The following is a 57500-nucleotide window of genomic DNA, read 5'->3' as shown; positions in this document are numbered from 1 at the left end:
GTCTACACCCAAATGCACAGCTGTGCCAATATTCAGTGTAATTGTACTCTTGCTTGTGTGATATTGCTTAATGATAACACGTTTTTATTGTCCTTGTTCAAAAAAATAGAATTAATAGAAAGAAATGTTTAGGTTTAAGTGCCATTTTATAACAATAAATGTGCACATTTATTTAATCATTTATTTCTAATCTAGATCTAAAAATGCCAGTTGTAAAAGTATCAGAAGGATCTCATCTGTAGATCAACATAGTGAAAAACAAATTGCTGTAAATACAGCAATCCAGAACATAAATAAATAAATAAATAAATAAATAAATAAATAAAATACTGCCTAGGGACATTACTGAGTAGAATTAATGGTTAATAAAAAGCACATATTAATGTAATGTCGTGTAAACATATATATATATATATATAGAGAGAGAGAGAGAGAGAGATAAAGTTATAGGTAAATAAAAGGGATAAATGTATCAATTTAAAATTTATATTTGGAATTTATATATTTCTAAAACTGCTTTGAGACAATGTCCACTGTTAAAAGTGCTATTGACTTAAGTTGAAAGTAAATGGAGGTAAAATGATAATCCGGCTTAATACACCAAACCTGCAGATTTACAGAAAATTCAAACAAAGCCGTTTCATTTAACATATGCCTTAATTCACTAACAGGAAATATCTGTGAATAAATTTAACACAAGTCAAACAGAAGAATAGAATATTGTTGAGGGAGAAGCTGAGCTTTCAATAGACCTGATCACCACACAGCCTTAAACCCACCTCATTTATGAAACTAATTCTTTTTAGTAAAATGCCAACCATGAATAACTATAAAGTCACTCTGACAGCTTTCTTATTTGCTTAGTCACCTAAAAATCTGCAGCTTCCACACTGCAACCCTCACAACTGTGAAAAACCCTCACACACAGATAAAAAAAATCACAATCAGACAGATCTCACTGCAGCAGGAACAGCAAATAATTCACATGAAAACGCAAACGTTTTACTGCGTTAAACTCACTATCCACACACACACACACACACACACACACACACACACGTAGTCCCTCTTACTCTTGAAGCCTTTTGGAGAAGGAAAGGGAGAGGAAATGGTGGCTGCATCAACCACCCCCCACCCACCCACCCCCTGCTCCTCCCCTCCCCGTTTCGACCTGAGTAACAGATTGCACATGCTGACATCAGCAAGTCGAGGAACAACACACACACGCTATTATTACTGTTTAGAAAACATACAAACTGTGAGAGTGTGATGGAGATTACTCCACTATACTCCACAATACTAACACCCCCCCCCCCTCCGCCCCCGCCCCTCACAAAACAGGGCGTGGATTGCACCTGGTGTGTAGTAAAGGAGCCACTGACCAATCAGCGTCCGGATTTTATGAACACCGTAATGGCTGCTCTGATTCATGTGTAGGTGACCTGAGCACTTTCCTACCCTAATCACAGTGAGGACGCACTGGGGCTTTGTGATTTCGGTGGAACGGGGAATAAAAGGATATGGCCACTCGGTGATCTTTTTGGCGTATTTTCTCACAAAGTTGTCCTCGCTGAAGATGAACAGGGAGCGGTTGACTGTCAAGCAGTTCTGTCGCACCGGGATGGGGTTGTACAGGGCCATGGTGCGCGCGCGCTGGGCCATCGACTGCTTGTACACGCGCTGCGCTCCCGGTGGGCCGCCCTGCCTGCTGGCCCCGCGCGCCGCGCCGCCCTGCCCGTGCGCATGCGCCACTGCACTGCCACCTCCACCTCCACCGTACCGGGCCGGCGCCTCGTCTGTGAACCGCGCCATTCTGCACGCGCCGAACGCCAGTCTTCACGAAGCGGGAGGGATGAAGGGGGTGAAGGTTCCGCGCGACGACCACACCACATTACATCCCACACATCACATACCGGAGGCGCGCGGAGATTTACGCGGTGTTTATCTCAGTTGTAAGAAAAATGAAAGGAGAAATGAAAAGGGAGACAAGCGCTGAGGTTTGATTAGCAAAAGTCACAAAAAAAGAAAAGAAACAAAAACGGGTCGTTCAGTCTCCTTGCTCGCTTCAGTTCAGAATCGGCTGTTCTTCCTCACCTCACTTCTACATTCAACATCACCTCCCGTCATCGGCTCCAATTTTACCTCCGATAAAGCTTCATCTTTTCTGTGGCTCCATCTTAATGAGTTTGTAGGGGGAAAAAATGCCTGTCCCTCCGTTAGACAGCTCGGACACGGACACGGTCTCTTCTTCACCGCTCGCGCTGTAAAGGCCATAAACGTTTCAGATCATCCTGAAAATATGACCATATGAATCGATACAAAAACAGTTCGGGTCTTTAACGTTTTTTCCAACTCGGCATTTTGATCAAATCTCGTGCGCCCCGTTCACTTCTTCTTATCAAGGGAAAAAGGGGAGAAATCGGTGTATTTATTTATTTATTTCGAAACATCCGCAATATTCGGTACAGTGTAGTGATGCTCATTCTGCCTCCCGACGCCTCGCGCTCTCTTCACCCGCACACATTACCGGCAGCAGTCCTCCCGGCCTTATAAATACAGATGTGACGGTGAATTGTTCATTTCTTTGCAATCACAGCTTGTCGAAAAGAACAGAAAAGAAAACGGATCCCGATAATCGATCGTTTGCTCGGTTTCTTCACAGATGAGGTGTCATCCTTCAGGCGCACTCCGGTGTTCGAGCGTTATAAAATCCCATCAAGAGAAACGGAAGAAGCGTCAGTGGTAGAAAGACGACGGCGACGGTTCCGGCCGCCCATTCCGGCCGCGCTCCGGTTGTCGGCGCAGTGAGCCGCACGCGAGGACATGCACATGATTCTCCCGCCTCCGCCGTGCGTCCTTCGGCTGGTCTCGGCTCGGCTGTCCTCCTCGAGCGACCAGTGACTTCTCTTTTCCTCTTGGTCCTCTCCGGTAGCGAGAGGGGGAGGGGGTGACCGTGAAGGAGGAAGGGTGGGGGCGCTCTCGTTCGCTTTCTATGGAGAAAAAAAAACCCGGAGTGAGCACGGGCCCGGTACACCGGTGAATCGGCTCCGACGCGTAGCGCTATAACGAGGAGGTGATAAATTCAGCGGCGCGCGTGCATCTGACCAAATCTCCGTGTATCTACTGCAGTACGTGACGCACGCGACCCCGCACCCCTCTGCGCCCCTGCATAGTGCTTATCCGCCTTCTAGCACGCGGACACCCGGTAGAGCGCGTGCACTCAGTCCCTGCAGCCAATCTCATGTTCTCGTCTCATGTTCCTTCAGTGAGAAAAAGATGGAGAGTCACACTGACCCGAGAACCGGAAACGTGTGTGTATTTTTCCACTCCGGTATCAGGCCAAGAATTATAAAAGAGACGTTTGTTTCTTTATGGCGAAGTAAAGAGCGATATCCTGATCACAGCACACACTTCAGAATTAGTGCACAGAGATTTCACAGTGAACAACACCACGTTTTCCTTCACTTCCTCCTTCAAGTCCTCCTTCACTTTCTCCTTCAACTCCTCCTTCATGACCCTGCGTAATTCCACTCTTAAAGAGCTGGGGACTGAAAATGTGCTTAATTTACTGACTAATAACTGTGTAAAACCGAGTTTTGTCTGTGGCTGTCCGTGGTGCTGAAACACTTCAAAATCATTACTGCATTTAACATTAATCTACTCCAAACACAGCTGTGGGAAGGGTCACGCACACAGAGGTCACACACACACACACACATACACACACACACACCCCTACAGTGAGGTCAGGCACACAGAGGTCACACACACACAGTTGGGTCACTCACACAGAGCTCACACAGAAATCTGAGATTGTATGATCACATATGAAGATGAAGACTTCAAGCCCACTGATCTGATCTGAGGTTCAGTAATGTCACACAGTCAGAGTTTAGCAGGTGAACACTCCAGGATACCAGATAATCTCCATCACACACACACACACATGCACACACACCCCAGAGCATCATTAAAGCAGTCACACTAGTCTAACAGCAGCACACAGCGGGTGAGTGAGGGAGAGAGAGACAGACAGAAGATACCTGTTCCTGTGGGAGGCCACTTAGTTTGAAACAGTGAAAGCCTTGAACATACACACTTTCTCAACATTCATTCATGTATACTGAATACGAATACATTATCCTGAATGAACTGATAATAGACTCTAAATAAATAAAATAAAATAACAATTATAGACTGGAGCAGGACTTACTGTATCCCACAGAAAGCAAACAAAAAAAATCAAAAACATAAAAAAAAACCTGTATACACTAATATATATATACATATATATATATATATATATGTATATATATATATGTGTGTGTGTGTGTGTGTGTGTGTGTGTGTGTATTTGCAATGGGGGTTGAATAATTTTTATTGCAACTGTATATATGCCAAAAGTATCCCTAACCCTAACCCCGTTATCCCTAAAAGTAACCCTAATACCTGACCATCACACCCATATGAAACAGACAGAGGTTCAGAAAAATATCACGGCCAAGCATAAATACACAGCAAAACTTGAGAGAACCATCCAGAACACACAATGCCTTACTGAAAAATCACAAAAATGTCAACATAACTGAAAATATCAGTCAATCCCCTTAACACCTCCCCCTTCCTTTTTACCAGTATGAAGAAGGCATTTGTTAAATTTATCTGGAATAAGAGACACTTCTGTATCACTTATGTATCTCTCATACAAATGAAGTGGGCTGCAATTTCCTAACCTTTTTTGGTATTTTAAGGCATCCCAACTGAGATCAGCATGTTTTTGGTTTGCTGACCCATCGCATATTCCATGGGTTCAGATTGAAAGAAAAGGCACAGGAGGTTTGAGTCTTGACACATACTGACATATTCTGATTCTTTAAAAAGACTCAAACAGAATACATCTAACCCGTTTGCTAGAACTACCATTTTAGTATGGCATGAGTCACAGGCTGAATTTGGCTCGACACCTGTATTATCTCAGTTCTCTCCTATTTGGGGTAATGCATTATTTATTCCAGGCAAATCACTCAGGATTTAAGCTGTGGATGCTAAAAAGCTTACAGAAGATAGCAAACCTTTATGCATAGAACACACGGATGTCTTTTGAAACCTTAATGGAAAGATATAAAATTCCCCAGACTCACGTATTTAAAGTATCCAGAATTTTATATGATCTAAGAATCATTCGTATCAGTGTCCTTACTTAAGCAGTACAGAAGAAATGGCAGTAAAAAATCCTGCTACTAATTGCAAAATTTCTATGCTGTATAGCAAATTTGTCAGCACATTCAAAGATTCAACAAATCATAAAAGATTGGCTTGGACTGATGATCTTCAGATCGATACTGAATGAATGAATTGAGAAAATGAATGTATTCAAGCATGAACATTATCGATCAATACCCTCTTTTAATTGATCCAGTACAATTGGACAATTATACAACACCAGAAAAGTGTAATAAATTTAATCCAAATATCCTAGTGGAAAATGTACAACCCATAAAGGAACATTATTTAATTGTATTTGGCAATATTGTATTTGGCACCTACAGTTCTTTTGGGAAAAAAAAAATTGTTGGTATAATATCTAAAATTATTGGTAAAGAAATCCCTGTCTGCCCCAATATTTGTATCCTTGGTATTCTTCCGCTTGCCTTATCTTTGAAAATACATGAACAAAAGTTCATAAATTTGTTTCTATTACACATAACACACCATACATTGAAAAAGTATTCGTGGTCCATCTTTATCACTCAGGATAAAAGAATCGTCTTCTTGTTTAGCAATGGAGAGACTCACCTATTCATTCAAATAAAAAAGCACATATTCTACAGGATCTGGGATTCCTTCCTTCACAGACTCTAGAGTAAAACTAATGAGTTTGATTATGCACATTTTTTTCCTTTTTTATTTTTTAATGCATAGATTAGGACAGTTGAGTATGCATGAACGCGGGAATTGTATATATTATTATTTATTGTAATACTCATTTTCATTTTCATTAACGCTACCTTTTGTGCATATGTGTGTAAGTGTTCTTATATGGCTCTCAGGATTTGGGGGGCTGTTCAGTTTTCTTTTTTGGTTCATTTTCTTTACATTTAAATTTTGCATTGCATAAGTCATTTGTTTTGGAAAATAATTAAGAAAGGTGCACATACATAACTGAAAATAGCTGTCAGGAATTTCCCCCTCGCACCAAGCACTGTGTGCAGAAGCGTTCAGCATGCAAAGCAGCCCACATCACTGAGGCACACACTTCTGTGTTGTCAAGTTTTGTTTATGTTGCCACGTGTTTTGGTTTATGTCCTGTCTCTACCCATGTCCTGTCATTGGTTGTCTCCCTCATGTGTCCTTATTGCTCACACCTGTTTCCGCTTTCCATATGATTAGTTTGTATATTTAAACCCTTGTGTTTCTATATCTGGGTGAATTATTGTCCAGTGTTTTGCCGCCTGACTTTACCGAGCATTTTGTATGGTGTTATATGCAGTGGCGGAGCTAGAGGGGTGTAAAATTTTATTCACTACTTGCAGTTGCTGATGCTGATTGACACATCATTTCACCTCTTGTCAAAAGAAGAGTTTGGATTTTTTTTTACCTTCGTCAGCGCGTGCAGTTTTCAAATCAAGGACAAGCCGAGGACATGAGAATATAGCTGCAGGATATCGTAGAATAAGAAAACATCATATTTTAAGTAAGTTTTTAAGGTATAGCATTAGGTTTGTTTGCTGAATAACATTCATGAGACGCTGTGTGAGTTAATAAGGCTCTAGTAGTCTACCTTTAATGTTAGGATGGCACATATAAATGAGGTGATACAAGCGTGGCTCCGTTTACTTCCTTTTATTCAACAACATCCAACAGCTTTTAACAACGTCTATGCTCCCACAGCTTCATCTCTGTGTCTCCGCCGATTCATCACCGCACTGTCCCTATTAGCTACGCATATCCCTAACAGTATATACGGTACTCACTGTATTACCAAATGTAACCATACATGTACCTATGCTACCATTACACTAGCAGTTCATCAGATGAGAGATCAATTTGCAATTTAGCATAACAATCCTTACGCTTACATCTGTGTTATTAATACACACATATACCAATCAGTGTGTAAGTTACAGTATGCAGATGTTGAGTTAATGTGGGGAAGTATGCTACAGCTGTCAGTGTTCAGAGAGTTAACATTTAGCAGTTTGATTAGCTAGCTCAGTTACTTCAGTTCAGAGGAGGGCTAGCAATGATCAAACTGCTAACTTAGACTAGTAGGTGATTTTAATGTACAGTTATGAAAATGAGGATTTGTAATGAAGATAAAAATGTTGGCAATTGAATGATTAGATGTAACTATAGACTGTCAAATTTTTGCACAGGATCAGTTAAACATGAGAAGAAAGGGAGAGATATCAGAGTTCTTTTTAAAGAAGCACAAACAGGCAGATCAGGTGCAAACAGCCCTGTCTACTTGATGCCTGCTATATCTAATTGCAGTGTGTTCTGGTTTTTTTTTTGTTTGTGTAAATGTGAGGGGGGTTTTTTTTGTAAATAAACTCAGCAGTTCGTGTAACAGACACATACTACTGTATCTTGTCTCCTTGTGTTTAAGTTTTATTTTCTGAAAATATTTTGGATGTTCAACACTTACAGACACAAACAGGGTGACCCAATTCTTTCCACTATGTGAAGGTGGGATCACTATGCCAGAAAGGCTATTTTCCCTAGTGAACTTTTATATTACAGTCCCCTCCGAAATGATTTTTGAACGATATTGGAACGACAAGGCCAATTCATTTGTTTCTGCTATAAACTGAAGACATTGGGGTTTGAGATCAAAGATGAATATGAGAGTTTAGAATTTATTTATATGTAGATGTGTTAAACGACATACAACATAGCACATTTTGTATCAGACCACCCAATTTGTAGGTGAACATAAATACTGGAACACATGACTAGCAGGTGTTTCTTGTAACCCAGGTGTGACCTGTTAGATTCACTGTTTAAACAGTAAATAGCTCTAAATGTCTACTCTTGGTTTTAGCATTCAAGTTCACCTGTGAAGACTGCATTTGTTGTTAAAAAGGATAAACAAACATGAAGATCAGAGAGCTGTCTATTGGAGAAAAGCAATCCATTTTGAAGCTGAGAAAACAGGGGAAAATCAATCAGAGGGCACAGCCAATACAACTACTTGGAATGTCGTGAAAAGAAAGAAACCACTGGTCTACTGAGCAACAGACACTGAATGGGTCAGCCAAGAAAAACAACAACAGCTTATGACAGAAACATTGTAAACGCTGTGAAGAAAAACATGAAAACAAATACTCAGTGACATCACCAACAACCTCCACAGGGCAGGGGTGAAGGTATCACAATCCACCATTCAAAGCCAGACTGGAATTCACAAAGAAATATAGAGATGAGCCTCAAAAGTTCTGGAACCAAGATTAACCTCTACCAAAGTGATGGAAAGGCCAAAGTGTGGAAAAAGAAAGGATCTGCTCATGATCCAAAACATACAAGCTCATTTGTGAAACATGGTGGAGGTAGTGTCTTGGCTTGGACTTGCATGGCTGCTTCTGGAACAGACTCAATAATCTTTATTGATGATGGAACTCATGACGGTAGCAGCAGAATGAATTCAGAAGTTTACAGGAACATTTTTTCTGCCAATTTACAGAGAAATGCATCCAAATTAATCATAAGGAACTTCATCATGCAGTAAGACAATGATCCAAAAGACACTGCCAACTCAACAAAGGTGTTTATAAGGGGTAAAAGTGGAAGGTTTTAGACTGGCCAAGTCAATCACCAGACCTTAACCTAACTGAGCAGCATTTCACCTCATTTTGTCTGCCAATTTACAGAGAAATGCATCCAAATTAATCATGAAGAATTTAACAGGAATAGGAACAGAGTCCTATTGCACCGAACTCGCATATATCATCTAACAGCATCACTGTAACAACATCTAAAAGAAAACCAGTAACGTTATGGGTCATAAATGCACTGTTATTATAGATGAGTGGTCTGATGGATTAGTAATGATTGATTGACTGATTCAGTAAGGATTTGTTAGACTGATTCAAACCGGTAACTCCTAAGGTTCCTGAGCATTTTAGCTCGGTTTGTTTAGAGAATGTAATCATTAGCCCGTGAATTGGATGACACTGATTGCGCTGTGTTTTGACCTGCATCCTGCAAGGACAACATTTTCTTTCCAATACCATCTTTTCCCGATACACAGTATTTTAATCACACGACACTCAATTTACTGTAAAATCACAACTCAGGTTTTGCCATGGATTCAGTAGTGATGCAGGAAACACTGGTGAAAACACATATATTCCCTTAAAATAAAGAATTTATGACCCATAATGTTGCTTGTTTTCTTTTAGATGTTGTTACAATGATGCTGTTAGATGGTTAGAACCACTCTACTGTCGTCATTCCTCCTGATCAACCATGTTAGACAGCCTTCATAATATTCGAGTTTGGTGCAATATGATTCTGTTCCTGTCCTGATTGTAAAACAAAAGGTGATTGGTTGGATCGAGAATGTGCTACGATTGTTCAGTACAATGTGGCGGTTATCCGATTGGCTTGAGTAGACGGTGGGCAGAGTCCAACTATTTGTAGATTTGTGTGCACTCGACACTAGAAATGTTTCAAAACTCACAAATTCGTGCAGCAAAATCCACAAACACACAGGACGCGATCCACAAGTCTCATTTTATTTATTTGTCAATTTAATTTATTTTTGTGAAACTACTAACATATATTTGTGTAACTCATTCAGTTGAATGTGAATTTGTTTAATTTTTGTAAATCTCACTACATTTATTTTTGGATTGTAATCTATCTATTTGGAAATATTGTGTGTGTGTGTGTGTGTGTGTGTGTGTGTGTGTGTGTGTGTGTGTGTGTGTGTGCATCATGAAGCAGCAGGAAAATACATTGTTATAGATAAATTTTATATTAAATAGCAATGTAACGTGAAGTTATTTGTATGACATATTTTTAAACATATATATATATAAAATATATGTAAGTTTTTGAACAGCAGTGATTATGTTTAAAAATGTTTGGAAAAACTAATTTGGGTGTAGTACACAACACAGATATAATTTCCCACTTGCAGTTATGTGATCTTATGTTCATGGCTGTATTAGGGCTGTATGTAGTCTGAAACAGTCATCCATCTTGGGATAAATATGGACCAAATCAGACGCATTAAACAAAGCCAAATTTTCAACGACTATTTTTGGGCTGAATAAAGGCCATGACGCACCGACCAGATTTAGCCCAAAAAAACAACGTCCATGGATGTCTGGTGCTTGGTAGGTCAGTGAGCTAGCATGAGGATGTTATAGACTACAAAGATTACAAAGCACTTCTGTAAGTCACTTTGAATAAGGGGGTAAATGTAGGCTACTGTATCATTAGTGCGGGACTAATATATGTGTGTGCGTGTGTGTGCGTGTGTGTGTTTGATGAGTGTACAGTCGTGTGAGTAGTGGAGAAAGACAGGCAGATTTCAGGTGAAGGGAGTCCTCTGGTGGACAGGAGACACATTGCAGTGATTTTTATTTATTTATTTATTTATAAAATCTAAAAATAAATTGAAAGCAGTGACTGTTGATTCTACGGCAGTGTTTCACCAGCTTCTTATTAAATGTGTCAAAAAAATTAAACAGAACAAACAAAAACACAATGGTAAACACTATTTATTTAAAGCTGTAGAAGTGAGAATGACATCAACAAAGAATTCAACCTACCTAGCAAGAAAGACAAGTTAGGGTGATAATTAAATGCTGAAAAAATAACTTGAGCACTAAACATAAACGCAATGTGGCTCAGCAAGTCAGAGTTTCTGTGTCAGAGGCTGGATATTGTGGGTTAAAATCCCAAAACAAAATTAGTGTGGAAGATTCTAGACGGACTGAGAGTTCAGGAACCGAAAAGCCTGAAGGAGCCTGAAGGAGATTTAAACAATTTCTCCTTTTTTAAAATACATTGTACGGACAGCAGGTGGCGCTAAAACACAGGGCTGCTGGATTACTTCTTCTTCCGTTATTGCTGCTCGTTTGGAGCACGTGACTAAACACCGCCCTAGTGGAATGTTGTGGAATTGCATTAAACTAACCCTCTCCAATGAACTACAAAATGATTGAATTACTGTTGACGTCTTCGTGGCGATTTCCTCAGAACCAAATGGTTTAGAAACAAGCTGAACAAATTAAAATTTTTACCAAGATTCAGTCTCGCCCCTTAAGACTCATGTCTCAGCTTCGTGTTTTATCTTTCTGTATCTTTTCTTTCAACAGAATAAACCTAAGTGTCCACACCATGAATTTTAATCCTGTATTATATGATCTATGCCACAAATCGTACGATTATTACTGTATGTATGATTCCTAACATGTACAAGGAAAACAACTGCTTCTAGACTCGAGAGAAAATAAATAAATAACATGAAACTACAATTCCCACAATTCTTAGGCATTTCAAAATGGCGCCGACCAGGTCGCATGTAACGTCCGAGCAGAAGCGCTGGAAATAATCGAATTGAATTCACTTTTGTCGCTTTTTTAAATCGGGATTAAAGAATGATGAGGGTTGTGATGAGAGTTCTGAGTGAGTTGTGTGTAAAAACACACAGAGTGAGCTATAAATGTGTGTGTTTGAGTTCACCTTCCCGCCGCCAGAGTCGTAGTGAAGGAGGATTCAGTGAAGTAGGGATTGAGGATGGGTTGACTGGAGAACATGTGGATGGAGAACACAGCTGGATGTGCGGTTCTTCTGCAGCAGTTCTATCAGCAGTACGCGGTAATGTTCAGGTTCTACAGAACTTCATCAGTGAAGACGAGGAAGTGGCTTTTCTTAAAGAACTCGACCCAGGACTCAAGAGAAAAAGATATGAATTTGATCACTGGGATGATGTACGCAATCACCTTCATTATTACCTCCTTATTGTTTTGGGTGTCCACTGGAGCCTGGTTTAGATTTCTCGAAATCAGTGACAATCAGAATGTTTTCACATGGAAACAGCAAAAATCTATAGAAACCTAACAGTAGCCACATCATCCTGGCAGATTAAAGTCACAGTCAGCTGGATTTGGTCCTAGAACACAGCTTCCCAAACCTGCTCAAGGAGAACCAGAGAACCCTGTCCTGCTCTAACACCTGTGTCTCTCTCTCTCTGTCTCTGTCTGTCTCTCTCTGTCTGTCTGTCTGTGTGTGTGTGTGTGTGCAGGACAGGGGGTTTTCCAGGACCAGGGTTGAGAACCTGTGATGTAATGAAGATCAGTTGAGTCTGAGCTTGCTACAGAGCTACAGCATGACCTCTTCAATAAAATCTGTCTGGCAGTGTTTTATTTTTCTGGGTGATACTGTGAAAACATCTGTGACTTTTTAACAGGAACATGTTCTACAAATGTTCCACATGATGGAATTTGATTAACAGTTCCGGTTAAATCTGTCATGTTTCTGTTTTCTGTTTCAGTCAAATCCACATCGTATATTGATTATAAATCCTTCACTGGATCGGTCTAGGCATTTAGCTAATCTCTGGAGTCTAAAGCTTGACTTATTATATCATTTATATTATTATGTTTTAGATTTATGAGCTTTTCTGCTTTAATTGCTGCTGCAGGCGATTCACGGGTTCAGAGAGACGGAGCGGCTGCAGTGGGGTGGAGTCTGTGCCGGTGTGCTGGAGCGGCTCCGAGCAGCAGCGTTTCCTGAAGGAAGTCCGTTACTGGGTCCGGTTCACGTTCTGGATCTGGATAAGTCCGGGTTCATCAAACCTCATGTAGATAGTGTGAAGGTCCGCTGTTCCGCTCAGTCTGCATTCGGCTCTTCTGCTGCTGTGGCACATTAAAGTGTGATCACTGTGTGTTTGTGTTTCTCATCAGTTTTGTGGAAGCACGATCTCCGGTCTGAGTCTTTTGTCTGACAGCGTCATGCGTCTGGTCCGTGAAGACAATTCAGCAGACTGGGTGGATCTGCTCTTAACCCGTCGTTCTCTCTATATATTGAGGTATGAAGCGATTTAATCATTTCTCCTCTTTTCACTTTCTTTTTCCTCTTCGTTATCTAAAAATACAGGAAACTAAATTCAATACAACACAAACACAGTGAGATTTCCTAGGGCAGACTTCTGGAGAACACTGGGACAGACTTCATGATCCCTCATGTTGGAGATGGAAGTCAGTTTGGTAAAATGGAAGCTGTAAATCTGTGCTGTGGTTCAGGTCATGAATGCAGAAATCACTCCAGTAACAAAATGACAGATTGATTTAAATGCCATCAGGAACAAGTGTCATCATTAGCAATACTGCTATAGCTGTTCCACTCATACCTGCACACACACACACACACTCCATGTCTGTGTTATAAACTCCACTCAAATCACATTTCCTCACTGCTGATCCTTTTCCACTGATGGACAAGGTAAAGAGTGCAGATATTTCTACAGTTACTTCCTTATAGGAGAGTTTGATACACTGCCTAGTGCGTGAATATTAAAGTGATTAAAGTTCTGCTTTGAGTGAAGAAATAATTATCTGATTTCTGAAAATTACTTCATTTAAGAACAAAATTACTAATGCAGAATTCCTGAAGGTGTTGGATTTTTACTTCAAACTATCATTTATTTATATTTGCATTTTTTTCTCCTGCAGAGATGAAGTCCGGTTTAAATTTACTCATGAAATCCTGAAGGATAAGGATTCCTTCTTCTTGGGACAGAGAATTCCTCGACATCGACGCATCGCAGTTATCTGCCGGAATCTTCCACTTTAGACTTTCACCATGTTGTAGTGAAGTCTGTGTTTAATAACAGACTGTAAAACATCATGATTGTCTGACCTTTGTAAATTCTAATGAACAAATTCATCGTGAACATCATTTTAGATTAAATTTGTGTCATTATAAGCGATTTCTATTATTTTGGTCTTATATGGGTTATTTTAATTGATGTAAATTTGTCAGGTTGTGGCACAAAAACAGCTAAATGTATTTAGAAGAAGCCTTTATTCATCAGATACCTTACTGTACAGTAAAATTCTTTTATTCATACAGTATAGCCCAGATTGTTAGGAAGTTTGGGTCAGGGGTCAGAGTCAGCCATAACAGTGCCCCTGGAGTAGAGGGGGTTAAGAGCCGTGTGTAAAGGTTCAACAGGGGCAGGTTGGCAGTGCTGGGGCTTGAACTCTCAACCTTCTGATCAGTAACCCAGAGCCTTAACCACGAGTCACCACAGACATCAAGCCACTAAATAAATCAAATTTTCAAAAAATAGTTTTTTACCGTGTCTCAACCAGAAAGTGAAAAGCAGACTTTCATTATGTGTGTTTGATTTTAAAGATACAGCAGATCATTCAGTGTCAGAATCGACCAATCAGAATGAATGCATGTACTAATATAAAACTATAAAGTTCTTGATTAAAGCTAAAACAGCAGGAGACGAGTCTGAGTGTCACTGAAGAGCGGAAAATAAACACAACAGTAAACTTTTCTGAGTCTGTGTTGGATTATTAACGCTTTTCACAAACTCACATCACACTTTACTGGAAAAACACAAACTTTTATTAAATATTTTCAGTTCTTTACTCCAAACCGCATCCTTTCTGTTAGAATTATTACACTATTTTATTAAGCAGTGTATCTGTGGAAACTTAAAAAAAAAAAGTGTAAAAAGTCTCATGCATGTTTCACAATTCCATCATGTTGCCCCGCCCACCCACTCACCTACCCAATCACACCACTAGTGGTTGTGATGAGCCTGTGCTTGGCCCCACCTCCTGCAGCAGCTTTTATCACCCCCCCCCCCCCCCCCCCCAAAACACTGTGTGTTTACTCAGTGAGGTAGAAGTGCATCTTGTCGTTGATGTTTTTCCTCTCTGGGTTGAGCTTCTTGAGGATCTGTGCGAGGACATTGACTGTCTGCTCGCTGCTCAGTCCGGTGCGTTTGGTCTGGAATTTCTTCAGCAGGTCTTTAGTGGTCATGGGCTTCCTGATCAGATACCGGCGCACGGCGTCCTCAGTCAGCTGCACATCACTGAGAGCGAGACAGGAAGAGCAATGAGAGAGGAAGTCTCAATCATTATTCTAATCACTATTAACAGAAATGACTGATTTTATCATTCTGAACCTAAGCAGCACTGTCCGTGTGGCACGAACAGCAATGTGAGCCGATACCTGGAGCTGGAGCTTGGTGTGGATTTCCCGGATACTGGTTGTGGAGTGCTCTTCCCCGACGGGCTTTGAGAAGTCGGCTCCATCTTCAGCCGCTTGGCAGCAGGAGTGTCTGAGCTGGACGTTGCCGCCTGACGCTTACCTGAGAATAAATACAATAAAAGACTCTCATACCTGACATCAGCATTCCCAATCAGGGTGTGTGTGTCAACTTCCCAAAATAGTAGTTACTATAATAATAACGGACAAAAAAACCTAGCACATATTTACACGGATTTCACAATTAAGGATCAAAACAAAGCAGACTGCAAACTGCTCTGTGAAAATATCAAGAGGAGAAACTACAGTGACCTGATAAAAACATCTTAATCATGAAACTCATCGCTAAACCAACATAAACAGAGCTTAATAAGATGTCCTGTGACGTCTTTGACTGAATAAATACTCGCACTCAGTAGGTGACTCATTTCAGTGTCAGTATCAACGAGCACCAAAAACACTGTACTATTACTCAGTCTGAAAAATTAAATGGTATTGCTGTATCCCTAATATTGATATAAAATACAAAGAAGTCACCCGGAATCATGGGAAATTAAAGGCACATTCTGTTCTAATTAGTGTGAAAAGAAATTTAAAACATTTACTGAAATCGCACATAGAATGTCTATAAACACGCCCCAAAATTCAGTTATATTATCTACCAGGTTAAATGCTGTAAATGCACATGGCATGTGTGCGTACCCTGTTCCAGTTTGGTAGCGGCAGCACGCAGTGTGTTGGAGGTGGCAGCGTGATCGATGGAGGGCGTTCCGGGTCGACTTCCTGCTCTAGAACTTCCAGCAGAACCTCGACCACCTCGTTTGGGAGGAGTACGCTTCTTCTACACAAGATAAAGAGGAGAACCATCAGGAATCTGCATGTCGGAGACGCTCTCACACTCCCTTCACTCGTCCAGAATCCTTACCGCCATGAACAGCGCCGACGCCGTCTCTCCCTCAATGTCGCTGTCCTCAGAGCTGTCTGACTCGCTGCTGCTGTCTGGAACACCATCGAATAATAAACACACCTTGCACACACACGATCACAGGTCAGCTTGCTATTTATTTACTTTTCGTCTAGTTTATCGGTCGAGTTCAGGAGATTTTATTAAAAAGATATATTTAATAATCTGAACTAAAAACCCGAAACAGTGAAATCGGTTTCTCTTCACTTCCGTCCTACAGTCGTTCAGCTGAATTGCATTTTTACTGAACCGTAATTATCCTGTAAAGTCAACTGTATTTTTCCCCCTAATTTAGTCACTGTAATATTTCAGACACCAGAGAAAAGCTTTGCACCTTTCTTCTTCTTCTTCTCCGCCTGTACAGGTGTCTTCTTGCCATCTTCCTCCTCCTCCTCCTCTTTGGCCTCTTCCTCGTTCTTGTTCTCCTCCTCGCTTTCCTCACTCTCACTCTCTGCTTCGTCAATTCCTAACGGCACGGATTAGATCATTTCATGACGCGCCGTTAATATAAACTTCACATTCTGATTAGTGCGGATGTGTTTTGACCTCTGACCTTTAGGCATGTCCTCTCCTTTATTAGGCTTGACTTTCTCTGGCTCCTCTTCCTCAGAACTGCAACAGAACATTTGCAGAAAGCTTTTAATCATTTCTTTTAAAAAAAATTATTTTGATTGCTAAATGAGTTCAGTTCAGTATAATGATCATGATTTTAAAGTGTCAGTTTTATGTCAGTTCAGTGGATCTGTGGAGGAAAGAAAACTTCCTGCTCTGTTATCAGTTACAGGTCTGAAATCACGATGTGATTCAAAATTCATCTTCAGATCAACAGAACTGATGCATCGTGTACAAATGTAACTTTCAAGATGTAGAAGAACAGAATCATGAGCTCTGAAATACTGACTGGATCACACCTGTAACCAAATACGAACTGGAGCAAACAAGGCAATAAACATGCACCTTATTAAATATTAGCACCACACTTACCTGCTCTCATCAGACATGTAGTCCACTTCCAGACCTTCAAAGTCTCCATCATCGCTGTCCTCATGTCCCTCCACATCACTGCCCTTCTTCCTCTTCTTCTTTTTCCCCTTGGCCTTAGCGTTGGTCTCCTTCTTACTCTTCTTACCTTCTCCATCTGCAACGTTTCAAATAAAAGTTCCAAAAAAGCCAGAAATACAACGAGACTGAAGAAAATGAAAACGTGGATGCAGTATTGATAAAAGAAGCTTCCGCTGTCTGCCGTTTTCTCTGTGCGGTCTCTCATACCTTCTCCTGCACTGCTCTCACTGTTGTCACTGCTCAACTCCAGATCATAGTCTAAATCATGAATACGCAGGTCTCCTCCCTGGCCACCTTTCTTCTTCTTCTTCTTCTTTTTCTTCGCTCCTTTTTCTCCCTCCTCGTCCTCTTCCTCGCCATGTTCCTGCTCCTTCAGTCGCCGCTGCAGCATGATGCTGAAGTGATTCACCACTTTATTCCTCCTGAACACGAAACAGGGTTTAGACAAACACACACTGCTTTCTTGGAGATACTCTCTCGCACTTCAGCTCAGAGACGGAGTCGGCATGCTAGAGGCAACGCGATGGTTCCCAGTACTTCTCATCACTTCACGGTTTCAGAAAGTACAACGGTAAAAGTTTACTGAAAGAAATAAATGATTCAGTAAACAGTAGAAGGTTATGAGTAGAACCCCGTAGGAGTTTAGCAGAACCTTCTCACAGTTGCTGTATTTGTTCTTTAAAATGTTGCCAAGTTTATCACTTGTTATGAATACTCATTAAGCTCATTATTTAGTACTTGCACTAATGAGACAGAGCAACAAAAATGTCTGTCAGATGTTAAATCTCAGGAGCTGGGACTCGCTCGTCCCTCAGACATTATTCATCATTTCCAGACTTCCTCTTTGACAGGAAGTGACAGTAATACCCCTCACGGTGGTTAAATACCTGCCCCATTCCTCCTCGGCCTCCTCGGCAGTGAGCGTGCGGTGTTTAGCCACCGGGGTGAAGTTGTACCAGGCGTGAACAGGAAATGCCTCGAACGCTCCGTCAGCGCACTGCGTGAAGATATAGTAGGAGGCATTCTCAGTCACTCCTCCTTTCTTCTGCCCCTTAAACCTGAACACAGCAGGATCAGTCTAGTCACCATAAGGTTTACAACAGCAGACCATACAGCTGTTTACCAACATCTCATCACGTCTGACCTCTACAACACAGAAACATGTGTAATGAAAGTTATACAGCTGTAATTCCACACATGATGGAGCTGCACCTTCTCCCTGCTTTCCCATTCACTTTGAGGATCCACGGCTGGTCCTCCACCTTAAACTCACGGGTTACAATCCCAAACTTCTTCCTGCGCGCCTCCTCCCTCTGTTTTTTACCAAACTCACTGCCAGCAGCTCCGTCCGGCGTCTCCTCCTCACCATACATCCTCCGGTTACTCAGATCACGCTCCATCCGAGCCTGAATTACAGCAGGAGGAGAAAACAGAAGGGAAAAAAAAGGCAAAAAGAGGAAGAGGAGGATGTGGGGAAAGAGAAGGAGAAGAGCAGGTGGCAAAAAAGAAGAGGAAGAGAAGGAGGAGGGGGAAATAGAGGGGTAGAGAAGGAAGAAAAGGGGTGGAGAAGTAGAAGAGGAGGAGGAGAGGAAAAGTTGGATACAGTAAAGACAGTTTGTTTAGGAAGAAATGCTCAAGTTTTATATCACAACATAGATGAGTGCAGAATGTTTTTAATCCCAGTCCCACCAGCTCCTGAAGGAATATTACCCTCCTAAATATTGTCTTACAAAATCAGTTGGTTCTATTTGTGAAAATATGAAAACCTTTAGACTGCAGCAGGTAGGAGCAGGAGGACGTTTATACTTCTCACCTGAGTCCATGTGGAACAGTTCACTTTGTCTCCAGCATTAAAAGCCATGATGCTGTACCTCTTACTCGTGTTCCTGTTGGACAAATACACGTGAAAAACTGTCACACCTACGCACAACACAGCACGACATGTCATGGCACGACACGACAGTTTAACCCCGTGTGAGGAGCTGAACTGAACGCATTGGTGTTTATGATCAGGTGTAACGTGTTAGATGTTGAAGATCTGCGTGTTTCTGAAAGGTTCAAATGAAGAACTCACTTCGGGACTCGGACCGTGTACTCAGTCGAGGAGCTGCTGTTTGCCTGCATCACAAAAAATATTCAAATAAACCGATGTGTTTAAATGAATGCAATGTGTCAATAATTTCTGTAACTGAAACACACAGACTGGGAGAGGAAAGAGAAAAACATTTACTACCCAATAAAAACAGTTTAACATCTAAAATAATATTTTAATATGGAGGAGTGTACATTACCAATGACGCCATCACTGCGGTCTGATCCTCACAGTCTGATCCACTTCTTTTAAAGAATATCACAAACACACTAAACACCAGCGTCGGTGTTTAATAAAACCCTTAAAACACAATGATATGAAGAAGCTACTTATTACTGTCCGTTATTTTGTACGGCAAATATTTCATTTTAAAAATAATAACTTATTTTAAACATTTTATTATTCCAAAAACTCATTAACTTTATTTTGTAACCCATTAGCAATAACACATTAATGCTACCGTTAGCTTTAGCTTCAGTCTCGCACTCTACCTCACACTGTACAATAAACATAGAACAGTTAGCTCAGTTAGCTCTGTGCTCGCGGGGGATGTCTGTTAGCAAACTGGGTGACAGAAACTCAGTTTAGTCCGCGACCTGTTTCGAATTAAAATAAAATTAACGTCAAATTAAAAGAAGAGAAGCCGCTACATCACAGAAAAACACTGCTACACACAAACCTTGCGGCTCTTCTTCTCTGCCTCTGGCGCTGCCTCTGAATGTGAGCGCCACCTGGCGGACCGGAGTATTTCTGATTTTAATTCATTCACACTCTCAGGGTGGTGGTGGATCCGGGGTCTATCCCGGGAACAGTGGGTGTCAGGTGGGAATACACCCTGGGCTCAGTTGTTCAGAAGTAATCTGATCAGATTTCGGATATCGGATTGGATCTAATCTTGAAGATGGGTTGTTCAAAAGAAAAAAGAGGATTCTGATATCAGATTAGATCATGTTATCCAATCTTGCTTGTGATCTGGATCAAACCTTCAGAATGTGTTGGTCAAAACGTTTTAGTAGAATTGGGATACCTGTTATCCAAAAACTCAGGCTTATCCTGATCCCAGCAGAAGGGAGGATTCAGGGAGGATTTCAGGAGCAAAATGTAATAAAACTTTAAAAACTGGTCAAATAAAACAATGTTTACATCATGTAGTATATATGTTTATTTATATTTTGCACCTGATTTGTTTAATCTTTACAGTGATAAAGTGGATAAAGTATACCTTAGGCTACCAATTAAATCTTTCAGTACAGTAAAGTAAAAAACAAAAAAAGATTTTGTCCCCATAAATAATCCCCCAAACACCTGTCAATATCAAACATTGTTAATTACAATGACATAATCATCAGCGATGAACCAGTCAAAAGTTTCTAACAATTGTGTCACTTAATGCTCCCCACACATGAAGAACTCTGAACATTCTTATTTTGTTAACTATTGGACATTTAGACATTTTATGATTTGAAACATGTGTTCAAAATATCCACAGTGTATTTGTGAATAATGTGCAGTGGTGCTTGAAAGTTTGCGAACCCCTTACAATTCTCTATATTTCTTCATAAATGGGCTGTGACCTAAAATATCATCAGATTTTCACACAAGTCCTAAAAGTAAATAAAGAGAACCCAGTTAAACAAATGACACAAAAATATTATACTTGTTCATTTATGTATTTCAGAAAATGATTGAATATTACTTATCTTGTTGCTAATTTGTTGCCTTACAAACTGGAATTAAAATGGATTTTTGGGGGGGTTTGATTTACCACTTTGAAGATACCAAATATTTATTGTTGTGAAACAAACAAGAAATAAAACACACACACACACACACACACACACACACACACACACACACACACAAAAAAAAAAAAAAAAAAAAAAAAAAAACAGAAAACATAACTATTAGCATAACTATTAACATTACAATTACAGCTGCAAGTCTTTTGGGGGTACATCTCTATAAACTTGGCACATCTAGCCACTGGGATTTTTGCCCATTCTTCAAAGCAAAACTGCTCCAGCTCTTTCAAGTTGGATTGGTTCCACTGGTGTATAGCAATCTTTAACTCATACCACAATTCTCAATTGGATTGAGGTCTGGACTTTGACTAGGCCTTTCCAAGACATTTAAATGTTTCCGTTTAAACCACTCAAGTGTTGATTTAGCAGTATGCTTATGGTCATTGTCCTGTTGGAAGGTGAACCTCCATCCCAGTCTCAAGTCTCTGGTTTAAATCAAGAATTTCCCTGTATTTTTCACCATCCATCTTTCCTTTAATTCTGACCAGTTTCCCAATCCCTGCCAATGAAAAACTTGATGCTGCCACTACCATGCTTCTCTGTGGGGATGGTGTTCTCAGGGTGATGGGTTTGCACCAGACATAACATTTTCATTAATTGCCAAAAAGCTCGATTTTAGTCTCATCTGACCAGAGTACCTTCTTCCATATATTTTGGGAGTCTCCCACATGCCTTTTAGTGAACAGCAAACTTGTTTGCTTATTTTTAATTTTTTCTGGCCACTCTACCATAAAACCCAGCTCTGTGGAGTGTATGGCTTAAAGTGGTCCCATGGACAGATATTCCAATCTTCGCTGTGGAGCTTTGCAGCTCCTTAAGGGTTATCTTTGGTCTGTTGCTTCTCTGATTAATGCTATCCTTACCTGCCCTGTGAGTTTGGATGGGCGGCCCTCTCTTGATAGGTTTGTTGTGGTGCCATATACTTTCCATTTTTTAATAAAGGATTTAATGGTGCTCCGTGGGATGTTCAAAGATTCGGATATTTCTTATAACCCAACCCTGATCTTTACTTCTCCACATCTTTGTCCCTGACCTGCTTGGAGAGCTCCTTGGTCTTCATGGTGCCGCTTGCTTGGTGGTGCCGCTTGCTTGGTGGTGCCGCTTGCTTGGTGGTGCCGCTTGCTTGGTGGCATTGCAGACTCTTTGTCCTTTCAGAACAAGTGTATGTACATATATACACTGAGATCATGTGACACTTAGATTGCACACAGGTGGACTTTATTGAACTAATTATATGACTTCTGAAGGTAATTGGTTGTACCAGATCTTATTTAGGGGCTTCATAGCAAAGGGGTTGAATACATATGCATGCACCACTTTTTAATTTTTAAGAATATTTTTTAAATTATTTTTTAACAAGTTGTTTTTTTCATTTCACTTCACCAATGTGGACTATTTTGTGTATGTCCATTACATGAAATCCAAATAAAAATCCATTTAAATTAAAGGTTGTAATGCAACAAAATAGGAAAAATGCCAAGGGGGTGAATATTATACACATACATACATACATACATACATATATATATACATATATATATATATATATATATATATATATATATATATATATATATATATAATGTATATATATATATAATGTATATAGTGTGTGTGTGCGCACGTGTGTAAAATTTGACATAAATTTAATGAGTTTAAAACTGAGAATGTTTAATAAAAGAACAGTTAAAGGAGGAAATTTGGGCAGTTTGACAGGAGGAAGTGATGTTTTATTCCCCTCACGCGCTCAATAACTTTACTGCTTTTCCTGCGGCTCCATTGTTCTCTACTGAGGTGAGAGAAACATCCGCCCTCACCCGCCCTTCACTTCCGTCCTTCTTCCACGAACAACGCACAAATCCACCCATCCCTCCGGTCACGTGATCTTAACCCGCCAGGGTTGCCAGATCTCTGAGAGCGCTGGATTTGCGGTTTAATGTGGTTATTCTTGATTAATTACAACAGGTCAATTTCACGCGCAAGTGCATAATGTTATTATTTACATTCATTTCATGATGTTTATCATTTAGTTGTGCTGTTCAACCCCGAGGCCTCAACCCCACACAAACTCAACCCCAATCCGGCAATCTCTGTTCCTGAACACCAGACTCCACCAAACCGTGTAGGCAAAAAAAAAAAAAAAAAAAAAAAAAAAAAAAAAAAAAAATATATATATATATATATATATATATATATATATATATATATATACACACACACAATAAACAGAGAAACGCGCTTGTCTTATAGAAAAACATTTTATTATACAAAAGTGAGGTAGTGACCATTTGGACTGGTCAGGTTTAGCAGCTTATACCACGTTTTTTTTCATTCTGTCATTTCTTTGTGTAGAGCTTATACAATAGTAATGAACAGAGTGATTAAAGATAACAAAGTAGTTTATGTACAATAAATAAACCAGCTTCATAAGATTCACTTCATTCACTCCTTCAGTTAAAATGTTTTTTAGATTCGTCATGAATCCCATACACACACACACACACACACACACACACACACACACGTAACATGTCTGAGCTTATTTCCAGGGACTCTCTGACTCATGTTTCTGTTACAGTTTCTAAAGCAGTCGCGTGCATGATGAATCACTTGTCACATCGTGACGTCATCCATACGCCACCTGACTTCTGGCCTCACCTCAGATCCGATGATGGTCTCAGGGTCACAAATCGGGAATAATGTCTGGATTTTACAGTCAGAACTCCACAGAGGCTGAGCGCGCTTTGTGCTCGGTGAGACCGGGAACTGTGCGCTCTGGCCAGACACACACACACACAGTCTCACAAAGTCTGTTCAGCATGTCACTATAGTCCTGGGGATGTGTGTAGCTGATAGAGGGTCCGCCTCCCGGGCGCAGTTCCCGGAGTTACTCCGCGCTGTGGATTCATGCAGAACCCGCCGGAACTCCGCTGGATCCAGTCTCGCCTTTTTACACGGCAGGAAATCAGGATCTGCGTCGCCTTTCCCTCTCCGTTTCCGGGATTGTGTATGATGGCCGGTGGTGTTACAGTTCTCTTTATCTGCGGTGCTGTCCTGCTTTAATGTCCTTTCACCGCTCTGGAGCGCACACGGAGGCTCAGGCGCTTCGGCCGTGTCCATGAGCTCCTCTGTCTGTGTGTGGTGTGCGGCGGTGACAGGGCTGTCAGTCTGTCCGCTCGGGTCCGGTCCGTGGTTCGGTACTCGGGCGGAATGGTACGCGTCCCGGGCGGCTCTCATCACCAGTGAGAGCAGGAGGCTGCGGTGAAGCGGAATTCCTCCGCGCTGGTTTCGGGAGCTGTACATTTTGCTCAGAGCCTGCATCATGACCCTCTTCGCTTCTGCACACACCTCCATCTGTCCTGTGGACTTTCACTTCAATCAGGTCTGTCTTTAAACACAACCTTCTGCTCAATTTGGGTTCTGAAAGTTCTTGATCTTCACTCAAGTGGAACAGACGCGGAATCAGAAGGACGCGCGCTCGCGGCTGGCCTTATGTACTTTTTGTGACGTCAGCGATGTGATTGAAAGCTTGGCCCCACCCCTTTTTTTCTTCCTGGAAAAATAAACGTGCCAAACGGGTTCTCCCTCGCTCTCTCTCTCTCTCTCTCTCTCAATTTTAGACTGTTCCACTAAGTAGTCCTGAATACTGAACAGACATTAAAGAGGTTTTTGTGTTTCTATTTCTTACAGCTTCTGTTAAATTAGACATACACACTTAAAATTAGATTAAATTGGATTGAATTAAATTATGAGTTTAATTCAATAAAAACTAGTAGCCTATCATTCAAATAGAACCCATTCTATTATATTACATAATGTTTTTAAAATAATTAATAATGATTAAAATAATTTGCTCTAACTGAATAAATAAAGTGTAAACTTAGTGCGTTCAATTGTAATATTAGTTTAAGAATTAGAAAGTTGTATTTGTTATTTTCTCCATACCCCACCTTCTCTCCTTTTCCCCCGCGTTCCCCCTAATGCCCATATATGGACATCCGCTATTGGCACCGGTTTGGCGTAAAACCCTGCGCGCGGAGGCGGGCTCTACTTCCTGTGACCATATTTAGCACGCTTATGTCGTCACCGCTGATACCCTTATATGGCAATGGAAACAGAGCGCGCGGCGCTTCCTGTGGCCTTTTAGGGGGAGGATCCAGCTGTTGAGGATCCACATCACACAGGGTTTAATGGCGCCTTCTGCAGAGGAAAGAGCTGTGTGTGTGAGTGAGAGCGAGCGAGAGAGAAAACAGCTACTGAACATTTACACATGCAATGTACAATAAAATCTGTTTGTATCAGAGGTTTATATATGATATGATATGATATTATTTACAGTTGTGTAAATAATGTCAAGTGTAAAATGAGAAGGTTATAAATGTGTTCTGTTGGTGGAAATTTCACAAATAAAAAGCTCCAGAAAACAGTCAGAATATTATTGTACACATCTAAATAATGATTTGAATATTTCAAAATATATTAAATAAATCTGCACCAAGCAGGTCTCTGAGATTTGTTTACATCAAAATGTTTTAGAAACCCTGACCTAAATACAACAAGATAAAATCTCACAAATTAGCCATTAAATCTCTCCGATCATCTTATTGATAATTTAACACTGGTCATTACTATAAATAAGTTAAATGATTAATCAGATCAGCAGATTTATTTATTTATATCACATCTTCCCCCACTGCAGTCATTTCACTTGTACAGAGAGGAGATAAAGAAAAGCACCGCATCTGCATTCAGAGTGAGCCTTCTGTTAATCGAGCTGGACTCACGACTCCACTGCAGTAACAGAGGAGAAAAACACCCAAGGTCTGTGTGTATAGAGCAGCTATTACACACACACACACACACACACACACACACACGCACACACATGCACATTGACCCCCTGACCAAAACCCAGTTTTCTTTGCTTTAAGGTGAAGGAACCAGAGGAAGTGACATCAATATTTCTTGCAGCAGTTCGCAAGTATACATAAAGAGGAAGTCGGTCAATTCGAGGGAAATTCACACAAAGCTGAGAGAAACACATTAAACACTGCTCAGGGGGAAAAACAGAAATATGTTAAGTGTGGTACAGTAGCTCTCTGTTACACATGGCACTGAAACATGTTCATCAGGAGTGAATTAAATCAGCCTGACAGGAACTACAGCACTGTTCCACCTGTACATTTATCATCACAGCTGCAGAAATCATAGGAGCTGAAGGACCAGTTTTCATCAGGCATCACTGCAAGATGTAGTTACTGTCTCTCCTTCTGTACATCAGACAAACTAAGCGGTGGTCTGAATGCTGAAGTTTGTGTTAAGATTTGTTTAATCATAATGAAACATTTCTCCTTTCCAGTGAGGAGACACTTCACCAGTGGTGGACATAACATACATGACATCTCTGGTTTTATCAGTAGTTACTGTTACAACAGCAGTGAAGGGAGGAAATGTAGAGAAAAATAGCTTGTCTGCAGTCTCAGAACCTCATGGAATCAACATCATGCTTTAACAACAGCTATTACATCATCAAGAACTCTGCATCATGATCTCCTCCAGCCTTAGCAGCACTATACTCTTTACTCTTTACTATTTACACTTTACTTTACTCTTTACTGTTTAAATTTGACTCTTTACTGTTTACACTTTACTCAACTCTTTACAATTTACTTTTTACTCTTTACTGTACTCTTTACACTTTAATTTTTACTTTTTACTCTTTGCTGTTTAGACTTTCTTTACACTTTAATGTTTACACTTTACTCTTTACTGTTCACACTTTACTCTAATCTATAGACTTTATTCTTTACTTTTTAATGTTTATACTTTACTCTTTACTTTTTACTGTTTACTCTTTACACTTTACTTTACTCTTTACACTTTACTGTTTACACTTTACGCTACTCTGTATACTTTACTGTTTACACTTTACTCTAGTCTTTACACGTTACTCTTTACACTTCACTGTTTACACTTTAGTCTTTACGGCTTACACTTTACTGTTTACACTTTACTCTTTTTACACATACAGATAATTATTTTGTCTCCTTTTGTACAAAAGGTCTGATGTTCCTCAAGTCTGATCTCTTCCAATGAAGCTGATCTAGATGGAACTACAATGGATTTGCTCTAACATGATCTGTGAGTGTGGCTCTCAAAGTCAGTGCCATCATTTATTCATTTTGTTACAGCAGAGGAAATCTTGGACTATTAAATGATTATATGTGAGTTGTTTATTCTGACTGCTGAAGAAGTTTTTACTCAATAGAGATAAATTTAATATCAGATTGGACCCTCATGTGTTCAAGTTCAAGATTAAAAACTCTACAGCTCTAAAAACAAATATCCATAATATTACTGTACAGATTCAAATATGATATCAATATCTGAAAAAGTCTTTAAAATAGTCAATAAATATATCTGTACTGAATGAGTCTGCAAAATTTATTTTGAGAGCTGTATCTTAGTAGAGGTTTATTTATGTTCTATCTGATTCTGCTGCGATTCATTTGGACCATTTCAGTGTTTGGTATCATGAAACACATCAAAAATACATAAAGTAAAATATGATGAATAAAGACTCAGAGAGACACAAAAACATTTGTTACAAACATTTTTTATTAAGATATCCAGATGTTTTCTTTCAATTTTGATTTTTTCTCTTTACAGTAGTTAATGTGCAATTATACTTTGATAATATCGGGTCACAGTTAGGGATTCACAAAGTTATTGGCACTCTGAACACAGACTGAATGGCATGATAGGACACGGGCATTACAGGGTCACTGTGTGGGCAAGTCAGGGGGGTGGGGTGGGGCGGGGGGGGCAGACACGGCTGCGCTGGACTCGAAGCAGCTTCTGGGTTACAACTCATGCTGTGAGTGCACGACGAACAATCAGTAAATCGCATTAGTTCTTCTATAGAATGTACAGTATGTATATATATTTATATTTATATATTTCTGTATGTTTATATGTATGGATCATTCTATATTGTACAGGTTCGTAGTTATAGAAAGTGAACACACATCAATGCATTGTTTTGTTTTTTTTTAGAAAAAAGATTTTACACTTCTGCTTGTGTGCAGATTAACGTGAATCATCACTGATCCCTAAACCTCAGCACGGCTCACGGCATCTGTACACATAGTCCTCTTCTCCACCGTCCAGTAGATTTATTTATTTATTTATTTATTTATTTATTACAAAATGTCAGTTATGTAGATTTTACCACTCCGACTGCACGCTGAGGAAAACTGGTTAAAGGCAGGATTCTGAGGTACACGGGAACAGAAGAGGTACTGCAGAGACGAGTGTGTGTGTGTGTGTGTGTATATGTGTGTGTGTTATTTGATTGATATGATAAACACACCACTCAGTCCTCGGTCGCTGTCCCAGAATGCACAGCAGCCCAGAATGGATTTGAAAAAAGGAAAAAAAGGGGGCGGGGTTTAAAATACAATGATTAAGGGTCAGTAAACTCTCACACTGCTTCAGTCTCCGGCCTCGAAGACGCGGTCATCAAGGTGCCATGATTCGGGAACATTAAAATAAAAATAAACCCCCCTCCCCGATTAAAAAGGTGCATTTTTAGGCACGGAGACTCGATTAGACAGTAAAAACGATAAAGTAATAAAATGACACTTCCGCTCAGCACGACTCTGGTCCCTCTGTCATATAAAAACACACTCTTTAGGCAACTTTACAAAACTAAAATAAACCCAGAACATCAGGCAACATCGTTTTTTCTCTCTCCTCAAAATAATGTAAACAAAGTCTAAAATGTGTTCCTCTGTGTAACATCTGGTAAAGAGTTAAAGTGAACACAGCGCCCTCTGGAGTCCACTGTGTGTAGTGCACGAGACTGTACAGCAGGGGGCGTGTGTGTGTGTGTGTGTGTGTGTATATGTGTGTGTGTGTGTGTGTGTGTGTAAATCAAAATGGAGGCCACAGAAACAGAAACAGCCTCGGATCCTTAAAACTAACTCAAAATTATCAAAAATACCTCAAACAGCTCAACATTTCTCCTTTTCCTATTCTTACAAAAGACTCAGCAACTCCACTCTCACTGCGGATTAGTTAGAGATCACACGTTTGCTGTTAAACAACAAAAACTAACAAACAAACAAAAACAGCTGTGCTACTCTATAACCTTATTAAGGAAACATCTGGGTGCAGCTGTTTTCCTGCTGTACAGTCTTACTCTCAGGTCTAACATCTGATTATTGATCTGGGAAGCGCAAACTCGGGTTAAAACTCAGATGCAGAAAGAACAAAACACTAAAAAACAAAAAAAGTGTGAAAGTTCATCAACATCAGAGCTCCGGAGATCTCCATTCATTCAACTGGAAAAAAAAAATAAAAATAAACACAGTCAGAAAAATCTTTTCAACAGTCTCATCAATATTTACATCAGGGATCAGATAGGCTCCTCCCCTCTCCCTCACACACACACACACACACACACACACACACACACACACACACACACAGTTATTCCCAAACTCCTACAGACCAATTCGCTACAAAAACAAGGTGCACAAAATCCACAGTCTCCTACAAAAAGAAGGTGCAAAGCTCCATTTACCTCGGTCATACACACACACACACACACACACACACACACACACACACAGTACCACTAACAGGTATCTTGGAGACTTGTTTTGGACAATAAAGACTTTTTGGAAAATCACAATGTAAATATAATTATTGGTCACTGATCTCTTGCTGATCGGTTTTACTGAACGTACAATTGTATTGGCACCCCACAGTCTGCTCAGGATGGGTGTGATTATAAATTATTTCTCCACTCTCTGTGCCACTTCATCATGATTTTTTAAAAAATATCACTTCTTTTTAAAACTTTAAACTTTAATACTCATGAAAAGTCTATTAATGTTTTTTTTTCTATTAGCCTTTCACTGTTCCAATACATTTCAGAATATTCACACACACACACACACACACACATATATAAAAACCTCTAAGTGAAACGTTAAAGACCTCACCTTCTAATTCTAGTCCTCTAAAGACAAGTTTCTTATTAAACTGAATTTCGACACACTTCTTCTATAAATCCTGAACAACGTTATTGACGTTTCCTAAACATGCAATTAGTTCATTTCAACAGGCCCTGATCAGACATCTACTGCACTCTGTAGGGTGTGTAATATATAATGTACCTAGTCATCAGGTATAATGAACAGGATGTGGTTTGAGATTCGGCCTCGGGGTGTGTAAGTGTAAATAAAAATGGTTCCTGTGTGAAGATGAGTTTAAGATTAAAGTTCTTAAATGTTCGGCATGTCTGAGTGTTCCTTCACATCCACAGTGTTTAGTGTATGAACAGAACCCAGGGGTGTCCTGGTCCTCAGTGCGGTTCTTTAGTCAGGGGAGAACACACTGATGACACTTGGGTCTGAGCGCGCTGGTTTCCATCCGCTTCCGAGTGAAGAAAGTGATTCGACTGAATCGACTCACTGCAGGAAGCGACTCAAACATGCCGTGTGTTTAGTTTAGTTTGCAGATTATTTCTGCCATGTTAAACTGAGCAAAAGCAGAGCTGCAGCGCTGGGGGCTAAGGGGCCTTTTTTCCAATTTGTACACGCACTTGGTAATGCTTTTTACGTTTCGGATTATTTAATCACTTGCAGTATTAAACCAAACTGTGGATCATTTATTATTATTATAACCTGAAGTGGATTAGTTTCCTATAACAGCACTGCCCGAAGCATGTTAGTCCTCTTACACCACAGCAATTTACCCACAATCAGAATTTCTAATTTATTATCGAATGACGTCACGCTTCTTATCCATTTATAGTTACGTTTAACGTTGGTGAAATGAGTTAGTTCCTGTTGTCACTTATGTTATAGCAGCTATAAACAGTCGTTCCCTCACCAGCCTCTCGTAATTCTCTCTCTTCAAGTTAATATGACAAAAAAAATCACAACTTGTTACTCATGCTAGCGAGAAAACAGAAAGAAGTGTAAACCCCTCTGTCCTGAAGTTACAGCTTTATGTCTGACTGTTACAAAGCGCTGACACTGGAGACTCCTTCCATACATGTTACATAAACACATTTCTCCTTATAGAAAACTTCACCACGTCAACGGTTACACGCATTTTTTAATCTGTTTATGTACAGCGTCTGCTGCACACGTCCCTGTGAATGAGCTGTTACTATAGAACGATAACGTATTAAAACGAGCACATTAATATAAACCTGTGATTAACGTTACAGCAGTAGCTGATATACAGAAATAACACACACCTTCTGACCAATCAGATTCGAGAACTGAACCACACTGGTAAAAGGGTAAGCAGACGGTGTTGTGGTGTGGAGGGAAGGAGCGGTGAGGATGAGGAGCAGGACATGACGCTGAATGATGAAGATAAGGTGTTTAATTAGAGAATAAAGTGAAGCCGGATGGCATGATGATAACGAACTGCAGCTCTGCTTCTGACAGAAACTTTAGACATCATTGCTATGCAAAGTCAAAAAGCTTTCAACTGTAACGCTTCCAAAAAGCCCTGCCCAGTGCCAGACACACACACACACATACACACTGCACAGGAGAAACAAACACACCTTAAATCTCAATCAGGCGTCACCCACATGCAAGCACACAGAGCCAACTATGTGCAAGGAATGTGCACACACACACACAGCTGCCCAAACAGGGACATACAGAGCAGCTCTATAACACACAGACACACACACCCTCTCTCTCTCCTGGCACACAGACATTGTAAACCCCCGAATTCTCTCTCTCTCTCATTCTCTCTCACACACACACACACACACACACACACACACACACACACACACCTTGTCTTTAAGACAGCAGGATGATTGTGACAATAGGAAGCACAGCTTTCCCCTCCCCCTGGGTCAAATGTGTGTGTGTTTACATGTACACAAGGATAGGAGGCCACAGCAAAGCCAAACAGGGTCTCACTCACACACACACACACACACACACACACACAGAGCTCCAGCATGTCTTTATCACACTCCTGTACACTTCCCCTCGAGTGGAGATTGTAAGATGTAAGATGAATTGAGTCAAAACAGAATCTAATATAATACTAAAACTCGTCAGATGTGGGAGCAGAGCAATTTAAAATTAATTAAAGTAGTAAAATAATTAAAGCTGCTATCAGAGGTTTAGACAGAGGCTAACTAAAGCTACAGGGATCTGTGCAAAGCCACGCCCACGAAAGACACCTCAAGTGGATCGCCTGATTGTTAGTGCGAGAGGATGGAGCTTTCTGGAGCTACAGAAAACATGATTAACATGCAAGTAGACCCACCTCCTTGTCCTGATTGGTTGGGGGTAAAATATTAAACATAGTTGTGATGTCAACTTTTCATCTTTTACATGTTAACATTTTACTTCCTGAAACCAAATCGGAGCTTCAGGGGTCAGTTACTGAGTTTTGATTCAAAGTGATTCATAGTGAATCAGATAGATGAATCAGGACACAGTTTAAAAGAGAAAATCCTCACACACATCAGCACAACACTATATTAGAGCTAGAGTGAAACAGCGGTGGTGTGTGAGTCAAGAGGCTTTGGGGAAGTGGACGAGGGTGTGTTAAACACAAACACAACGTGAGTCAGAAACTGAATCAGTGAATCAGATTAAACAGAGCAAGGTAGAGGAGCGATTTCTCACAGCCAATCAGGTATGAGCACCGTTCTTTCTAAAAGACATCAGTATGTAAAAATTATTTCTCCCTTCACGTCCTCCTACAACCCCACAGCAACACACGTCTTAAACACTTTGGTGAAAACAAAAGAGGAAAAAAAATCCACAAAAAGGTTTGAAACAAAATCTCTCTCTCATTTCACACGACCAATCTGAAAGAAGATAAATATTAAAATACGACGCATCTGTCTCTCTCTACAGACCGAAAACTTACGACAGCTCTGGAGCCACCACACACAAGACAAATAACACACAGATGTGGGAGAGAGAGAGAGAGACAGACAGACAGACAGACAAAGAGAGAAACAAAGGACAGAATTCTTTCTTTTTCATCTGCTTTAAATTTAGCGGTAAAGTGGAGGAGGAGAATAAATTCTTTCCAAATTGGTGACAGAGGAACCACCTACACCTGTCTGTCTTGCTGTCTCTCTACAGTGACTATGACTCTCTCGGCCAAAATACAATCGGCGAGTCTCGACACCATCAACTGGTGCTGCAGACATTTACATTCAACTAATCGACTACAGTGTTAATGTGGGGGAGAGAGTGTGTGTGTGTGTGTGTGTGTGTGAGATATGGAGGCGAACTACAAAAACAGAAGTGTCACATGATATACAGATTTATAAAGCGTGAAGAAAAGGAGGGGCTTCTGTGCAAAAAATGGGTTATTTGGGGAAAAAAGTAAAAAAAACAAAAGAAAAACAAAAAACAAAAAAAGAAGAAGAACAAAAGAAAAAGCGTCTTTGTTAAACCGCACCTACAGAGTCACATGGACAGGATGCAGGGCGGAGACAGGGACATGGGTCAGGGGGCGGGGCTTCTTCATTCAGGCCCACTCATTGGAACAGAGCACTGGTGTCTCCAGCCACGCCTTGCAGTGATTCACCGGATGAGGGGGCGGTCTCCAGAGAAGCCCCGCCCTCTAGATCGGCCGCCTCGAAGGCAGGGTCGGCACCCAGAGCCTCGGCCTCCATCTTGACGGCGTCAGGGAGGAAGCCTGCGTAAGCGTCGCTCTCGGCCATCAGCAGCTTAAGTTTGGGGATCCAGCTCTTCCTCACCACGCGCCGAGCATTAGTGCACATGTCTGCCGCGATGGCGTTCATCTCACTCTCCTTAAAGCTCGTTGCAAAGTTCTGGCAGTAATCTGTGGGACACACACACACACACAATGTGATCAAGAGGGTCATGTGACTGGGCGTTTCAGCAGGGGTTTAGGGGTTCACAGAGTTTGATGGTCACACATCTTGTTCAGTTGTTTAGTTGCAGCCTCAGGATTTCTTCATCATTTTCTGCGGTGTGGATTAATTTCAGATAACTGCATGTTCCAAAGTGTGCTATTCTGTTACACATTAAGAAGCTCTGATGCTGAGTGATTTGTGCTGCAGCTTCTCTGTTCACTCTGTTGTGAGTGACGTTACTGAAAACATGGAAATCACGGTTTATGCTGCTGACTGTATCAACCACCACTAATAATAATAATAATCATCATCATCACATATTACAGACAGCAGAGATAACGTACATTACATTAATAGAAATACATTAATACTGTGAGAATATTGTACACTTACACACATCTGCACGTTGTGTTAGAGTGTTTAAGAGTGTTTATAGTATAAAGATTTAAAACCACACTGAACTTCACACAGCTGTACATAACCTGATGAATGATTTTACAGATACTGTGTGTGTTTGTGTGTGCGAGTTTAATAATAAGACTTATTAAAGTGTAATAAGTCTGAGTTAACATAAACACACACGTGATCATTGCAAACTCATCAGCTCTGTGTAGAACCCGTGACGAGGTTCTGTTTGTGCTCGAGTTCACTTACATTTAACAGCGTGGAGGACGCGACTGTCCAACGGTTTACGACTCGGGTCATTAGTGGAGGAGCGAATCCCCGTCCCACAGCTGTTCGCCAGAGTGCTCCTGAACACACAGACACGTCGATTTATACAACACACACACACACACACACACACACACACACACACACACACACACACACAAAAACACGCACACACACCTGTCAAAGAACGCAGCCAGCAGTCTCCTCAGTAGGACTTTGTGTCGGGTTCCTGCGCTGACATGACAGTTCATCAGCTGAGCTCTGGAGATGAACACACCAGTTCCTACACACACACCCCAATGTTAGAACCAGACATGTAATACAGATCAATAACATTAATACTGAGATTCTATACAGAATAAATTCATGATATGGTCATTGACATCCCATAATCCCAGGCTGCTTCCCAAAACAGCAGGTCTTAGGAGGAATAATGCAGCACATTGTGCCCTACAGGACCCTGAACAAATCATTCAGCTAATGTAGAACCTGGTGTTTGCGTGTTTATACACTGGGATTTACCATAACCAACATGGGTTTGGGAGGGAACAGTTGCCGCTTGTCTGTTTTAGTTACGATGCAGTTAAGGTGTGGATAAGGTGTAGCTAAGGTGCAAGTAAGGTATAGTTAATATGTAGCTAAGATGTAGGAGTAGTTAAGATGTAGATAAGATGTAGGTAAAGTGTACGTGAGCTGTAGTTAAGATGCAGAAAATATATAGGTAAGTTGTAGATAAGATGCAGTTGAGGTGTAGGTAAAATGTAGTTAAGATGTAAGTAAGATGCAGTTGAGGTGTAGGTAAGATGTAGGTAAGATGTAGATAAAATGTAGGCAAGATGCAGTTGAGGTGTAGGTACGATGTAGTTAAGATGAAAGTAAGATGAAGTTGAGCTGTAGTTAAGACGTAGGTAAAATGAAGCTGAGTTGTAGTTTAGACGTAGGTAAGATGAAGCTGAGTTGTAGTTAAGATATAGGTAAGATGAAGTTGAGGTGTAGTTAAGATAAAGTTGAGGTTTAGTTAAGATGTAGGTAAGATGTATTTAAGATGTAGTTGAGGTGTAGTTAAGATGTAGGTAAGATGTAGTTAAGATGAAGTTGAGGTGTAGTTACAATGAAGTTGAGTTGGTAGGATGAAGTTGAGTTGTAGTTAAGATGTAGGTAAGATGTAGTTGAGGTGTAGTTAAGATGTAGGTAAGATGTATTTAAGATGTAGTTGAGGTGTAGTTAAGATGTAGATAAGATGTAGTTAAAATGAAGTTGAGGTGTAGTTAAGATGAAGTTGAGGAGTTGGTAAGAAGTAGTTTAAGTGTAGGTAAGATGCAGTTAAGATGTAGTTAAGAAGAAGTTGAGGTGTAGGTAAGCTGTAGGTAAGATGTAGTTAAAATGAAGTTGAGGAGTTGGTAAGAAGTAGTTGAGGTGTAGGTAAGATGTAGTTTAGATGCAGACAGGAGTTCCTTTTTATACTAAGAAAAATATTAATATTATGTTCTTAATAATAACGTGTGTGCAAACGTTTCTAATGTCTAGCGCCTGGTGGTTAGTGCAATGAAACCACATACACGGATGCCCCGGTGTCTATCGCGTATACGCATGCTCCGGTTTCTATTGTGACGGATGATGAGTGAGTACTGATGTGAGATTGAGGAAACACCTGTGCAACTGTCAATCATTCCAGATTCACATATCGAATGGCTCATCCGCAGTTTATTGGAGATAAAAGAAAACGTCTTTTTTGGTAAAACTTTTTTATTAATAATGCGTGAGAGCGTACTCTGATGTGAGAATGTGTAACAATAACACGTTCTCATACTCAACACTGTTCTCTACTGAACACGTCTCATTTACTCTCCACTATTGAGAAAAAAATGAATGAAACTATAGATTGTATTGTATAGATTATATATCAGTCACATGACCTCCATCTTTTCTGTATCACTTTACATTAAACGTTATTTGATTACTAACATGAAAAGAAGATAAATCGGGGTAGATAATTTAGGATAAACGTTACTGTATGATGATATTTTAGACTGAATGTTCAGCGAAGGTGCAGAAGGTGATGAATTTGAGTTTCTGACCTGTGACGAGCTCCAGTTTCTCGGCCGGGTCGCCCTCCTCGTACAGTTTGGGGTGGCAGCGATTTCCAATCTGAGCGATGAGCTCAGCGGGGAGAGATGCCAGGTCCTGACGACCACGCATCCGACTCCGAGTCTCCGAGTGGTCCGGCAGAGCCTCTACTCGCTCGCCCGCTGAGCACAGAGAGAGAGAGAGAGAGAGAGAGAGAGAGAGAGAGAGAGAAAGAAAGAGAGAAAGAGAGAGAGACAGAGAGAAAGCAGGAGACTCATTATCACATTTTCTTTCCACCATCTGCTCAGAGTTTAGTTAAAAACTCTCCTCCTATTTTCAGCACTAATGTCTGTCACTCGTCCGCTCCCAGAAACAAATTCATCCCCGGGACACACTCGGCACACCCAGCACAGAGTCAGATATAAAACTGCTTTCAGACCAGTTCAGCGATTTCAAAACAGAAGAGCTTTATTTATTTATTTATTCATGACAAACTCTAAAATCTGAAACATTTATAAAATAATAAACGAAACTAGATTTAAAAATATCATCATTTTTGATTCATTTTGATGAAGTTAATGACGGCACACAATAAAGTGATTAAAACGGGAGTTATTCTGTTAATTAAACGATAAATACGTTTGGCCTGAGTTTCTGCAGACCGCTACGTCAGTTTCCGCTAAAACTGAGGTCAAACAGAAAGCAGTGACTTAAATCCACACAGTCATCATAATACTCTGTAAAAGCTGCTAATATTTGTACCTCAGCTAAACACCAAAGGCTCTTTGCCAGATTTAGACAGATGGAATGAACACCAAACACATACTAATATTTTGTACTCAGTAAATTAGTGTGTGGTAAACATTATTATGTGGTAAAAGTTAGCGTGTGGCGTCTCACCTGTGGCACCCATGTTGAGCATGCTGTACATGGTGTACATGTTGCAGATCTGCCTGTACTGTTCCTCAGCGCCGTCCTCTGCAGCCTCTTCCTCCTCCTCATCATCGTGATAAGAGATGGGCGAGTCACTGGTGTAGGCGCTCACGGTGCCAGGGCTGGTGCCCTCTGGGGTGGCGCTGCTGCTAGAACCGTTCCCATTGCCGTTAATGTTAGCAGTGTGGCCTCCTTGTGCTACGGCCAACCCTACAGCCAGTCCCTGTGGCTGAATTGCGCTACTGCGCACCATCTCTTGGGAAAATCGTGCCGTTTTGCGCCCCCCAGATCCTCCGGATGCTCCGGTACCATCCCGACTCCCGCCCTCCCAAAGACGCTTCGCCACAGGAGTGCAGACCACTGAGTAGGGTGAGACCTCGGGCTGCTCCGCCTTCACTCGGGACACCAGAGGCAGCGGGGTGAGGCAGGAGGCGGGGCGACTGGTGGCCGTGACCGCCACCCCTCCTCCTCCATTAGCCGAGACGCTGGCGTTCGTCTGAGTAACGGGACTCTGAGGTTCAGACGGCGGCGTCTCCTCAACATGAAGGCCCTGAGAGTCGCAGCTGGGTGAGCTGACCTTCAGGAAGAACTCTGTGCCCTTCTCCATGATCTGCTGGATCTGCAGGAAGCCAGCGGTGTACATGAGGAGGAACTGATCTCCTACATTCATGCTGAGGCGGCCCGTATAGCAGAAGGCCAGGATCTGCTGGAAACTCTGAGGCTGTACGGCAGGTGGCAGCTCCACGACGGCCGGGGCCTTGCTACCAGCGCCACTGTTGAAGAGGTCGCGGAAGTACGCGCTGCTGGCCGCCAGTACGGCCCGATGTGCCTTGAAGGCATGGCCTTTCACCACCACGGACACGTCGCAGTACAGGCCCTGCAGCCGCTGCTCATTCAGACACTCCAGGACGTTGTTGCCGAAGTTGGGGATCGCCATCTGAAGGGTCTGAGCCATGGCGCTACGGCCGGCACCACCACGGAAATCTGAGAGGAGCAACAAAACAGGAAAGAACTCCATCAGGAAAATTCCAGAAATGAAGACCAGCCATGTCTGTGGATTCTTTACGATCATCTTATTACTGTATAACAATGTCAGAAGGTTTGGAAATCACAAAAGCAAACAAGACAAAAGGACAAGATGCCAATGCAGCAGAACAAACCCTCTTCAGTTTGGTCACTGCTAATTCCCGCACATTAGCCGAGTCTTCCCGACCAACGACCACAACATTCTGAGCTCACGGACGCTCTTTACTGCCAAGTAACAATCTGAGCAACAAATAAGACTGCAATTTCATTGGCAGTTACAGACTCTCTGGGACTAAACATCACAGTTTTGAGTATAACTTTGCAACCCAATATGATTTTGGTTTCCCCCCACCCCTGGAGATGTACCAATCTGATAACGAGACACCATGGAATTTTACAGAGTCACCGAGTTACTAAGAGGATGTTGGAATCGGATCAGTATCAGCTGATTCCCAGAGCTCTGACTGACTGAAAAATGAAAAAGTGGGATCTGTAATTATTTAACACTGGGAAGGAAGTTGGGGTCAGACACGGTGCTTCCCCAGGAGAGGTGAAAGGTTAAGGGTCATGCCCATAAACCCAGTAGTTGCAATCGGACAGTCCCAAGAGTCAGAGTGCAGAAGCATCGAGGGAAACCGGCAGAACTTTAATCTTAGAGTCACATGTTTAAAAAGGAGCGTACTTATTACACGCCGGGTCTCTGAGTGCTTTTACACCGAGCAATGTGTCGAGTCTGAATTACAATGAAATTGATTCTTTTGTTCTGTTTGCTATTTGGTTCAGTTTGGTTTCACACTGCACAGAATTAAACAAACCGAAAAGCATAAAGATATTGTCTGAGGTGTGTGTAGGGATAAAGATCCTCACAAAACTTGGTCAGAAATACAGCAACAAAGAAGTAAACAAAACTTTATCAAGTTTGTGCAGAAATCACAAAAATCACTTGGAACACCAATTATATGAATCATTCGTTTAAAACGTGTGTCTCATCCAGAGATTATTTTCTCTTTTTCTTTGTTTTGTCCCTCCAAATCTCAAAAACACACAACATTTCTACAGCTCTGTGATTTGGCTCAGGTTAGTGTCTTACAAAACAACCTACGGGACAATGTCCAGGACAACCTACAGGACAGCCCACAGGACAACACACAAGACACCTTACAGGACAATGTACAGAACATCATCAACCTAAAGGTTAGCATACAGGACAACGTACAGGAAAACCCACAGGACAACCTAAAGGATAACATACAGAACAACGTACAGGAAAACCCACAAGACACCTTACAGGAAAATCCACAGGTCTACCTACAGGACAACCCAAAACATCCTGCAGGTGAGTCGATCCAGAGTCAATTCACCTTCTCATCAGTGTTCACTCCAAAGCAGACTGAGACCAGTGTGCTCAGTGTTATCGCTGCGTCCTCACCTGACTAAAGAATCGCACTGAGGACAGAACACACCAGGGTTCTGTTTAGTGATGTCCGACTAAGCCTTTTTTTTTTTTTAAATGAGGGGTATCGGCTTTATTGAGCACTAACCCAAGCCTGATCCTTTGTTGTACATCAGCTGTGATGGAGAGCACAATTTGTGGCAGGACTACAGGGCTAAAACGTCTGCAGTGTGGAAATATTTTAAATAGGAATGCGAAAGCAGTTCAACGGCCATTTGCAATGTCTGCAGTGCAAGCGCTTCGGGAGGCAGTAGCAACGGAGCTGAGTTACTACCATACTACCAGTACGGCACCTAAAAACTAAACACTCAACGGAAAACAGCGAGTTCACTCGGGTAACTCAGGCAAAGTGTGCACCGAACAACACACGCTGGAGGGTAGTTTTAAAAGGAGAGTGGAATTTCCTCTTGACAGCAACAAGGCCAGTTGTGATTATATTACTCATTGTGTGTGTTCTAGTTTTACGACTACAATGCTGCACTAAGTGGAACTGATAAGAGCTATTTCTAGACATATTTTAGTTTGTTTACTTGGATATATTTTTTAAAAACTAATGAAAACCAATGCTTCACTTAATGGAATTGTTAAGAGCCATATAATTTTTTTTGTTTGTTTGTTTACTTTGTTATTATGTATAAATAAATAAATAAATAAATAAATAAATAAATAAATACTATAAGGAACAGCTTGGATTCAGGCTTTTTTCTACTTCTTAATGAATTGCAGAGCTATTGAGTCGTCAGGCATATACACTGGATTGATATTAATAACTTGAACATACTTGAAGTGTACACCTAGTACTAGGAAAATACCGGTATCGGATCGGGATCCTGTATCTGCAGATACTCCATATTAAATAAATCGACTTATTAAATGAAATAAATCTAATTAAATAAAGTAAACCCAGTGCGTATACGAAAGAACACTCAGACGTGAACTCATCTGTGTTCTGCATGAGTGTGTACAAACACTGGACTTTCTCTACTACTACAGAACCTTCTCTTAAAAAGTTCTCCATTATATACGACACCATGAGGAACTCGAACAGCACCAAGACCCTGCCGATCGTACCACAGCTCAGGGAATTTTACAGGAACGGGACATTTTTCAGCCTTGGTTTCTCTGAATCTCACACTGTTCCTCCTCATACCAACGGAACCCTGACGCTCCTGCAGCAGAAAACAGAACACTTAAACATCCTGACGATCTTGATCTCACACATGACTGCTGTTCCATGAGAAATGCCCAACGAGAGACATGTGCACAACACTGAGAGGAACCCGAACGTATACTTCAGCTCTGAGACACAACATCTCGTCCTCACCTGAGCGGGAAGAGTCGCAAAGTCACGAAGCGTTCATTTCATGCATCACACTTCAGAATGGAAGACGAAGACATATTTGTGTTTGTGTGTGTGTGTGTGTGTGTGAGAGAGAGAGAGAGTGTGAGAGAGGGAGATTAAATATAAATACATATAAATATACATTAAGCTGCAGGGAAATTAACAACAACGATAAAGGACTAATGTCAAAAAACGAGACCTCACTCAACAGTATAAAGGGTAAAGGGGCTCCTTGGGGGAAAAGAAGTGCCCTCTTTGTCTCTAACTCACTACCTCCCACACACACACACACACACACACACACGCACGCACACACACACACACACACACACACACACACACACACACACACAAAGCTTGCCACACACACATCAGACAAAACGGCTTGTTTACAGTTGGCCAGCACACACACACAGTCTGAGAAGCCTGGGGTTTATTTAAGAAGTTCCCCCTCTGGCAAGATTGTGTGTGTGTGTGTGTGTGTGTGTGTGTGTGAGTGTGTGTGTGTGTGTGGTGTGTATATATATAAATACACACACATATGTGTGTGTGTGTGGTACAGAACAGAAAAGACAGAGGCAGGAATCTCCAGAAAGATTGGGAGAAAGTTCCTGGCTCAGCCCGACCGTAATGTCGTTAACGCACTGAGCTCCAGCAGGTCATTTTAGAGAAATTGTTTTTTACTAAATAAATAAAAACAAAAAAGTTTAAATCTTTAATCAGAGCAGCAGCTTTTACTCTCCCATTGACACCTACACTCCTGATAAAAGTATCCTCACGGGTTCTCTGTGTGTTGGGCGGTACTAAAGTCTTTCTAAAGAACCCAAAGTTTAGAAATATTTAACGACTAAATAACTTTCCACTACAAACTTTCCACTACTACTGTGACAGTACCTACTGCACAGCCATTGAAACAGTATGTACTGATCAGTATGTGTGTAGTACGACTACAATCCCTGACATTCTACATCTGCCATGTTGGAATTGTCATGTGACCTTCGATGTCATCATAAACACACAAATCTAAAGGGGCCACCGGATTAAAGCAACCGCACTAACGGCAAAATGCACACCAGGAAAGTTAACCGAATTAGTAATGTAATGTGGGCGGGGTTAACAGGCTGAGGTAAATTCGTTACCGTTAGCTTGGCCGGCTAAGGCATGATGGAGATCACAAAAAAGGTTACAAACGCTGTGACAACAGTTTTCTTATTTAAACCTTCAACAAGTTAACGATTTATTCGGGTATTGTTAAACAAGTCCTGTTTAACACAGGATTAATACTTAAAAAGAGCCGACGCGCTGTCTTCCGCCATTATTTTTCTGAGCTCGTCTGCACCGTTCCTGTTGCATTATGGGATTTTTGACTCACGTAGTGTCCATCGGACATCCCAGGGCCGTTGATTCTCAAGGTAGTTGAAGAAAAAAACGGAATAAATGGAAACGAGTGCAGGTTAGAAAGTACCCGCATTTGTGTAATTCTAGCCTTAAAGAGTATAAGGATTTGTATATGGGTTCTAATCGTGGCGAGAGACTGCCCAAGCATTGGTCTTCTTGTTGTGATTCTTCTTCATTGTCGGCCTTCACAGCAGAAGACCTGCTTTACTGCTCTGTACTGACTATTGTAGGCCAGGAGGGGTAGTGCAAGTTGTCGTAACGCACACGCATCGACCGCCCGTGTACGCGTACATGTCAAATGGAGTATACTTTGAAAGGCCATGCATACGTATTAAAAAAATCAAAGTATACCAGAGGCTTACTGTGTAGCAGGGTAGTATGCGATTTCAGACGCAGCCCTAGTAACTTCCCTAAAACCCTCCAGGATGTTTTGCATCTCTGATACCCCCTTAAACACCTTGTCTATATTTTATTGTTCAGACTTTTAAACTCAATAGAAAAGAGAAAAGAGCACTTTTATACTGAAAAAGAAACACTAAACCTACAGGATTTAACACAATCTTTCCCCACATATCGGTTCAGACAGGATAAATATATATATTTATTACCTGGAATTATTATTATTTTTTTACTGCTCAGGTTATAGAAGAGAAAATACAGAGTAAAGTTTCTGCAAAATATTACTGAAGTGACGGATTCAGACTAAAATTCCAAGGAAACTGCGGGAATAATCACATCACACACCTCCACATGGAAAACTAATCCCATCTGAACAGGGCTTTATGCGATTGATGCAATCTTGTTATTTTATATATGTACATATACAGTTTATACGTAGCTTACGTTCAGTTGATTTTGCCTGAAGGGTAACATGGACCCAAGAGCAATCCCCAAACACACCCTGCCCCGGTTCCATCAACACTGTGTGTAATGGTGAGAAGATACAACAGGTTCTTTAAATAAACTTCACATCCCTGCTGCTGTCAAATCAGACAACATCAGAAACTCAGAACAATAAGACCGCTGATGAGTACACTTGAAAAATATTACAGTTTCAAATCTAGAACCTGAAAGTGTTCTTCGGTTGTCCCTTGGTAGACGTCGTTCCGTGTAGAACCCTAAAGCAAGGTGTTTCTCCATCAGAAAGGATCCCAAGGAGAATGATTAAGAACTTCTAAAGAACCCTTAAAAGAAGGATTTTTCTGAGTTTCCCAGTCCAGGATTTTGCGATCGCAGAAATTAACACAAAAATAAGGAAGAGCTCTCAATTTTTCTAAATTACCGCAGATTTTCCACAGATTCGAGCCGAGACGCGTCATATAATGTCATCACAACGCATATACAGCCAAAGAGCTCTTCCATTCACGTACATCGAACAAGTACCGCGAAAAGATCTCATTTACCAACAAACATCACTGTGAAACGGCATGCAAAACGAGTCCGTGTGATTGCAATTTTGCAAATTCAAGCAGTTTTCCACAAAAAAAAGCACAAAAAACTCTAGAAATTGCATCGCAAAGTTTTGAAAAAAGCAGCTGCAAAAGCAAGCATTTTTGGCCACAACAATCACAAACAAAATTCCAAAATCCCTGTACAGACTGAATAGCTGACCAGAGTGCTTATTAAGTGTTTATAAAGTGTTTATGAGTGCATTATAAACTGAGTGCACCACTGCATTGGGTTCCTTCATTATGGTTCTAAGGTTTAAATATGCAGCACTGAGCTTTGTTTATTTCTCAAGAACTTTGCACAGAAAACACCCGTGTATAGGGTTCTACACAAAACAGCGTTTACTAAACACAATGCAAGAAGACTTACGGTTCTAGATTTGACCCCTTGATATCCAAACCTGGTGTGTATTTTCTCACCATCCCCCCCCCCCCCACCTCTCTCGCTCTCTCTCTCTCACACACACACAGCTGAGTTGTGCAGAAGTGCTAAAGTTCTCTCAGGTCACAGCTTCTGTAAATGATGTGGAAATAAAAGTGAAACTGCGGGTTTTACACAATAACAGATGATAACTTTCAATAATAATAAATGTAAATAAAAACATTACACACTAAAGCACTAACACATGGAGTAAATCAGTGATGCGGTTCGGTGTGCACGTGATCAGGAGTGTAACCGGAACCGGACTGTGTGTGTAATCTGTGTAGAAATCAGTAAATGAGTCAGACCTCAGGCCTCTCGCTGATTGGGCTGCAGCTCCGGTTCTCAGGCCGGCCGTGCCCGCGGTGTGCCAGGCAGGCAGTCGGTGTGAGTGTGTGTGTGTGTGCGCGCGCGGACACGGTGCGTGGGCGCGCGGCGACGCCAAAACACACGGTGGAAAAGGCACACGGAATAAACGCGGTAAAGCGGCGGAGCTCAGCATGCGCGTGCCGCCATGCCCGGTGTGTGTGCGCGCCTGTGAGAGTGTGTGCCACTGCAGCACGGGTCCTGTGGCGCGCGCGGAGTCCGGAGGCCTGCACAGCTTCAGCGTGCCACAAATCTGGGTTCGGCCACGCGCCTCAGTTCCCGACGGCGGAAAAATCCGGTGTAAATCCGGTTCCCGCGCGTTACCTAAACACTCACACTTCTGTAGAACGCCGACATTTAAACTTGTTCACATTTTATCCTGGGTTTGTGAGCTGCTCCGATCCACCGCACCTTGTCTTATTGTACAGACATCAACAGGTCATCCCGGGACAAACGCAGGCGAGCCGGACTGAACCACTGTGCTGAGCACTGCAGGGGGAGACACACAACGGCGCGGAGAAAACACACTGATCGCGCTGCCTCGGGACTCTCACACACCACAGAGACACGGTTTAATAACCGAAATACAACACTAAACCTCTGTTCACACGCACACGGCTCTGATTTCTCTACACACTCCGCTCGGTATCAGCACACACACACCCGCCGCAGCTGTCAGGCCTGAAGCCGGCCGCCATGATCCGGAGGTCCGCGAAGTGGTTAAACTTTTTTGTCGGTACCGTTCGTCTGCGCCCCTCCCCCACCGCCACCGCCGCACACCTTCCCCACAACACACCACCGTTACCCCCAACACACACACACACACACACACACACACACTGCGGGGGAGACGCCTGGAAACAAACACGGGATCCCGGCTTCCCTCTGCAACCTCACACGACCCCACAGAGAGGATACTCACCCCCGAGCTCGAGCCGTTACCGAGTGTTCGCGCAGAGCAGTCCGACACATACGTACACACACGCGCGCGCTTTGTGTCTGTGTGTGTGTGTCTCTCTCTCTCCTCAGAAACAGCCATTCATTGTGGGCGCGAGGCCGTGATGTCGATCACAGAGCGCTCGAGCGCCACTTTCTCTCCCTGCGGGATCACGAGCGCAGAGACACTGAGCACAGCGCGCGACTCACCGGGTTGCCAGATCACACCGACTGTTTCACTCATTTACCCTTTAATATCTGATTCAATTCACCGAAAACCTGCGATGTGACTCAGCTGGAGAGTTTACACTCTGGGTTCTACAGTAAACGGGTTCTACCTATAACCTTTTCTGAAAGAAATCCCTGTTTTCTACAGCTCTGGGTTCTACGTAGATCCATATGAAATAGCTTCTTAGCTGTGACTTCATTCCATATGTGTATGTATTTCCTTTTGAAACAGGAAGTCAGAATGATGAGTGACTGATTTACACAACAACCAATAGTGTTAGAGATACACCACGGCACACCCCCATCCCATCTAAACACACCCAGAGTGGGATAGGGTTACATTTCTGATGTGATGTGAAGTTTAAACATAATCAATCTATAGTATCTTAAGCAGCAAGAAAAGTTAATAACAACATTATTATTATAATTATTATCATTGTTGTTGTTGTTGTTATAATTATCAATCTGAACAGCATTTTAAAATATTAATCTTTTGTGTCTGAGTAATTATAATTAACAAAAGCATCTCAGAATGTGTTCATTTATTTATTTGTTTGCTTATTTAATCCACGTATTTATTATTTATTTATTTATTTCAGGATTCCAGTAGTTAAACCGCCCAATCTGGCCACCTCTCATCTCTCTCTCTCTCTCTCTCTCTCTCTCTCTCTCTCTCTCTCTCTCCCTCTCTCTCTTGATGTGTTTACGCATAAACATTTCCCGTGTTTACGCAGTTAGCGCAGCGGTTGTTATGGCAACAGCGGCAGAGGCCACGCCTCATTTCTGTACGCGTGATTTGAAAAGTAAATTCAGGCCAAATCTCTCTCTCTCTCTCTCTCTCTTTCTAACACACACACACACACACACACACACACACACACACACACAAGAATAAAAATGTTAATAGGGTGTTTAGATTTAATTACACATGTAGTTACATAGTTGTAGTGTGGAGCAGGTGACATTGAGCTATAGATATCCAGATAGCCAACCAGCTATCAAGCAGATATCAATCCAGATAGCAGGGCACAATCTCTCTCTCTCTCTCTCTCTCTCTCTCTCTCTCTCTCTCTCTCTCTCTCACACACACACACACACACACTGTGGAAATGGCAGTATCAGCCTACAAAGCATGTGTTTGGACTGGGGGAGGAAACTGGAGTACCACACAAGCACAGGAAGAACACACAAACTCCTTGTACACAGGGCGGAGGCAGGAATTGAACCCCCAACCTTGGAGGTCCGAGGCAAAAATACTAAGCACTATGGCCCCTGAGATATAGATCAAGGAGAATTCGGGGGTAAATCAGGAGTGTTTGAATTTATCAGCATTTTTGTTTTGTCCTGATGAGTGAAAGTCTGAACTGATGTTCCGGAGCTCTTTCATTGGAAATATCTGAGAGAAATAACAAGTTTTAATTCATGTGACATCATGCAAGTGGGCATGGTCAACATCAAACAGGAACTTTGAGAAATGACACATGCTTCGGCTAGGTTTTTATTATTTATTTATTTATTTTAAATAAAGTATAAAATGTTCATGAATAATATACTCCACATACTGTATTATGTGTATAGTATGCGCATAATATGTTCTATTGTAACAAAATAAACATCAAGTTTAATGGACACACGAATGAAACTCAGTTGGAGTTGTGAGATGCATTGATAGATTTTATGTGCATTAAATCAGGGGAATAATGTAGACAGAGAAATGCAGAACTTTACTCAGGCTGAATACTGAATATACTGAATACGGAATATACTGAATACTGAATCTTTTCTGCAACTGCAACAAATAAACCATTAAATGTTAAATACCTTTTAAATGTGATTTTATTGTGACTATTACTGAATTTGTTCACACTGGATTTTAAAGATTGGTTATGAATTTGGAAAATAGTGAATAACACTGATATTGTTGGTTTCACTGAAGGAAATGAAATATAGAGTGGTACTTTTTAATGTGTATTCAATATTACTGAATCTATTGTGTTCATACAATACTAGAATATGTTGATAATGTGGTTGGAAAAGACATTTTAAAATCCTGTGATTAAAATGTGATTTAATGATGGCATGAATAAATATACAAACACATAAATAATGTTATAAACCTGTCAGTGAGGATGAACTAAAGGCCTAAGCTAATGAAAACACACTGAAACAAACGTGAGTTTAATGGTTTTCATTCTTGGCAAAAGGCTAGAATATAATGAGAACATTTTTCCCTTCACATGGAGAAAGTCAACACTTTGAACATTTCAGAAATCCACCATTTGTTGGGGATTTTGTTTTACTAACGGCAAAAACGTTTAGACAAAAGACAAACTGTCCTAATATACTGTATCTGAATTCACCTGAAACCTGAGAGAGAGAGACAGAGAGAGAGAGAGAGAAATGTTTTATAATCCCAGTTCAGCAGAATCGGACATCGTATCTGACGCAGATCAGATTCAGATTTAGCTCTAGGTTGAACAGTTCATATGTGTGTGTGTATGTATGCGCGCGTGTTTTGAAAGTTTTATTTTTAAAGCTTTATTTACATGCAAACAGTTTCCACCAAACACAGGGTCACATCTGACTCGGTGTGTGATTAGGATTTTTTCAGTCAAATCTCTCTCTCTCCTGGCTGCTGTTCTTATTACACGTGTCATTACTAATGAATAAGAATCCGGATTATTCTGTGATCTGAACACAAACCCATCACATCAAACCGTAAACACACTCTGTGTTCATTCAGCACTAAAATTGAGTCATTACAGTTAAATTAATAACTAAGAAATCATAATTAAAAGAAAGAAAGAAAAAAAAAAAGAACCCGTGTTCCTGCGGCAGAAGAAATGAAAACTGAAGTCACACCGCCACCCAGCGGCCAGTTTAACAGCACTCAATAAGCAAGACATTTTAAAGCACAAGCTTTTCAGGTTTCTTTGACCCTGTTTTATCCTGTTAAATATAATTTTTTAAAAATGATTTGTTGCGAATTAAACAGATCTATTATTAAATAACCAGTGTTTTAAATTAGTGCTTTAATATGCCTGACATTATTATATATCATAGTAGGAGAAGGAAAAGCTGAACTAAGCCGTTTGAGTCTTTGTTGTTTATCTGACAATTTTGTTATCTTAATCTTGACCCTCAAATCAGATATATTTAAAAGTTGTAAATAATTTTTTTCTAACATTAACCAACTTAACATTAACCAATGTAATTGTTAATGAATGTGGAATAGATTAAAGAATTTTTAATTAATAAATCATTATTTACATTTACATTATTGGCATTTAGCAGGTACCCTTATCCAGAGAGACTTAAAGAAGTGTTACAGAAGTCTCTATCAATAAATACATCCTGATACTGGGTCACTAGGTCATATATAGTAAGAAAAACACACTGACAACACAACAAGATTAAAACAACAACAATAACAACAACATCAACAATAACAACAACAACACATAAACAAAGTGCTAATTTAAGTACTTCAGGAAGAGGTAGGTCTTTAGTCGTGGTTTGAAGGCTGCCAGTGACTCAGATCTAGGACTCGGACATCTAGGAGAAGTTCATTCCACCACCAAGAGAGAAGCGGTGAAACTCTGACTTATAGATGACCGGAAAAGAGAGAAGAATCGATTCGGCCAATCGTTCGACCACTAGAGGGCAGCATTGACTCTGTTTATATCACACACTCAGTCCTGCTTTTGCATTATAAGAAAAGCTGTTCACGTGAACTCTGTGGTCCTCAGTATTGTTTAATAAATCACATCTGTTTATAAAAATGTCTGAGTGAAGCTTATCTAATTGTCTCAGACCGCAGTCACTGAGTGTGTGCACACAAGAAAACATTTTTTATTTAACTTTGAAACAATAAGGTAGTGATGTGGAAACGTGACTGTGTCTGTACTGAGGAGAATCAGAGCTCCTCCAAAAGTCCTAACATCCAGAAAAACATCCGGATCAAATAAGGTGCTCAAAAAAAGACTCATAATCAAGTGTGGTTATAAATAATTGAAGGAAATATCAGGAGACATTTGACATGTTGTACTAAGAGATTGTGCTAAAAAAACAAAAAAACAAAACATCAACACACCAGCTGAGTGTTTATCTTCCACATCAGCAGAATTACAGAGACAGGAGTCAATGAGTCAGGTCAGTGAGTCAGGTACTGGTAGAGTGAATTATTTTGCTGAAAGCTGTTTGAGGTGCAGAATTTGCCCCAGTTCTCTGCTGCTCTGTAATGATTGTGCAATGTTGAACATTGATTAGTTGTTAGGAAACAGTGTGTGTGGCGTTGAGATGTAGACGTGTGAAATCACGGCCCATCCTGCTTCTGGGACAAATTTCCACTTGATATTCAGATCATCTCTGTTTTTAGCTGAAGCTGGAGATAGAGAGATAAATAATGAGCGACGCAGATCGTTTCCTTCCTTCATCACAGCAGCAGGTAAATTTGTGGATTAAACGGATGTCATCCAGATTTCTCTTCCATTTCTCACTCTGTGCTTTTGTCTATAATTCAGTTTTTATCCTTCATCTTTGTAGCTGTTGTATACGCCATGATTCAGTGTCGAGCACACAGCTGAGCTAGCTTTTATTCCTCGCCTGGTACATCACTAAAAGCCGGATCATTGTGAAGGATCTGCGAATGCAGCTGAAAAACACGGCCTTCATTTTGCAGAATTTTAAAGACTCAGACGATGAATCATTCCGCATCTTTTATCAGACATAATCCTTCAGCTACAGAGGAGGTTTAAAAATATATTTTACAAAAGGAAAACATCAGTGAAGGAGGTATACATACAAATATCATAAATCAAATTATACTCATTTAGCTAGTAGATAACACAAGAATTATCAGAATGAGCTGTTATTATAGAAACGAAAAGGTATTAGAACAAGCGCGTTAAACCTGTGATTTGAAGCTGCACTATTGTCAGAGCTGCTGTTATAGAACATTAATCAACACCATCTGACCAATCACAGTCCGGAATTCACCAGTACTATGGGATATAACAGTTAGCAGAAGGTTTTGCAAAAATATTAGAGAGGATGTAGGAAAGGGTGTGTGTGAGGATGTAGGTGAGGATGTAGGTGAGGATGAAGATGAGGCTGTAGGAGAGAGTGTAGGTGAGGATGTAGGTGAAGATGTAGGAGAGGGTGTAGATGAGGATGTAGGAGAGGATGTAGGTGAGGATGTAAGTGAGGATGTAGGAGAGGGTGTAGGTGGGAGTGTAGGAGAGGATGTAGGTGAGGATGTAGGTGAGGATGTAAGTGAGGATGTAGGAGAGGGTGTAGGTGAGGGTGTAGGTGAGGATGTAGTGAGGATGTAAGTGAGGATGTAGGAGGGGGTGTAGGTGAGGGTGTAGTTGATTTTGTAGGAGAGGTCGTAGGTGAGGGTGTAGGAGAGGATGTAGGAGAGGGTGTAAGAGAGGGTGTAGGTGAGGGTGTAGGAGAGGGTGTAGAAGAGGATGTAGGTGAGGTTATAGGAGAAGGTGTAGGAGAGGATGTAGTAGAGGATGTAGGCGAGGGTGTAGGAGAGGATGTAGGAGCGGGTGTAGGAGAGGGTGCAGGTGAGGGTGTAGGCGAGGGTGTAGGAGAGGATGTAGGAGAGGGTGTAGGAGAGGATATAGTAGAGGATGTAGGAGAAGGTGTTGGAGAGGATGTAGTAAAGGGTGTAGGTGAGGGTGTAGGAAAGGATGTAGGTGAGGGTGTAGGAGAGGGTGTAGGAAAGGATGTAGTAGAGGGTGTTGGTGAGGGTGTAGGAAAGGATGTAGTAGAGGATGTAGGCGATACTGCTGCACGCAGGGTGAATAAATGAGCAGGCGAGTGACCGGGTGAAATCACACACAGCTCTCTCCTACTCTGTTATTAATCTCTGCATGTATTCATTTATTAACACCATCATTTATTAATCTCTCTCTCTCTCCTTCTCTATATCTGTTTTCAAAGTGAATAGTAGAGAAGAAGAGCGTGCTGTAATTCCCCCATGCTAGTCCACTCTTTTGCGTTCTCCTGATGCAAATGAAACCTTCCTCCATCTCTGTTCTCAGGTTTAATCACAACAGACGTCAGGTTCCTCAGCTCCTCAGCTTCACCCATCTCACACCAACCTGTCCAGGTTTGCTGCCCATCATCCACAGACAGATGTGAAGTCTGAAAACTGACAGCGTGAGCGAGTGAGTAAGAAAAGAATGATGCTGTGAGATGAGGAGGAAGAGGAAAGGCGTGTGTGGGTTTTTTAAGCAGTCTGACCAACGTGTCTTTTCCTCTACCTTGGCTCATTGCTCCTCTCACTTCTGCGGCCTGTTGCCATGGGAACGCAGCTGCAGCACCAGAGTCGTGAGTTGGAGAGTCTAGAGGTTTCTACTTAGTAAACACGCTCACAGGTCCTCATCGGGCTGAGGATCTAATGTGACAGGCTACGACTCTCTTGCCTCTCGATGGCAGAAGGAAAATCACTCAAAACTCTCAGAACTGGACAATATTCCTCAGCACAGCCGCCCGGAACATCGCCTGCCAGGGATTTATTGCTCCTCAGCCTTCATTCAGTGACATCCCTGTTCACATTCTCACACAAACCAAAACACACAGTGATAGTGAGGACCTGAAGATTCAAATCCCAGCTCACAGTTCACCAACCAAACATTTCAAATCAGAGCCTGAGCCTGATGAAGGATAGAGGATGAAGAAAACACACTGCATGTGCTTTAGTCTCTAATGTGAACAACATTGTAATAAAGTGCAGTAAATGTTTAATACAATGTTTAAAACCCCAACAGTGTCAGTGCTGGATGGAGAATTACACACCACCCAGATCATATCTGCTCCTGTGGTGGTCCATTTCCACTGATAGTGTAGAGGGGTGCCAAAACTTTGCACAGAGAAGCAGCTGGACTACAGTCAGTAATTCTACACCTACAGAGTGACCTGAGTGGGAGGCGTACCTTATAAACTGATAAACTGATGGACCTCTACAGGGACACTCAGTCACATCTTGGGGACAATTTACTGCAGCCAGTCCACCTAGCTGCATGTTTTTGGAAGGTGGGAGGAATCCGGAGAACCCAGAGGAAACCCTCATGGATACAGGGAGAACACATGAAACACCACATAGTCAGAATCCTGAGTTCAGTGATGGATGCTGGAGCTGAAAGTCCTGAACGTATTTCAGTCTGATATTCAGACTGTAAGATTGCTGTAAGAATGTTTACTTTGGACATTCCTTTCTAGTTCCTCAAGATTCTCATCAACCAATTTTACCAACGGTTGAGGATTACACAACAGATTGAATGTTATCTCAGATGTTAAACCCAGTAATAAGATCATTCATTAGTATATGTAAACTCCAGCTGCAAGAACATCTGTATTGCTTGTACATTTCTTCCATCACAGTCATTCTGTTGAGCTCCACCACCTCACCTCACTTTTTGGTGAAACTCAGCCAATAGAATATCAGGAACCATCTTCAGGGGTTCCACCAGTGGAACATTCTTATCAAAGTCAGATAGTGTAGGTACCCCACGTGGATGCAGTAGATGTTTTGAATTTTTGCTCCTTGAGTGTTGTAAGTGACAGGCTATATCTCATGTCTCAGGTACTTCTATCATCAGATCACTGTGGTGGTGTGGAGTAGTAGGAGGTCTCAGGAATGCAGCAGTAGGGTGATGTGGGAGAACTTGAGGAGAACGTATCATAGAGCTGCGTTGTGGATCAGATGCAGGAGAAAAGCTTTCACGAGTTGAGTCTTGAGATAAGGGACTGAACAAACACCTGAGTGGCCTGTGTGGAGTGAAATGTTCTCCTGATGTTCTAAATGAGAAACATATGTGGAGACAAGGCAGATCCACACTGAGGTTTCATTGTTAGTGTTCTAAGTGTGATCTAAGAGTTTCTCCAGGGAGATGACAAGCTCTTGACATCAGATGCCTCCACTTTCATAATCAGTTAGCTAGTGTTGGTGTTCAGACAGGTGATTTGTTGAATAAGCAGGGCTGATGATTGGTTGGAAGGAAAAACACTGGTCCATCGTGGAAAAGACTGAAGAACAGCGTTATGATGATGTGGATGTGTGCTTTTGATTGTCTTCTCTTTGAATTCAACAGGTAGACAGTGTAGTCATGGAGTTTACCTAGAATAACTTTATCATTTCATTTTGCAGTGGCACAGAGGTACACATCATCTTCTCACAGTTCCATCTTCTATTCTGATCTCAGGTTACTGTCTTTGTGAAGTTCCACCATGTTGGCCAGGTGGTTCTCCTCCAGGTTCTCCGGTTTCCTCCCAAAAACATGTCAGTGTTGATAGTGAAACTAAGTTCCTCCTATATATGAATGTGTGTGTGTGTGTGTATGTCCCATCCAGCCAGAGTGTATTCCCTTCTCACGCCCGGTATTCCCGGGATAGACTCCGGATCCAGCGACACCGTGACCAGGATAAAGAATGTACTGATGATGAATGATGATGTAAAACAATCTGAAAACAGTGATGATCATCAGATTTAGGTTTCTGAGATTCTTACACCTGTATCTTCATATTTATGTGAATTAAAACAACAACAACAACAAAAAAACTAAACTAACAATATGAAATTTATAGGTTTGTGTGGAAAGCTGTTGAATGACGTTGCCATAAGGGGGCGTGGTCATGTCTGGCGATCATAGCAACAGCCCTCATCCGAATGATGGATTTAAACAGAACGCCATTCTGCTGCAGTGAACTTCTGATTCTACATCCAGGAACATTCTGATTCTCTTCATTCAGTTCTGATCATGGAGAAAAAACTAATCTGAAATTCCATCTCTCTCGCTCTCTCTCTCTCTCTCTCTCTCTCACTCTGTCTCTCTCCCCCCCTCTCTCCCCTCCCTCTCTCTCTCTCTTTCTCTCTCACTCCATCACATCGCGGTTTCATTCATCCGTGTGCTCCTCCAGCTCGCGCCACTCAGAGGTAGGATGTTTTTAATTTAAAAAAGGCTCTGATTTCTGCTCATGTCTGTGAAAAAATCCGACAGGAGTGTGTGTGAAAAACAGGTGTGTGTGTGTGTGTGTGTGTTGTATAGATGCTGAGTGAGTATGTAGGCTGGGATTAATGTGGTGTCGGGGGTTAGTGCGCAGTCTGAACACTCTGTGTGCCACCAACATCATTTTAGCGCTTTAACGCAGATTTTATCCACTGTGTGTGTGTATGTGTGTGATGTGCAGTTTAATCTTGGGTGGTAATTAATGTGTGGTGCACATGTACACTTCTTCTGTGCGGAGTTGTGTGTGTGTGTGTGTGTGTGTGTGTGTGTGTGTGTGTCTCAGGATGGAGAGGGTCGGACACTGACAGATGTGAAGAGAGGATTTTGGTATTAAATCCTCAGGAGGGTTTGTTGACGGTGTGTGTGTGTGTGTGTGTGTGTGTGTGTGTGTAATGTGAGAGATGCGCGGTGATTTTAACGCCTTCATTCGGGTGCGTGAGCAGTGAGAGAATTGCGTAGTGTAGAATTACTGCTTAGGTGTGTGTGTGTGTGTGTGTGTGTTATTTTAATGCTTCTTCTTCTGATGTTATCAGTAAAAATCCACACACCAGGTGAATCTGAACTATAAATCTGTATTATAGTTATAAGTATTTCTGTATTAGAATTCTTTTTCCAAAAAATACCTTGCACTGTTATAAAAAATATTTTATCAAACATGAATTCAGAAATAATCCGCGTTTTGGGAAATTCATCTGTAAATTATGAATATGAATGAATGTGTAAAATTTCCTGAATGCAGCTCATCTAGAACCTGAGAGTTTTAGTTTCTCCTCCAGTCGATGTGGTGTATAAAGGAAATGGAGCTGTATATCACAACGACACTTTAATGTCCAAAATCTATATCTGGAAACGAGCTTCTCAAAGATATATGACATGAGGTGGTTGAAGTGGGCGGAGAAAAGTTTTGCTTAATGATGTGGAGGAAAACATGTTTCTACAGTTTAAAAGAAAACGTGTTTATAGATTATAGTAATTTTATGCAAAAATCGGAAAAATGATTAACGTAACCAAAATCAACATTTCTTCCTGCAGAGTCTCTTCTTAAACAATCAGACTGATTTCCCCACAGGCGTGCTGAGGGGTGTAGAGTCTCTTTCACATGGAACATAAACAGGATTTTCTCTCGTTTTGCTCAGTGGTTATAATGAAAATGTGAAGTCTCTATTAGGTGGAAACTCAGTGGTCAGGTGTAAGGTGTGAGGTCAGGAGTGAGGTGTGAGGTCAGGTGTGCAGTGTGTGGTCAGGTGTGAGGTGTGTTCAGGTCTGAGGTGTGAGGTTTGTGGTGTGTGGTGAGGTGTGAGGTCAGGTGTGAGGTGTGAGGTGAGGTGTGAGGTCAAGTGTGAGGTGTGAGGTGTGTGGTGAGGTGTGAGGTGTGAGGTCATGTGTGAGGTGTGAGGTGTGTGGTGAGTGTGAGGTGTGGTCAGGTCTGAGGTGTGAGGTGTGAGGTGTGTGGTGAGGTGTGAGGTGTGTGGTCAGGTGTGAGGTGTGAGGTGTGTGGTCAGGTCTGAGGTGTGTGGTGAGGTGTGAGGTGTGTGGTCAGGTGTGAGGTGTGAGGTGTGTGGTCAGGTGTGAGGTGTGGTCAGGTCTGAGGTGTGAGGTCAGGTGTGAGGTGTGAGGTGTGTGGTCAGGTGTGAGGTGTGGTCAGGTCTGAGGTGTGAGGTGTGTGGTCAGGTGTGAGGTGTGTGGTGTGAGGTGTGGGGTCAGGTGTGAGGTGTGTGGTCAGGTGTGAGGTGTGAGGTGTGTGGTCAGGTGTGAGGTGTGTGGTGTGAGGTGTGAGGTCAGGTGTCAGGTGTGTGGTCAGGTGTGAGGTGTGAGGTGTGTGGTCAGGTCTGAGGTGTAAGGTGTACGGTGTGTGGTGAGGTGTGAGGTGTGGTCAGGTCTGAGGTGTAAGGTGTAAGGTGTGTGGTGAGGTGTGAGGTGTGGTCAGGTCTGAGCTGTGAGGTGTGAGGTGTGTGGTAAGGTGTGAGGTGTGGTCAGGTCTGAGGTGTGAGGTGTGTGGTCAGGTGTGAGGTGTGAGGTGTAAGGTGTGGTCAGGTGTGAGGTGTGTGGTGAGGTGTGAGGTGTGGTCAGGTCTGAGGTGTGAGGTGTGGTCAGGTCTGAGGTGTGAGGTGTGAGGTGTGTGGTGAGGTGTG

At 41.5% G+C, this 57500-nt stretch overlaps 6 protein-coding genes across 11 annotated transcripts in view; 1 reads left to right on the top strand and 5 right to left on the bottom strand.

The window, feature by feature from the left end:
• Positions 1-5059, bottom strand: part of cacna1aa (calcium channel, voltage-dependent, P/Q type, alpha 1A subunit, a) — a 113257-nt gene extending 108198 nt beyond the window's left edge. Inside the window, exon 1 of the mRNA XM_053652832.1 lies at positions 1523-5059. Within this exon, the coding sequence (XP_053508807.1) occupies positions 1523-1812 (290 nt within the window). The 5' untranslated portion in view covers positions 1813-5059. The remainder of the gene's footprint in view (positions 1-1522) is intronic.
• Positions 5060-10355: 5296 nt separating this feature from the next.
• On the top strand, positions 10356-14521 carry alkbh7 (alkB homolog 7). The gene is made up of 4 exons (XM_053652798.1): positions 10356-11945; positions 12659-12832; positions 12921-13045; positions 13689-14521. Exons 1-4 carry the CDS (start codon positions 11613-11615, stop codon positions 13807-13809), a joined length of 753 nt encoding a protein of 250 aa, XP_053508773.1. The 5' UTR covers positions 10356-11612; the 3' UTR covers positions 13810-14521.
• Positions 14522-14840: 319 nt separating this feature from the next.
• On the bottom strand, positions 14841-20057 carry gtf2f1 (general transcription factor IIF, polypeptide 1). Of its 4 annotated transcripts, none has more exons than XM_053652765.1 (14): positions 20041-20057; positions 19561-19661; positions 19344-19387; positions 19083-19155; positions 18482-18675; positions 18157-18327; positions 17477-17691; positions 17192-17345; positions 16761-16819; positions 16542-16673; positions 16169-16242; positions 15946-16084; positions 15208-15346; positions 14841-15067 (listed from the first exon to the last, which is right to left on the bottom strand). In XM_053652765.1, exons 2-14 carry the CDS (start codon positions 19570-19572, stop codon positions 14863-14865), a joined length of 1611 nt encoding a protein of 536 aa, XP_053508740.1. In that variant the 5' UTR covers positions 19573-19661; positions 20041-20057; the 3' UTR covers positions 14841-14862. The 4 variants fall into 4 exon arrangements, with proteins under 4 accessions (XP_053508740.1, XP_053508759.1, XP_053508750.1 ...); XM_053652784.1 differs by lacking the exon at positions 20041-20057 and adding an exon at positions 19822-20034; XM_053652775.1 differs by lacking the exon at positions 20041-20057 and adding an exon at positions 19853-20034.
• Positions 20058-23402: 3345 nt separating this feature from the next.
• ier2a (immediate early response 2a) lies at positions 23403-24721 on the bottom strand. Its single transcript, XM_053652743.1, has one exon. It carries the CDS (start codon positions 24515-24517, stop codon positions 23978-23980), a length of 540 nt encoding a protein of 179 aa, XP_053508718.1. The 5' UTR covers positions 24518-24721; the 3' UTR covers positions 23403-23977.
• A 3049-nt stretch (positions 24722-27770) lies between these two features.
• Positions 27771-46644, bottom strand: LOC128624880 (nucleus accumbens-associated protein 1). Of its 3 annotated transcripts, none has more exons than XM_053652722.1 (6): positions 46107-46644; positions 37698-38714; positions 36809-36979; positions 34908-35013; positions 34713-34810; positions 27771-34024 (listed from the first exon to the last, which is right to left on the bottom strand). In XM_053652722.1, the coding sequence occupies exons 2-6, from the start codon at positions 38683-38685 to the stop codon at positions 33717-33719; spliced, it is 1671 nt and encodes a 556-aa protein (XP_053508697.1). In that variant the 5' UTR covers positions 38686-38714; positions 46107-46644; the 3' UTR covers positions 27771-33716. The 3 variants fall into 3 exon arrangements, with proteins under 3 accessions (XP_053508697.1, XP_053508689.1, XP_053508705.1); XM_053652714.1 differs by lacking the exon at positions 46107-46644 and adding an exon at positions 45127-45217; XM_053652730.1 differs by lacking the exon at positions 46107-46644 and adding an exon at positions 38891-40146.
• Positions 46645-51157: 4513 nt separating this feature from the next.
• Positions 51158-52482, bottom strand: LOC128617510 (spore germination protein 270-11-like). Its single transcript, XM_053640648.1, has 2 exons — positions 52462-52482; positions 51158-52208 (listed from the first exon to the last, which is right to left on the bottom strand). The coding sequence occupies exons 1-2, from the start codon at positions 52480-52482 to the stop codon at positions 51297-51299; spliced, it is 933 nt and encodes a 310-aa protein (XP_053496623.1). The 3' UTR covers positions 51158-51296.
• Positions 52483-57500: the final 5018 nt, after the last annotated feature.

Source organism: Ictalurus furcatus, chromosome 2, assembly GCF_023375685.1.
Source record: "Ictalurus furcatus strain D&B chromosome 2, Billie_1.0, whole genome shotgun sequence".
Lineage (NCBI taxonomy): Eukaryota > Metazoa > Chordata > Actinopteri > Siluriformes > Ictaluridae > Ictalurus > Ictalurus furcatus.
The sequence above is the reverse complement of the archived record's forward strand: the minus strand, read 5'-3'. Positions and strand labels throughout refer to the sequence as shown.

Bases quoted from the DNA above. Each gene is read 5' to 3' on its own strand.
- alkbh7 (XM_053652798.1), top strand. From the start codon at position 11,613: ATGATGAGGGTTGTGATGAGAGTTCTGAGTGAGTTGTGTGTAAAAACA. The intron at 12,833-12,920 runs GTCCGCTGTTCC...GTTTCTCATCAG, and splicing joins CTCATGTAGATAGTGTGAAG to TTTTGTGGAAGCACGATCTC. The intron at 13,046-13,688 runs GTATGAAGCGAT...TTTCTCCTGCAG, and splicing joins CGTTCTCTCTATATATTGAG to AGATGAAGTCCGGTTTAAAT.
- gtf2f1 (XM_053652765.1), bottom strand. The intron at 16,820-17,191 runs GTAAGTGTGGTG...GTTCTGTTGCAG, and splicing joins TACATGTCTGATGAGAGCAG to TTCTGAGGAAGAGGAGCCAG. The intron at 15,347-15,945 runs GTACGCACACAT...ATTTATTCTCAG, and splicing joins CGCTACCAAACTGGAACAGG to GTAAGCGTCAGGCGGCAACG.
- ier2a (XM_053652743.1), bottom strand. From the start codon at position 24,517: ATGGAGGTGTGTGCAGAAGCGAAGAGGGTCATGATGCAGGCTCTGAGC.
- LOC128624880 (XM_053652722.1), bottom strand. From the start codon at position 38,685: ATGGCTCAGACCCTTCAGATGGCGATCCCCAACTTCGGCAACAACGTC. The intron at 36,980-37,697 runs GTGAGACGCCAC...CTCTGTGCTCAG, and splicing joins GCTCAACATGGGTGCCACAG to CGGGCGAGCGAGTAGAGGCT. The intron at 34,025-34,712 runs GTAAGTGAACTC...TGTGTCCCACAG, and splicing joins CGTCCTCCACGCTGTTAAAT to ATTACTGCCAGAACTTTGCA.
- LOC128617510 (XM_053640648.1), bottom strand. From the start codon at position 52,482: ATGGGCAGCAAACCTGGACAG. The intron at 52,209-52,461 runs GTTGGTGTGAGA...ATAACAGAGTAG, and splicing joins TGGGCAGCAAACCTGGACAG to GAGAGAGCTGTGTGTGATTT.